Source organism: Dermacentor silvarum, chromosome 2 (genome assembly GCF_013339745.2).
Source record: "Dermacentor silvarum isolate Dsil-2018 chromosome 2, BIME_Dsil_1.4, whole genome shotgun sequence".
NCBI classification, from domain to species: Eukaryota; Metazoa; Arthropoda; class Arachnida; order Ixodida; family Ixodidae; genus Dermacentor; species Dermacentor silvarum.
Window position 1 is genome coordinate 141,567,434 of NC_051155.1, and position 72,089 is coordinate 141,639,522.

The window sequence follows — 72,089 nt, forward strand, 5'->3', positions numbered from 1 at the left end:
GAGAGTCTTTACATATCTTTAGCAAGCACTATATTTGTTTAAGCCACATGATATTTGCCATAATAGTACCTTGTGGAAAAGGAAGACGGCAACTCTTGGGCAATTTGCTGCCTATCCTAACTCTTAAACCTTTTTTGCAAAGAGGTCATCGCTGACGGATCTTGCTTATGTGGAAGGGGCCTTCGAATTTTCCTAATTATCGGGCAATCGTAACAAAAATTGAAAGAAAATTTTGAATGAAAGGGACGGTGACCAAATATACGGCTTCATGCCGTGTCGACCTAATGTAAAATTTTGTCAGACAGAAAACAGTGCGCACATACTACCCAGCTGGGCTTAAAAAAAAAAAAAACATCAGGCATGCTAACCAGGTTTGTGCTTTGCTTAGCCAACATTAATTTGTACATATGGCTTAAATATTTCATTGTTCCACTTTAGTTCTTCCATGCTTCACAGTAGCCTTCTGCGTTTATTATTAACCATCATTACGCTGGCACACATTTAATAAATCAAATCAGGTTGATTTTTTCCATAAATAAATGGAGGGATCGAGGCTTGAACAAAAAGTGAAAACTAGTTCACTTGACAATTAGGCTCAGGCCTATGCTTATGTACAGCTATATAAGGGTAAGCAAAATGAAGATAACAGGGCTGTTGCTGACACAAAGCTTTTATTTGTAAGTACAGCAAGCCATTGTTTCATGCAATTCAACTCATAAGCAACGGTTCAACTTCAGCTGCTTGGCTCTCTGCCGCTTTCCTGTCTTGTCACAGTTAATTCCTTTCACATAAAAATGCAGACGTGTGACAATGTAAAAACTAATTATTTTAGCTGTGAGGCTAAGAGCGTGCACATTTCAGCCAACTTCGAGGGGAAGCCTACTCTTAACAACTGCCAGCATGTCCATTACGTTAGTCAGATGTGTGGCTCACTCTGGCAGAAGCATTCTGTGAAAAGATCCTCTAGCTTTTTCACAAAGCCGTACAGCTGACTGGAGGGATAAAGGCGGCCTCCTCGGTGACAGAAGTTTGTTAGCCGGGCAAGTTGAAAACTTTCGCCTAGTGGCGTCATAGTAAGCAGCTTTATGCATTCTTGGCATTTTGTGCTGGAATTGACAATACACTCCCGCGCAACATAGCCCGCAATGTGGTCACGTGCTGGTTATGGTCGTTTGAAACCCGCAGGCCCGTGCAATACTGGGGTACCACGTTTTGTGTGACCTCTGTGGCAGTAGCGCTAGCAGCAGTTTGACTGCACTCATTTCGGTCACATGATGCTTCGAGATAGTCAACTTCCAGTAAGGAGGTCAGTGTACCTTCCTCGCAGTTTCCTTCGCTAACTGGCCTAACTAGACCATAAATAGAAAGACAATTCACAGTGATCAGGAACTGCGGTGGACATGAGCACAAAACGTGGCTCGAAATGGAGTTCGCATACTGCGCTCGTGTCGTCCAGGGGCTTGTCAGCTCTGTGGAGGTTTTTTCCCACTCTTTCCGCCTATTTTTATCCTTCGGGACGCCAAACAAGGACAACTTCGGCCCATTATTCACATAAACATAGCCTGTTTGGCACCCAGGCGCGTAACAGTGATTTTGTCGATGCCGCGGCATGGCTCAGTTACTGCAAGGCATACTAATCTCTTGCAGGCTATGTGCGAAAAAAACACTGAATGAAAAAAAACAAAAACAAAAAAAACACGCGACGACGTCCACCAAAAAAAAAGAAAAACAACAACAACGCAGCTCTGCAACTCCAACGAATAAGATCGGGCACTGGGCAGCTGCCCTAGCTGCGCCGTCGCACTACACTGTAGTCGCACCCATGCTAGAGTGTACTAGATAACGGTCGAGTGGGCCGAACGGCGCTCTCCCGCTGAGGCGCCGCGTGTGGAAAAATTATGCGAGGGCGCTGCGACTTCACTCTCACTCCCGTCGGCTTCACTCTCACGAGTGAAGCCGACGGGAGCGGACGTGTCGAGTCGAGGTGCCATTTCAGCGCAGCAGGAGCAGCGTGCCAAAGAGATAAGTTTTGTTATTTTATATTTCACTTTTTGGTTTTTTTTAGGAGGGTTAGCTTAGCCAAACAATCTTTATAAATTATTTTAATGCTTTCTCACTTTCTTGGTCTTCTCGCTTAGATAAAAGTAGGTAAAGAAAATTTTTTTTTTCTTTTCCACATCTACGACTTGTTAGTACGAGATGATGGTTGGTACTAGGGGGAACCCACGCGTGCGTTGTTCTGAGTGCGAGCGTTCCTACGCGCTGGAAGAAACGCGGTTTAAATCAGCACGCGAAGCGAATGGTGCAGATTTTATCTGTAGGATGTGTGTGCTAGGGTCGCGGCTAGACCGCCTAGAGCAAGACAAGGATAAGTTAGCTAAGCGGGTTGGAAAGCTAGAAAAGGAACTTCAAATCGAGCAGAAGCAGAGGAAGGAGGCAGAAGAAAAGCTAGCTAACGCAGAAATCCAGCTGAGCGCCACCATTCTGCAAAGCAATGATGAACGCATCGAGGCGAGCACCGCGAACGGAGCTGGCTCCGATGCGAGTGCAGAGACAGCCGAACCCGCCACGCCGGTAAGCAGTGGCGCAAACGTCAGTGATAGTCACGAAGGGGATACCACTGACGCGGCCGGGGAAGAAAACAAAGCCAAGGGCAAGAATAAGAAAGGAGGGGAGGGCATTGTGACTTCGGGGGCAGCTTTCGGCGGTGAGGGGGAAGGAAAGCGTCGAGTTGTCTTTGTTGGGGATTCCAACATGCGTAAAGTAGAACCGGCGATAGCAGAGAGGGTAGGGGCAGACGAACGAGTCCAGGTTAGCGCGCTTCCGGGAAAGCCGATTAGAGAGGTGATCGCAAAGGCCAAGGAACGCATGTGGGACACAATGGAGGAGAGACACCTAGTGGTGATAATGGGCGGAGTGATTGACGTACTGAACGGACGAGGAGCAGGAATCACAAAGCAAATAGCCAAAGGGGTCACCGACGTGCGGAATGTTTCAAAAGAAGTACAAATCGCGGTGTGCACGGTGCCAGAGGTTGAAAGGCAGGGTTATAAAATTGAAAGGGCAGTTCTTGCAGTAAACAGGGAAATTTGGACTCTAGCTAAAGCACTGAATTTTACGGTCATTGACATCAACCGTGAAGTGCACCGAGCAGGCCGCGAAGGCGCTTTTGTGCGTGACGGGATACATTTTAGTGAAAGTGTAGCATCACCGGTCGGAAATCGATTCGCGGCACGAGCTGTAGCTTTTTTAGGCGGGCCCCAGGCAATCAGGAAGCAGGATTCAGTATTGAACATAGCGAAACACCAGTAAAGGGCAGAATTAGGCGACCAGGAGTCAGGAAAAGACGCAGAAAGGATAAGAATAGAGAAGGTAAAATTTGCTACATTAACATGCAGGGTGGTCGTAAGCAGGAAAAATGGCTGGAAATTCAAACGCAACTGAATGATGAAGCGATTAGTGTGTACGCCTTGACCGAAACGCATCTACGAGATTTGGAGCAGCCGCCTGTTATTGACAACTTTGTATGGGAAGGGTGCAACAGAATGACCGGGTCAAGGAAAGGCGGAGGCGTAGGCGTACTAATTAGGCGAGGTCTGAAGTGGCGAAGGGTAAACGAGACATGTAAAGAGCATTTATGGATTAGTGGTACATGGCAAGGTAAAAAGACGTGGCTGGGAGTAGCTTACCTGTGGACAGGTAGTGATAGCAGGGAAAAAAATAAGGAATTGGTCGATTGCATTAGAAGCGATATTAATGAGTTCAGTAACTCGGGCCAGGTGATATTAATGGGAGATATGAACGCGCACATGGACGATTTAGACGGATATACTGATTACAACGGCTCTCTAGTGCTGGATTTGTGTGATGAACAGAACCTTATAGTAGTTAATAGGGTAACAGGGTAACATGGACAGGTAACGTGGCAATGCGGAAACAGGCAGTCATGTATCGACTACGCCTTAGTCTCAGAAATGGTCTTCGAACAACTGGACCAAATGATAATAGACGAAAATGGAAAAAATAGCCTGGGAAGCGATCATAGACGTTTAGCATTAAAGTTTGGGAGAGATACCAGCGCAGAACATGAACCAATAGCCTCAGAGTTTTTAAAAATGAATGACGAGCAAATAACAGAGATCGCAAACAACATAGAGAAGAAAATTGAGGCTTTTCCTACAGCAGTCTGGGAATATAAGGAACTGGTGGAGGTTATGCAGCATGAAATAAGGCGGACACGGCAATACAATTGTTGGATTGGAAAGAGGAAACCACGTAAGTGGTGGATCAAGGAAATTAAACAAGCTATAGAAGAGCGTAAAGAGGCATCTAGGGTTCATCGAGAAGCCAAAAAGTTGGGATTACAAGAAGAAGAGGTGCTCCTTAGATGGAATACATACCGAGAAAAGAAAAGGGTTGCGAGTGAGCTCGTGCAAGAGAAAATTAAATGCGCAAGTGAACGTTGGGTGCATAACATTCACAAAAGAGACAAAGGCGCCCCAAAAAGATTCTGGAACCATATAAAAGCACTCGGAGCTCCAACTAGAAACTCGCAAACGGCTATAAGGGATGAAGACGGTAACATCTATGAAGGCGATGATGCGCTGCGGTACATCACAGACGTTATCAGGCATAACTTCGGTATGAGAAAAAGCGTAGTTCAGACAACAGATCCAGCAACAACAGAGAGGCCTGAGAGATCAAAATTCAGCATAGAAAGCTTTTATTGGAAAAAGGCAGCAGAAAATGTCCCTAACAACACGGCAGCAGGACCCGATGAAATTCCAATACAGCTAATCAAAAACCTCGGTCCAAAAAGCAAGGCACTGCTGACTAATGCCATAGAGCAAGTGATTAGAACAAAGAATATTCCCGTTGGATGGCGTGAAAGCAAGATGAATCTTATCTACAAAGGCAAAGGAGATAAGGATAAGACGAGCTCGTACAGGCCAGTTACAGTAACGTCGGTGATATATAGAATGGCAATGCAAGCCATAAAATTAGAACTGTCGAAGTGGGTGGAGGAAAACGGTGTATTGGGGGAACTACAGAATGGGTTCAGGCCAGGCAGACGCTTAGAAGACAATATGTTTGTACTAACTCAGTGCATAGAGATTTCAGTAGCTCAGAAAAGACCTTTATAGATTTATAGATTTCTAGATATTAAAGGAGCTTATGACAACGTAGACAGGGAATTGTTGCGGGATATTCTTCAATACGAAGGCATAGATGACGATTTCGTGGAGCTGCTGAGGGAGATATATCGAGACAACCAAGTACAAGTGGCATGGGAAGGCCGAAAAGGAAATGAAATGGTGGGAATTCACCAAGGATTGAAGCAAGGATGCCCTCTGTCACCATTGTTGTTCACGCTTTACGTCAAGGGCATAGAAAGACGACTGGAAAACAGCGAATTAGGTTTTGATTTATCCTACATGCGTAATGGACAAATGGTGCAACAGAAGATCCCTGGACTGATGTACGCAGACGACATTGTGCTACTAGCGGACAATAAAAAAGATTTACAGATACTTGCGAATATCTGTGGGAACGCCGCGACAAATCTAGGCCTTAAGTTTAGCACAGAGAAATCAGGGATTATGATCTTTAATGAGCACACGAGTAACTTCGTGGTGTCAATTCAACAGCAAGTAATACCCATAGTGAAGCAATATAAGCACCTCGGCGTACACATAAACGAAGGAAAGAATTACTCAAGCAACCACCAAGATAATCTGAAAATAAAGGGGAAGCGGAATGCAGCATTAATGAAACACAGAGCACTGTGGGGCCACAATAAGTATGAGGTGGTGCGTGGAATCTGGAAAGGAGTAATGGTGCCAGCGCTAACATTCGCAAATGCCATTATATGCTTAAAATCGGATATATTGGCGGGTTTGGAAGTTAACCAAAGATCAGTAGGCCGGTTGGCTTTGGGAGCACACGGTAATACGACAAATGAGGCAGTGCATGGAGACATGGGTTGGGCCTCTTTTGAAGTCAGTGAAGCACAAAGCAAAATTAGTTTTGAAGAAAGGCTCAGGAACATGGATGAAAATAAATGGGCGGCTAAAGTGCACAAGTATCTCTACATGAAAAGCGTGGACACAGAATGGAGGAAGAGGTCAAGGAAGTTGGCAACCAAGTACAGGATAATCGAAACTGTAAATAGACAACCAGGGGTCATCAGAAAGAAAGTGAGAGAAATAGAGACCGTGAATTGGATGCAAAGAATGGAAACGAAAAGGACAATGGAGATTTACAAGAATGAGAAGAAAGAAATTAGAAGGAAAAATCTGTACGATAACACAAAGGGCAGTGCCTTGCTATTTGAGGCTCGAGCCGGTTGCCTAAGGACGAAAACATACCGGAACAAATATTCGGAATTAGATGAGACATGTGTATGCTGCAGTAAAGATCCAGAGACCACTCAGCACATCCTAATTTAATGCGACGGGATCCACCCAGCGAGAACCGTAGGTAACGTGCAACTCCCAGAAGCGCTTGGGTTTAAAGTGGAAGGAAACATAAACAGATCAGCCGTAGAGATCAGCAAGAGACGATTAGAGTACTGGTGGAAAAAAAGTAGGGAAAAGATGGATGCGACCTGATCTCTTAAAATCATAGGCAGCGGTACAAGGTAAATTTTTGAAAAAGAAAAATAATGATAGGTATACAAAAATGCAAGATAAAGAACATGTATAGTATACCTGATTAAATCAAGCAGGCTAGGTGACTATTTGTCGCCGCCCCGTTTCAAAGGGGATGCCAATAAATCATCATCATCATCATCATTGGGGCGGAGACGCGCTCCGCGGCATATTCAACGTACTTTCGCTGCGGGCGCCGAGGCCGATTGCGCATAGTACGCTCTTAAAATAGTGCTTTATTTCAACTGCAAATTTATGTTTACACCATCTTGCTAAACATATATATTTGAGGCATGGATTATACAACGCGTCGTCTTCAGTTTTGCTGTCGTTGTCAAGCGCGTCGTCTGCTAGCGAGCGCGCGTTCGCTACGCGGATGCTGGCGGCGCCCAGTTTTTCTCGCAGAACGTCTGTGTAGTACATTTTTTTTGTTTTAGTTGCTTTGGTGCGCCCACGACTCTTGACGGCGGGTACCAAAGGAAGTTTTAGCCAAGTGAACCATTGTTTTTAACACTGTCTTCTAAAAGCAACTGGCATCTCTGCAACATGAAGCTACGTAGGAAAATTTTATTACTGATAGCGTGTCATTTTACGCGCGCTTCTTGTCGGTGGATATAACGTCAGTTAAGGCAAAGTTAATCAAGGGAGAGTGAGTTAAGGCAGAGGTAATTAAGCTGATGGTAATTAAGGCAGGTTTATTAGGATAGAGTTTCTATGGCACTGGAACCCATGACTACTGGTGTAAGTCGAACCCACGATAATTGTTGATAATTAGGGTGAAACTAATTGAGCGCCAGTTAATTAAGATGTAGTTCATTAAGGAACTCGAACCGACAACCTTTGGTGGGTCAGACCCACGACCTTTGTTGTTAATTAAGACGAAGTACATAAGCTACCGTTATTTAGGCACTCGAACCCACGACCTTTGTTGTGAGTCGAACCCTCGACCTTTCGTGGTAGTGGAACCCACGACCCTTGGTGTTATTTAAAGCGAATTCAAATTAAGATGACTAAAAGAGCATAGATATTGCGCGGTGATTGCAATGCTTTCACATTCACCCACGTAGGGATAACCATAGGTGTCCCTTGAATTTTTTTCCTTGCCTGTGCGCGCATGTGTATCGCAGGTATTATATTCAGCGCGCCTTCTTATAATGAAAGCATCTGTCTTCTCAATGTTAAAGAACCTTTTTGAGTTGTGCTCTCTAAACTTAATACGACGGTTACGCAATTCAGTGCGAGCAAGCGTGCGCGATCACGTGAATACCCCCTGCACATTGACTGTATCCGTGAGAAAAGCAAATAATAATCGACACCACCCATGCTTGCCTGGCAGCCCAATTCATGACGATGCGGTGACGTCAATGGGAAGACGAAGTTTGAGTGACGGCGGCAGTACTTGTCTGCACTAACGGCATCTGGAGAGGGCATACGTGCAAGACACTAGCCATGCAAGACGCTGCAGGCATGCATCTAACAAATTCAAGAACAGAAAAAACGCAATGGGGACTAGCCAGCGCACGTCACCCACAATACCATAGGTACATTTGCCATTAATTTTTTCAGGGCCTGCATTCATTGCATCTTATAGGGACCGAAGTTAGGTCCACTATAACAATGCGCGAGTCGGCGAGCGAAAGAACAAGGAACCTTTCAGGCCCATGGCAGGAGCAGAAGTTTGCTTGCTTGCCTTCGAGAGTGGCTGACACCCACTATGGGGGATTGGCCAAGAATCGGGTGATCGAAGAAAAAATTATCAGAGACTACGAAGGATCACTTTTGAGAAATTTTGAATGGCTAAAGAAATGAAGTCATCTAAAATTTAAGAATTTAGCAAGTAAATCGTCCTGATTCAACTATGATGATGTGTTGTGTTTAGTGGCGCCAGGGCCAGATATGGCCAAAGAGCACCATGCAAGTGGTGATGTATGACAATGATATGTCAATGCAATGGGCAGATGGGTCGCAATAGAGGGAGGTTACATGGCTGTAAAAGGGCCTAAAAATCAGTCGCTGTAAAAGTGCGTAAAATAGGCATTAAAATAATGAACATGAGTTTGAGGTGTGCTGTGACTGATTATAGAATGATTATAGAATAACATTTATCAATACGGAACTAGCACTATGGTTATAAAAGTACTTTATGAAGAATTATACACCAAAACTTGTTAATTAATTATAGCAGCACTAGTGCCTCTGCAGAGCTCTTCAGCGGAAGGGCTGCGAGGCATGTGCGCTGTAAGTGACTGCATTGTAGCTACAGCCTCCAAGGAGAGGCTGTGCTACAAATAGCCTGGCCAAATGATTTCTATGGTATTCGTTTCTGCTAAAAACTTGAGTACTGATTTAAAATTAAATAGAGGGTCATTGCTTAAAAAGAACACTGGGTTCAAACGTATATGATGACGGTATAAAGAAGGAAATAACTTTTTTCTCTCCTCTTGTAATAATGGCCACTGAACGAGAACATGAAGCACTGTAAGTCTACTACCACGTCTATTGCATTTCGGAGGGTTAGCTCCAGTTAAAAAATATGAATGAGTGCTGTAGGTGTGCCCAATTCCTAATCTACAGAGCAGTACTTCCTGGTGTCTTGTTTTTTCAGAGATCCAGTTCCCTATTTTTGGTTTTATTAGGTGCAATTTATTGGTTTCCTGAGTGTCCCACTGCCTCTGCCAATATTTCCGTAGTTTTTATCGTAAAAATGGCTTAAGGTCTGCGTACGGTATGGGTATATTAATATCTGTATCACAAAAAGTTACAGATGTAGCCCTTTCGTCAGCAGCTACGTTGCCCTCTAGGCCTCTGTGGCCAGGCACCCAACAAAGAACAATTATTTGGTTCGGCATGTATGCTGAGCATAGAAGGTTGTAGACTTCATTAAGAATAGAGTTTTTGTGTTTTCGTAGACTTAATGAATCTGTGTATATGACAGCCTTTATTATACCAGTTTCTTTTATATGTTTCACAGCAGAGAGGATCGCGTATGCCTCCGCTGTGAAAATGCTGGTGTTTGGATTTAATGCACCGGACGTTGAAAATGACGGTCCGAGAGCTGCATAAGCTACACCATAATAGACTTTAAAGCGTCTGTGTAAAACTCCGGGCAGGAGTACTTCGCCTGGAGTTCGAGAAGGTGTGAATGTATATGCACCTCAGGCGCATGGTTTGTTATTGTGACAAAATACATATCACACTGGATAGTCTGCCATTCCCAAGGTGGTGCAAGAGAAGTGGGAGTCATTAGGACTGTTTCTCGATGTATAACACCGGTTTCATTAGCCAGTTGTTCTAAGCACACAGACAGAGGAGTTCGAACAGATGGACGGTTACGCTAAAGTATTACAGAAGACAAGTCAAGAACAGTTGAGTAACACGGATGTTCGTTATTCGATTTACATTCCAAGAAGTAGGAGAAGCTTAGATATGTTCTGCGTAGGTGTAAGGACCATGAATTCGTTTGCCTCGACATACAGACTTTCCACAGGGCTTGTCCTAAATGCGCCTGTTGCCAGCCGTATACCTAGATTGTGGACAGGGTCGAGAATTTAGAGAGCACTATCCGATGCGGATTGGTGCACCACGGCTCCGTAGTCGAGGCGTGATCGTACAAGACTCTTGTACAGGCTAAGCAGACACCTCCTGTCGCTGCTCCAGTTTGTTCGAGAAAGTAGCTTAAGCAAGTTCATAGTCTTCAGGCACTTCGCTTTAAGACATTTCAAGGGGGGATTAAAATTAAGTTTTGTGTCCAAGATAATACCTAAAAATTTGTGTTCGCGGCTGACCGATAGTCTTTCTCCATTAAGGTCAATAGAGGGTTCTGGTGATTGCCTCTCTTGTTCGAAAAGAGAACACATGTGCTTTTTTGAGGGTTAAATTTAAAACATTTTCTTGTGACCAATTATAAAGTTTATTTAGGCCAAGCTGTAGCTGTCTCTCGCAGATGCTAAGTATGCACGACCTAAAAGCTATCTGTTCGTCATCCACATAGACCGAGTAAGAGAGTGTGCGAGGTATGATGGTATGTAAGGAGTTCATTTTTGCAATAAAGAGCGTACAGCTCAGCACTCCACCCTGCGGTACACCTTTCTCCTGTGTGAATGATCGAGGCTGCACATTGCCAACTCTAACACGAAACGTTCTGTCAGACAGGTAGCTCTCAATAAAGGTCAGCAAGTTGCCGCGTAAACCCATTCGAGAAAGATTCCAAAGGATCCCAAAGTGCCACGTAGTGTCATACGCCTTTTCCATATCAAGGAATACATACTACAAGCTGTTTGTGGATAAAGGCTTCCCAGGTGTACATTTCTATGAGAACAAGCTGGTCTGTCGTCGATCTACCTTCCCTGAAACCGCTTTGGTATGGGTCTAATATTTTGTTTGTTTCAAGATACTAGAGCAAGCGTTTGTTCACCATCTTTTCAAATAGTTTGCATAGGCAACTCGTCAACGCTATTGGCCTATAACTGTTTGCCAAGGAAGGGTCCTTACCTTGTTTCAAAATGGGAATTATAATGGCCTCTTTCCAGACAGAGGGAATCAGACCGGAAGACCATATAGCATTGTAAAGAGAAATACGTTTTTTTTTGTGTTTCAGATGGCAAGTGTTTTATAAAACATTTCATATATAATGCGGTCAGAGCCTGGGGCAGATTTATTGCAGCCGTTTAGTGCTGCTTGAAGCTCTGCTGTGCAAAATACTCCATTGTATAGCTCGCCTTTTGCGCTTTTTCGTTCTAATGGCTGCTGTTCTATTCGTGTTTTGTGTCTTTGAAATGTGTCAGAGTAGTGCGACGAACTGGATACATGTTCAAAATGTGCGCCTAGAAAGTTCGCCTGGTCTTCCCTACTGCCACCCTGAGTTATTACTAAGGGCAGGGAGTAGGTTAATTGTCGACCTTTTATTCTTTTCACTTTGTCTCATCTGTGTAAGAGTTAATTCCTGATATATATTTTTGCCAACTCTCTCTCTTGTAGCTTCTCGGTGCGTTCTCCTTCCCTGAGATTTGACATGCTTGAAATTAACCAGGTTTTCTGCTGTCGGAGAATCGCGGAGCAAGCCCCATGCTTTGTTCTGCTTCTTACGCGTGTTACGACACTCCTCGTTCCACCATGGAACACGGCGTTTGTTAGATGATCCGTTTGTTTATGGGATGCATTTGGTTGCGGTATCAATCCGAAAAAAAGGTGAAGTATTCAAACGCAGCGTCCAGGTTTAGAGCAGAAATGTGAGCCCACGATATGAGACTAGTTTTTCAGAACTGTTTCCAGGGGTGCTATGCAGGATGCACCGAGTTTGGCGAAACTCGGGATCTTCACGAGCTCTGGCGACGCCCCAAGATGAAAGAACTAATGGTCACAAGACAAAGTTTGTCCATCGGCACGCCTCCAGTTTCATTGGTTTATCTAGATTCCCTCTGGGTGGCTATCATCCCTTGGGCGTTGCCATATGGGCGGTCGACAAACTGGAGTTCACGTGATGATACGGTCTGTTCATGGTCGTGCCTTCTTTCACTTGTTTGTCGTTCCACCGAGTGCATTACAGGCACAAGCAAGTTATGAAATAAATGCATTCAGTACAATATTATTAGTCACGTTAACGTGGTTATAGGCATTTTAAATATTAGAAGGTGTACACTCAATGTGTATTAGACTAATTCATAGTTTATTACGTTTCGTGTTATACCACGAGGGGACGCTCATCCTCTTTTTTTCCCCTTTGGATTGGATTGGCGCGGCTCGCTACGTGCTTGCGCTAGCATTTCGGAGCACAGACTGATGTGAGCCTGGTTTTCACACTAGACTTTAAACAGATCACTCGTTGCTCGCACCAAAGTAAGGCTGCGAGACGAAGTGAGCGTCGGCTAGCGCAGAAGTGGTTTGCCGCGCGCTTACCGTGTAAGCACTCAGGAATGCCGAAAGCACTCATACAAAGGTCAGCAGAAAAGTACGCTTTATTTTCTTTTACTTTATGATGTACCTTCATACTGGATAGCACCGAGCAATGGCTTCTAACAACCACAAGGAAGAAAGAATTTTTGTACTGGGTAGCCCGAACGATCCCTGGCTTCTAACAAACGCAAGAAAGGGTCTTTGCAGCGCGCGTGACCGTTGAGACTGCCACCACATCCGTCTAAGGTGGGAATCCAGCATCGGTGCAGTGGCCCTGTACCCACCGCTAACGAGGTGGTGCTTCATTTTTTTTACAATAACTTTCTATTCTTTACGTGTGAACGCCCGTGATGGGGTCCACAAAGTTCACGCTGTGGTTGACTGTCTCCTAATACAGATTGATGCATAGCCCCATTAGCATCCACTAAATTTTGATACAGTTGTATGCGGCCAATTCGTAAATATTAATGATCCCCGGTTCAACATTGGCTGCAATAATGGTGCCTAGTGTCGCCGTCTTTCGTCGGTCGACCTTGAAAAGTCGCAGCACCCCTTTGGTCTCGCAGAACAAGCCGAAGACCCATGGGCCACCATCTTTAACACCGCCGTAATTTTGGCGGCTTGGCGGAACGTTGTCGCCCGTCATTAGGCGGCCTCCATTGTAGTTTTGCTCGTCGCGAAGAAGGCACTCGTCAATTTGCGCTATCTTCCCGGGGCCACTGAGTGGAGGTGGCGCCAGCAGCTCGTCTCTCGCGACCTCACGGGTGTATTTCCTACAGTCGGCGATGGCGTGTTCCGATAGAGGAAACACGTCGCCGGTCATCTCCTTCAACAGCCATATGTCTATGCTTTTGCTCACGTAGTACGTGAGCCAAATAATTTGCCGCCTGGAGAGATGGTCGTTCGGACGGCCGAGGCGGTCCGTGTTGGCAAAGTAACTTCCTTCACCTCTCTGCCCGTGCAGTGCAGCGGTACCGTGTAACTGCGAAAACTGCTTTCAGCCCCTGTTTCACCGGAAGGCAGCCCGGCATCCATTCAGAGTCTTCCTATATAATGTCTTACAAGCGTGAATTGATGGGCTAGTTGGTTCATGTTCTAAGCGAAAAAAAAAAACCAGCGAAAAAACAAGACGCAGGACCAGTAGGAGGCAAGCACACACCGGCGACTGTGTGTGTGTTTGCCTCCTACTGGTCCTGCGTCTTGGGTTTTCGCTGGTTTTTTTTTTCGCCCTATTTAATGCGACCACTTTGCCTTCGCCGGTTGGTTGGTCCGGGTTGAACCCCAGGTGCTCGCAGGTGCCCCAGTACTCCGATGACACCGCCGGACCTGGCCTGGGGCTGAGGCGCGGTGGACGAACAGCGCTTGAAGCCGGAGAGAGCCGAAGCGATCGCACGTTCTCCGCAGCCTTGTCACACCAGTCTGTGCTCGGAAAGCATAGGCGAAGACGAGGGCCTTCGCCTAACTCGTCACACAGCCAGAGCACTGACGTTTTGGAAAGGCAAAAATGACGCTGAAACTCTACGTCGGTCATGTAGGTGAACGGGTCCAGACGGTCATATTGGCGCTTGCTGTCGCTGGATGCGATGACACAGGCTTCTGCGGCCGCCGCCATGTTCCCGAGTTCAACTCGAGGGGCCTTTCGCGATGTACGAGTTTCGCAGGAGTTCGCCTGTCAATCAAAACCATAGGTCACGCCCCACGCGAGGCATGTAACGTGCGCGCGCCCACCACGTTTGGGCCACGCCCAACTTATTTTTCGGCAACTGCGACGTGGTGCGGAACGGAGAGGCATCAACAATCTTGACCGTCGAAATAGCACATGCAAAACGCACTGTTATCGGTGATGTACTGAACTCGACTATCAAAAACAGAGCGTCGACTTTCCCTGGCTTATGCATATATCTTCTTGCGCTGTCATGGCCCCACAACACTGTTTCATTGCTTGCATTGTGGCGATGTAGCGCATGGGAAATAATTATCGGCACGCCACTGTAACTGCTTGCAAGGCGTCTATGCGCCGTGGTGGACGACGATGCTGAGCAGTACGTAGTGTTTTCCAACGACAACGTATCGCAGCTGTCGTTTGAGATGGCTGCTCTATCATTGGTGATGTATCAGAGCCGCAGTGTCGCAAACACGGTCAGCGTCGAGAAACGCTTGCTTTTCTAGACCCAGTGCGATGGCATTTCTTCATCACAAGCACGGCGCAATAAACAGTTGCAACACCTTCCTGCGTTCGAAGTTTAATTTCCTAACTCCACACAAAAGCCCTCACCCGCCAAAATGCGACTGCTGCGCTGTCGTTGCGATATCCATCTGCCATCGCTGTTAGCTCAGCAGCAGAGGCAATCGGCAAGCACATTGGTGTGAACAAACACTCAAATTATGCGTACATGCGCACGGAGGCACCTTCTCTGGGCAAGCGATAACAAGCAATATATTGTGTCGCTGGGCAGAACTTTCTTCATCGCAATGCATCGCGGAGGCTTCGCGCACGCAGATAAACTGGCGCATTTTCACTGTGCTGCATCACTACGGACCCTAGAATACCGCACAGCCATTTTGAAGCGACAGGCTACAGCCGTTGCTCCCGTCTCTATTGCTGGAGTGTCGTTTCAGTTGGTAAAGCGGCGGCCTTAATAGCCGCCTCAGTGAAGCACTTGCGGTGAACAATCATGCCGCAGCGCTGCGTTGCCATTCCCCTAATAGACAGGGAATGGACAGATCATTGTCATGACTGACTTAATCGAACATTAGGGTGCCTCGATGCGAGTGCCGCCGTTCAGGGTGGTGCCATCCTTTGACCGCACCCGCGCCGCCGCTTTCTCGCTGCGACGCCATCTTGAGTCACATCGAGAGGTTGCGAGTGCTTGGTGCCGGTGCTTAGTTCGAGACACAGTGCGCGCGGATGCTTCGCTGACGCTTCTACTTGCTGGACAGTGTTCAGCCGCATGAATGACAAGCTTGTCAAGTGCATCGAGTCGACATGACGGGCTGTTGTGTTCCCAAGTGCACCGGATCGACGCGTAAAGGCCTTCGTTGTTTACGCTTCCCCCGGGACCCAGAGCGAAGGAAGAGATGGGAAGCCCAAGTAAAGCGGTATGACTGGAAGGCAACGAATAGCTCCTACATTTGCGAGGTAAGTGTCAAGAAAGTTTAGATATCGCATCGTGTTTTTCATTTAAATAAGAAAGTGTTCTCTGATCCTCGCTCACGTACCTACGTTCGCTCACGAACTAAGCACTGCACCGATGCTGAGTAGCCTATTGTTTGCGAGCGCGCGTCGCATAGGCTTTTGCCGTTTTGATCGGCGCAGTCTATGCGACTGACGAAAATGCTTCGCCGCGAAATAGCCTTACATTAGCTACAAATCGTCATGTAAACCACCTATTTTACTTTTTCACGGGAAGCACACATCGTGTGTCTCTTGTTTCTTTTTTTTCCCCCTCAGTTTCTTTTTTCGCTACTGGTTATTTGGGACTAAAGAATGCAGTGCTTCTTCTGGGGAGAGCGGCTGTTGTGTACGTGTCAAGCGAAGCATTGTGATTTTCTCTATTCTCAGCAGATATCTTGCGGATCTCAGGTTGTTACGTTATATAGCTGATTTTTTAGACGAATATATTTGTAGCGTGGTGCTCGTAAGCCAATGGTCATTCGTGCTCATTCCCGATCGTAGTGGGTACTGTGACGGTCTTTAAATGCCTGTGCACGGTATGCCCAGGTGTAGTAGAGTTAAGGGGCATCATGGGACCAAAAATGTTTCGTCGCTTTCTGGCATGGTGTCTGTTGTAGCCTGTGCATTTCTTCGAAACGTGTGAAGCGAGGTAATACAGCATTACTTCTGCGAAAATTTATTTTTAAGTACTGTAATGGGTTCTCTGTATTTACAAGGCAAATTTTCATATCAATAATCACTTTTGATGTTTTACTTTTACTTAGAAACACTTTGAAGAGGACCAGTACGAGGGAAATCGACAGGATGGGCGCCGTCTGTTAAAGTCAACAGCCCTACATCATCATGGACTATATTTTCGAAGTGAAAAACATTGCTAATCTGTATTTGACTGTCTTAGTTTCATTTACGCTTTTTGTACGCGATATGTATGCAGTGTTTATTTTTTCAATGTAGTTATCTGTGTTCTAATGGTTATTTATAAAATGTTCTGTACTCGCCATCGATGTGTTTCGCTAATGCGACGTATTCGATGGTAGCTGATGTATTCTGGTTGGATATCTTGATTAATATTACCCGCGGTTGCGTTTTTGTGTTGGCATTCTTGTTTTCGATTTATATTGTGTGTAATAAGGTTGATGTACTCACTTGAACCCCCCCCCCCATGTAATGAATAAATTAAAAAAAGAACTCTCACTATCCCGAATTGTGTGTCGAGCCTACCTTGCGCATTTTTTTTTTATCTCGTCTATCAACGTCACCTTCAGGCGCCACACAGTACATATAATTTTTCATGTACATATCTCTTTCATGATTGATTGTACTAGACATTATAAGTAAATGTATTTTGTGCATCCTTTGGTTTCTTGTGTGTACTACGCAAGATTGACACAGACAAGTTACGTTACATGTTTCTCTACAGCACTAACTAAACCTTATTTTCACATCACAGTTATTTTTACACCAGCTTAATCCTGTCAGCACACAGTTCTGTGGGCAAAAAAAGCAAAATTGCGTGTAGATATCGTCAAATAATTGCAACGAACGCGAAGAGCACGCGCAACGCAAGGGAAACTAACCACCGTGCGCGAGTGGCTGGCTACGGTAAAGGAGGCGTGACGTGTAAACCAAAATACAACAGCGAAAAAGAAAAACTTCCACACACAGGGGGTCGCAAACCTTATATACCAAGCATCGAAGCGCAAAAAAAAAATAGTGCGTATTTGAAACATACACACGGCATATTAAATGTAAATTGAATTAGGCAACTTGGGGCATGTTCCCGGCGCCATACATTTACGTCTTGGACCTTCGACGAGTTAACGGCTATTCATTATAAAGACGTGCAGATGCGATACCGATAAAAAAATCCTCATCAAGGCAAAGCACTTGGAAGTGCGCCGCGAGTAACACTATTTATCAACGCAAGCGTAGCTGAGTCTCAGCTCGTGTGACTCAATATGGTGGCGCCAGCGGGGTTGTCTCCACCCTGGACGGCGGCGCTGGGCATCGAGGCACCCTAATCGATGATGATGATGATTTATTGGCATCCCCTTTGAAACGGGGCGGCGACAAATAGTCACCTAGCCTGCTTGATTTAATCAGGTATACTATACATGTTCTTTATCTAGCATTTTTGTATACCTCTCATTATTTTTCTTTTTCAAACATTTACCTTGTACCGCTGCCTATGATTTTAAGAGATCAGGTCGTATCCATCTTTTCCCTGCTTTTTTTCCACCAGTACTCTAATCGTCTCTTGCTGATCTCTACGGCTGATCTGTTTATGTTTCCTTCCACTTTAAACCCAAGCGCTTCTGGGAATCGAACATAGCGCTGCAGCGCCCCTGGCGACTGCTCACCGTATGAACTCCCTCGTGCGTGCGACCCTCTAGAATGTATCCGCTTGTAAGCTTTCACCTCACTGTCGCCACTCGCGGCAAAAAAGTGCAAAATTGAATAATTCGCTCGATCTCCGTTTGTCATCACATATTTATAGCATTCAAAACGAAAAACTGATACTTTAAGAAATAAAATGTTCGTTGTTTTATTTGTCGTATTTTAAAGTATTCGATTAAGGTAAAGTGTAGGTGCAAGAATGCACCGCATGTGCCCCTTTCGCATTCGAAGGAGGATAGACAGATAATGCCCGCAAGAGGAGGCACGCCCTTGACGCGCCCGAGAAAGGCGTGGCGAACGGCTGACGGCAAGTTTGCAGATAGACAGCCGGCCAGTGACGGTATTGCTGAATGGCGATAATACGTTGATAACAATACGCGGCGCTGGCGCATTTTATTGCGCAGTCTTCTGTGCTTGAAGCGCGGAAGCACTGTGCCGCGCAGGGTGCGCTCATGTTGTCATACGTGGCTTTATCTCGACATTTCTTTTTGCCTGCTGTTTTTGCACGTTCCTTGCTATCTCCGTTCACTGACTGCCATCGAGCAAACTCGGGTAGAACTCGTGCGAATGAGAAACTCGGCGCATCCTGCACAGCACCCCAGCTCGATGTTTTTCGTAAAGTGATCTTCTGAGAAAGGGTTTGTTCCGGGGAGGGGCCACAAATTTTTAAATTTTTTTAGTAATGCTCCAAAAATCGCAATGCCTGTGGTTACTTACTAAGGCCGACAAAGAAGATATCATATTCGCCGGTACGGACCACTTGCATACGGTTTTGATCTTAGTTACACGATCAGTTCCCTATGAATATTTTTACGAGGGAACAATTCGATGCTACCCGTTGGGATTTTTTGTTGTGATAAGCATCTGATTGTCGAAGCAAAATGATAATTTCATTAAAAAACTTCAGAAGTGTGTCGGAAACACGACACATTGTACTATTGTTTTCGGATTTCACCTCAGGGCGATATTAAAGTTTCGACATGCCGGTTAAGCGAATTCGTGACATGCCACACTTGAATAACGCCATGCCAAGCGTTGTTCTCGCCTTCACAAATTCCTCAACCTTAGTCGCAATGAGTTTCTGATGTAACAGAGCACAATCACCGTACCCGGTACCACATGTCCATTGCCTACTCGTCTGCTACGTAGATGTGTCAATGCTTTACCGCTGCGTAAGGCTTGACCGCGTCATTGTCTTAGGGTCAATGTGCAGCCGCTTCAATTTACTGTCTACTAACACTCCTATTGCGCCTCGTTCTCCCGTTTTGTTTGTTTGTCGGTTAGTTTGTATTCTTTGTTTGCGTCGGCTGTTCATAACTTTAGCTTTTGTTACATTATGGAACCTTCCAGTGCGCATAGGTATGTGCACCGGGTGGTTCAGCTAACTGATGCCAAGCATTTAAAGTAATCACGTGTGCGTAACGAAAATGCAAGTAACTTGAATGCAAGCAATGTCCTTGATACATTCGAGGAAATCAGAGTGTTTTTTACTAGGAGCTTATGTAATTATTTAGCCGTTATGAATTGAAGGACCTTTAAAATATTTGTTTATTCACAAAATTTTCAAAGGGAAGAACCCTACACAGAAACATCAGATAACATATTTCAGTGATAATACCTGCTGTGGTTTTAAGTTTTCCCGGCTGCAAGGATACCGCGCAAGATTTGAAAAAGTACCACGTGTCTAAGCGCTTGCGCGTACGGACAATAATGCCCTCAAACACGCCACCAACGAATGAGCGATGCTGCACGCAGAAGGCACGAACAAACACAGGCAGCAACGGACACGGATCAACTACAATGGCTTCCACATTTTCCTATATATCTTGCCTGTAGAAGCAAGAAACAAACTCAGCCATGGAACCACCGTTTTAGCCCAGTGGCTAGGACGTTGCGCTGCTGAGCTCTAGGTCGCGGGTTTGATCATGGCCGCGCATTTCGATTGGGGCAAAGAACGCTCGCGCAGGTAGTTCCCCTTGAAGATCCCCAGATGGTGAAAATAATCTTGCTCCCCCATAATAACATCGTGGTTTTGACACATAAAACCCAAGAATCTAATACGGAGCCTTCAGATAAACGGTAGATACCGCATGGAAATTCTATGAGCACTGTCGGCGTTCTTGCAGTCGACAGACTGCGTAAAGTTTCAGTAGCTTTATGCAGTTGATTACGACATATCGGAGACGGCGGGTGTGGCCATCGCCTATGATTTTTGGTCGGTCGGTGGGTCTGTCGGTCGGTGTGCATGCAGCATCATCATTCGTTGGTAGCCTGTCTGAGGGCAATAATGTCAGAGTCCGCAGATGTCTGATGTACTTTTATTGCGATAAAAATTATATGGACACTCCCGGCGCATTTCCGCCATCGGCGTCAGCGTCTAATTTGGTTAGTAAGCGAAAGTTCACAAGTTTATACTGTCGATAAAACTACTATCCTTACTTTGTATAGCTGTCTACTAATTTGCTATCGCAATCGATGCTTCGCATTTCGGGCGTAACTGCGACTTTTTTTAAATCTCGCGTGCTTTCTTTACAGCTAAAAAATAGAACACCGCAGCTATCAATTCGGGAAAAAAACTGTGAGCCCTTCCACAGGGGTGGACATGGAAGACCAGCGAAGCGGTACTATGGTGGGAATTACGTATTTTCAATTATGACTATGAGGATGTGATGGTGTAATTGGTTACTTGAAGTATTAAAGAGTGAGGAATATATATGACCCGGTGGTTTTCATTTATTGCGCCACCACAGGGACCATGACCTTATGGTAGCTACGGTACACCGCATTAGGGTGTACGGCAAAGGTTGGCACGTTCTTAATAAACACGTCACCAACGCCACGCACGTCTGGTGCGAACTGCCGCCGTCGACAACAATTCTGCGCGTTGTTTGTGTGACCACACACAGCCGCTGTCAAAACGCTGGCGTGAACAAGCGCGCCAGCAGCAGCGGGCAAAGGTTCATGCGGTCTATCGCTTCAACGGAAATTGAGCGGCGAAAGCACAGCGCATACAAAGGTAGGAGCCGTGTTGCAGATCGCTTTCAAGATACAGTGCGCGCGACCGCCTGGCGCCCCACAAAGTACAAGTTCCTCGCAGAGCAGAAGCCGCAACCCAACCCTCCCGCGCGACCTTCCCGCTGTCCTCCTCTCGCGTGGGAGATTGAGTCGCCTGTTCCCGTCGCTCGTTGCGTTGTTCCTCCGAACGAACGGCACGCGGCCGGGCCATGGCGAGTCGTAAGGGCAACTGATAAGAGCGTTATCGCAATGTCTACGTGACGGAACGGCTAAACACCGTTGTCGACCCTATTAGGGGAGAGGCGGGCGAGAGCCCAGAGAGACTCGGCGGCACAGGTGGCAGAGGTAGGCAGGGCTGCGCGCATGCGCCGCAGTGGGAGAGCGGGCACGCACACTCACAGTCTAGGGTGCCTCGATGCCCTCCTCACCCTACGCTCAACTTCCACTGAGAAGTCGCGTTTGATCTCCGCCCTGCGTTCACTCCCCGTGAAAGCGCGCGTCCCTCACCCTCGCGAGCTTTCAGTTGCACATACAGCATACGGCCAATGAGAGTTTTTTTCTACATCCGACGCAATCATCGAAGAGTGAGCCCTTAACAGCTTCGCTGTAAAATTTGTTATTTCTCTATAAGCTTTACTACTCTCGATTGAACATTTTGCACCCATAGCAATACATTAAAGGTTGGTTAGTTATTCGTTGTTAATTAATCAGCTAAGTTCGTATAAAACTACTTTGACTAGCTCAATAGGAAAATTAACAATACTAAATTGGTAGCCTTCTCGTAACGTACGCTTTGATGATTAAGGCTTGGGACGAGTTCGCTCAAACATCCTGCACAAGGTCGTCTCTTCTGCTCATGCTAGTGCACGTTACTGGAGTTATCCCACTACGCCTATTCTGGAGAGCCACTGCTCTGTGTTAATTTTTGTAAATGTTTCATACATTTGCCTTTGAAGCCTACCTGTGCGCCTTTGTCGTGCAGTGAAAGCGCGCTAAGAGTGGCTACGTTACGTCCCGTTTGATCTAGGAGAATTTCAGTGTATGTCAATTGAATAAATTATGTGAATTATGGAACTTGAGAACGGGGACTCCTTGTGATATTTTACCCAGTTTCTGTATCCTTGGGGTTTGAGTTCACCTAGTTTACATCGCATGGAGCATACACCCCCAATCCGCGTATCGAGACGGTTTCTCTGAAAAGCTGCACATTACTTGCTCGAATATTCTCAAAGACCAGGTAGCTAAATATTCCCTAATGACACTTTAAATATTCATTCAAGTGCGAATATGCAATGTTCATACTGAAGTCAAACAATAGCAAAATCATGTCGGCTTACGAAATATCCTAAGAATAGAAATGAATTGCAAAAGTACTGAAAGTTGGGCGAGTTGGTATCTATTCATCTTGTAACTGCAGCGCGCACACGAGAAACGAGGACAAAACGTGAAAGTGACAGACAAGCGCTGACTCGCAACTCAGTTTATTTTGGAGGGAAATTACACACATATATATATATATATATAAACCCAGTCTGACTAAAGTGAGCATGTGCAAGAGCATGCGGAAGAAAATAATAAAAAAATAATCAAAACAATATGAAAAAATGTTAACGCAGAACTTTTACTTATCTTACCATCAGGTGGTGCTCAAAAAGGCAAATTCTTTGTTAGTTAGGGTTATAGAAGGTTCACTTACGCACATATCAGCACGCTTTTTGATATGGAATGCCTCAGTTATTTCGCGTGTTAGTTTATCTCTATGAGTAAACAAAATCATGGTATCTGAATAGACAGGTTTACAATGACAGCTTTTGCAATGATTGGCTAGGTGTAAGTGGTTATCTTTGTCAAGTGAATTTTGATGCTCTCTTAGACGAGTATTAACACACCGGCCGGTCTGGCCTATGTAAACTTTACCGCAAGTTAGGGGCAACATGTATACTGCACCAACTTTGCATTGTACAGCGGTGAGCACTGTTAGGGTGAACACGCGAGCGCGTGGCCGACTGGCACTATCAGCGCCGCGTAACAGCCATCGTTGGAAACATTGCACATGCGCAGCATGTGCTTTGCGAAACACTCTTTCCACCGCACGCATCACGTCATCGATACGCTTGTTCGTCGTCTGCTAGCCGCATTTTTTGTTCGCTGAGCTGATACCTTCTGCATTTCAAGGTCCATCTGGATTGAAGATTGGCGCGTGAAGGAAAAAAGTGAGTGTAAGAGGGATAATTATTAAACTTTTTATTCAAGAAAATTGCACTTTTGCAATTCAAGTTAAACAAGACCATGAGAACAAATATAAAAACATGAGCAAATCTGATAGCGAGTCATGTGACCACTTACAGCAACGACTGCAGCTATTCTGGACGGTAACGAGTCGTAAAGTGATCGAACATATTCCCGATCGGCTTTCAGCCTTTCCCACTCGTTGCTGACTTGCGCCCACAACTGGTCCGAAGTCGCGGAATGAAGGGGCTTCCTTGCCAAAGAAGCTTTCAGACGGCCCCACAAGTTTTCTATCACATTCAGGTCCGCTCCTTTCGGAGGCCATTCCAGTAGCTGCATGTGCTGCTCCGCCTGGAACTCCTTGACAGCCCGCGCCGTGTGTATCGGTGACCGGTCCTGTTGGAACAGGTAATCACCGTCTGGGAATAAACTGCTCGCATATGGCAACAGCACATTGTTCAAAATGTTGCAGTATTGTTCCGACGATAAGTGTCCACGTATACGTTGCAGGGGCCCTAAACCATATCTTGAAACAGCACCCCACACGTTCACACTCGATCTCCCACTGGCAGAAACACCTTGCACGTTGTCCGGGTCGTTCCTGCGTGGCATTGTGACGTTAACTAAAACAATTGCTTTTCAAAGCAGGAAGTTTGCCTCACCGTGTGCCTGGTAGTCTCCAAACACGCAATCTTTGGTCTTGTCGCGTCGAAAACGTCGACTCATCCGAAAAGATGACGCGACCCCACTCTTCTGATGTCAATGCTTCGTGCAGTTCAGCGAACTGCCGTCGTGCGTCCTTGTTTGCCGCCGTTAGTAGTGGCTTCTGCGCTGCGACGCGACTGCGAAGGCCCGCAGTACGCAGGCGACGTCGAACAGTGGTGTCCGAAACGTCCAAATCCAAGTCCTCGCGTATTGCTGGGGCTGGCAAGAAAGGGTTACGAACAGCAGCTGCAACTATGAGGGCGTCTTCATCGTCTGTGGTAGCTTTAGGGCGGGGCGCGCGGGGTGCATCCTGAATGCGACCTTCATACTTGTAGGCTTGAATAATCCTGTTCACAGTCTTCAGGGGCCTATTAACTAAAGCGCCAATATACCGCTGGGAATAACCTTTCAGGGAAAGATCGACAATTGAGCGCCGTTCATCATCGGGAACCCTAGCCATAATACGATCTGGCGACAGAATGAACGGCTGCGAAAGATGTTTGGTTGTTTTATATACGGCGTTGCATGCACAACAACTTTGAAGGGAACGAATAGACACGCCCCCATAGATATACAAGTTTTTTTGTCTTGTTCTGTTCAAGCACAGATGTTTAAAGAAATCTTAAAATGCAGGATGCATGGGCTTAGAAAACAAAAATGCGGCTAGCAGACGACGAACAAGTGCATTCATGACGTCATGCGCGCGGTGGAACAATTATTTCGAGGAAGGCGTGATGCGCATGCGCAATGTTTCCAGTGATGACCGTAACGGGGCGCTGACAGTGCCGTCGGCCACGCGCTCGCGTGTTCACCCTAACAGTGCTCACCGCTGTACAAGCTTGGAATTTTCTTTTAAGGCGCAGATGCACTTATTCTTGTTAGTCTGATCAATTTTTTTAGACACCGCTTGACATATTCGTTGCAGCTTGCCAGGGGCGCTGAAAACAACTTCAACACCAAACCTGCTGGCAACGTTTTTTAGTCCGTGGGAAAGGCGATGAACATAGGGCACGACAGCAATGCGTTTTTTCTGCGTGTCTTCTCTTTTTTTATTAGCCTAATAACTTTTTCAGCTGCTCTACAAATAATGTGATCTGGGAATCCTACTGATCTTAGTCCTGCGATCTGACGTGAAAATCCCAGGTTCATTGTGTGAAAGCACGATTTGAATAAAGAGGCCCTAAGGCACGATACTGCTATTCCACTTTTGACAATTTTTGAATGGCCTGAGCTGTAGTGAAGAATTGGTTTTACTGATCTAGGGTTATACATCCAGCAAGTGTGTTCAGAGTGTAGTTGCAATGTTAGGTCGAGGAATTGCAATTCATTATGTAGTGCTACCTCGTGGGTAAATTTGAGGCCCAATCCACATTCTCGGAAAACTTTCAAAACATTAATAACACTGCAGCCACGTTCTGCTTTATCATATATGACTAAATAGTCATCGACAAATCGGAAAACCTTTTTAACCATACCTAGTAAGCTACTGTGAATGTTTCTGTCCACTCGGGCAAGAAAAATATCACTGAGAATTGGGGCAACCTTCGAGCCAATGCATACCCCAGAATTCTGCACATACATAGCCCCTTCCCATCCGATAAATGTCGATTTTAGATAAAGAGACAGAATTTCCAAAAAGTTTTCAACATATGTTCCACGATGGTTTCTGAACTTGACTTCATCATTGTCGTCACAAATGCACGTCTTGACGCTTTTCATTAGTTCTGCGTGAGGAATCGAGTAGTATAAATCCTGTACATCGATACTGAAAGCGCCACAACCCCCTGGATTTTCTTCTCCCAAATATGAAAGAACCACTTCAGAATTAGGAATACCTAACGGGTCACAAATCTTTAGTGTTGAAAGCTGTTTCTGAAGAAAGCATGCTACCTGTTGTTGCCACGTGTTTCTCTCAGTGACAATGGCTCGAAAAGGATCACCCTGCTTGTGCGTTTTGCAAGAAAAGAACACTTCGAGATGTAAGCCTTTTGCTCTCTTAACTGAAGAAGACAAACTTTCTAAATTGAGCGATTGCAGTAATCTTATGGCATGCTGCTTAGTTTTAGACGGTTTAACTTCTATTTTTCTGAAATTCTTTTCTATAGCCTCGCTCGCTTTTGTACCAAACATACCATCTGGCATTATCACAAAACAACCTTCTTTGTCGGCAGTGACAACACGCAGTCCTCTAGAAGCGAGATCAGTGGCTACTGAGCTGACCTTTTGAGGTTTTGTACGTGCAGTCCTCGCCTTGGCTACTACATCTACGCATTAAGACACACACCTTTGGCGTTCTTCTTCAGGAACCAGCCTGGAGATGGCTCTAGATGCAGCCAGCTTTTCAGGTGGGTTCAATACCGGTTCCATTGCGAACTTCGGCCCAAGCTGCAGCAGTTTCTCATCCACGTCCGGCACAAAGTATTCACCCAGTCGAACCACTCTTCCTTCTGTGCTAGGAGCCTTCTTGGCATTGGGCAGGTGAGGACGAACTGTGTTCCATAGGAACTCAGTAGTCCTATCCGTTGTTTTGCACCAGTCTAGGAACAAACGTGTACTGGAATGATCACCGCACTGTGTCTGGCAGGAGACGCGCAGGCAATCCTTGAGGAACCGTGCTTGCCGCCACGATTCGGAAGCTATGATTTTGCATATCCTCCTGGCGTGTCCAATCGAAGGTTTCAAGAAGCCGCACATTGCTTGAACATCAGGCGGGCACGTAGAATGCCGAGCATGCCATGAGGCCACTCTTGCTCTGCACACACACACGGCTATCAGTGAAGCCAGGTCAGCTGGGTTAGGAGGAGCAGGATTAAAACATGCAAAAGAGCCCACGGTACTAGAAATGAATTTGTGACGACAATGATGAAGTCAAGTTCAGAAACCATAGTGGAACATCTGTTGAAAACTTTTTGGAAATTCTGTCTCTTTATCTAAAATCGACATTTATCGGATGGGAAGGGGCTATGTATGTGCAGAATTCTGGGGTATGCATTGGCTCGAAGGTTGCCCCAATTCTCAGTGATATTTTTCTTGCCCGAGTGGATAGAAACATTCACAGTAGCTTACTAGGTATGGTTTTCTGATTTGTCGATGACTATTTAGTCATATATGATAAAGCAGAACGTGGCTGCAGTGTTATTAATGTTTTGAATGTTTTCCGAGAATGTGGATTGGGCCTCAAATTTACCCACGAGGTAGCACTACATAATGAATTGCAATTCCTCGACCTAACATTGCAACTACAATCTGAACACACTTGCTGGATGTATAACCCTAGATCAGTAAAACCAATTCTTCACTACAGCTCAGGGCATTCAAAAATTGTCAAAAGTGGAATAGCAGTATCGTGCCTTATGGCCTCTTTATTCAAATCGTGCTTTCACACAATGAACCTGGGATTTTCACGTCAGATCGCAAGACTAAGATCAGTAGGATTCTCAGATCACATTATTTGTAGAGCAGCTGAAAAAGTTATTAGGCTAATAAAAAATGTCGAACCAGGGCCGTCTAGAAGCAGAGAAGACACGCAGAAAAAACGCATTGCTGTCGTGCCCTATGTTCATCGCCTTTCCCACGGACTAAAAAACGTTGCCAGCAGGTTTGGTGTTGAAGTTGTTTTCAGCGCCCCTGACAAGCTGCAACGAATATGTCAAGCGGTGTCTAAAAAAATTGATCAGACTAACAAGAATAAGTGCATCTGCGCCTTAAAAGAAAATTCCAAGCTTGTACAATGCAAAGTTGGTGCAGTATACATGTTGCCCCTAACTTGCGGTAAAGTTTACATAGGCCAGACCGGCCGGTGTGTTAATACTCGTCTAAGAGAGCATCAAAATTCACTTGACAAAGATAACCACTTACACCTAGCCAATCATTGCAATAGCTGTCATTGTAAACCTGTCTATACAGATACCATGATTTTGTTTACTCATAGAGATAAACTAACACGCGAAATAACTGAGGCATTCCATATCAAAAAGCGTGCTGATATGTGCGTAAGTGAACCTTCTATAACCCTAACTAACAAAGAATTTGCCTTTTTGAGCACCACCTGATGGTAAGATAAGTAAAAGTTCTGTGTTAACATTTTTTCATATTGTTTTGATTATTTTTTTATTATTTTCTTCCGCATGCTCTTGCACATGCTCACTTTAGTCAGACTGGGTTTATATATATATATGTGTGTAATTTCCCTCCAAAATAAACTGAGTTGCGAGTCAGCGCTTGTCTGTCACTTTCACTTTTTGTCCTCGTTTCTCGTGTGCGCGCTGCAGTTACAAGATGAATCCTAAGAATAGAGCTACATTGGAAATTTTCTTGTGTGACAACGCTAGTTATTAAACGCTAGTTACATAAAGGCAATAAATTAATATCTCCATATATCAAAAACTACATTGTTTCCATCCTGACGGTTTTTTTAACAAAGTTTCGCGCCCCTTCAGACAACGAGAAACTATAAACCAGCTAGGCAAGCAACAAATGGTATTTACCTATCCAGATATGCGGTATTAAAATCTGTTACGAGATACCTCGCAATTTCATCTGTTTGCCACCCAAAATCCTCGCTGTAGCAGTTCGTAACAATCTCGACTGAAACGCCAGTGTGCGCTTTAGCACATGTATAGGAACACATACATCAAAAGTGATGCTAGTTACGAGTGTTTCTGCTTAGGATACGATGAAAATACCTCTGCTCGACTTGAGTTTCATAACTTTATTATGTTTGCTAAGTGAATGGTTGAACTTAGGGTTGAAATGGCAAATATTGAATCTGTGTAATTAGGCGGCAGGCTAATGCACTTTTACGTCCAAGTAATTTGCCCCAATTCCAAAAATCTACCCACCATATATCAGAAAAGCGCTGAATGCTACACGCGATATTTTCATAAATCTGTTAAAAAAATAATTGTATTTAGCTGTGGCTCTTGGCATGGCTTGATTCCTAACATAACCGTTAAGGCCATTGATATTGTCATATGTATTTTCAACTTTTCGTGAAATGGAAAAGTGATTTTGCTGTACAAGGCAGAATTTTGCAGCAGGAAAGCTGGCCGGCCAAGATCATTTTTGCGCATTGTGTTACACAAACGTTGTTGAACCCTCATATGGGGTTGCCTTACGTTTTTTCGTTCTTCCTTCCGCACTGCAGTTTTGAGCTGGCTGCCTTGCTAAGAGAGATTGCGGTGCAGCAGTACTCTGCTCAGGAGACCTTGACTACACTGGGCGTACAAGTATTCGACAGTTCGTCGGATGCGACTCGAGGGTGAGTGGTCGCTTCTGGCTACATGTGACTACGCTGTACCTGCACCTGATAAACGGCCATGGCTCACCATTTAGTCTCTCCTTGGAATCACAGAGCTCCCACACTTTAATCATGAAGGTACCGAGACACTATCCCAACCGTAGCACCTTGCTCACATTTGGCTTGAAAGCCCGACCCTTGGCTTATACTAGCAGTGAAGTACCCTTGGCAGGGAAATGCTGCGTGGTAGACTCATCTGTGACCGAGTGTGATGCATCCACCAGCACTCTCGGTAATTGGAATGACGGTATCGATCGCTTCAAGTGAACACGCACGACAAGTAATCTACAAAATAAATAGTGCATGCGCGCCCACATGTGTGAGTAGAATGTTGCGTAAAGTGTCTTCGAACTCGGGAAAAGAGGCTACACAGAAATATGAAAGGCTTAGTGTATTTTTCAGACGCACGGTATTACTCTATTGCTTGATCTATAATCAACGCCTGCGTATGTTTAAAAAAAAGACAGAAGCAGCCAGAATTATGTGTGCCCTCAATTGCACACAATCGTTGGTGACGCCTCGCACTGAACGGGTAACAAAGGCTGTCTTTCGTGCCGTTACCTAAAGTCATCATCATCATCATCAGCCTATATTTTATGTCCACTGCAGGACGAAGGCCTCTCCCTGCGATCGCCAATTAAACCTAAAGTAAGTCAATGCAAAAAGCGGCAGACAATCAACACACACACACACACACACACACACACACACATATATATATATATATATATATATATATATATATATATATACAGTGACACTAGTCTAACGGTAGCACATTGCTCATATTTGGTTTAAAGCCCGACGCCCTGTATACATTAGCAGTGAAGTACCCTGGGCAGGGAAATGTTGCGTGGTAGACTCGCCTGTGATGGAGTGTGATGCATCCGCCAGAAATTTCGGCATTAGGAATGACGGTATCGATTGCTTCAAGCAGGAGAACCGCAAGTAATCTATATATATAATATATACACTGCAAACACCAATAAGCCTGCATTGGGGTTTTTATGGTTTAATACCTTTTAAATCTCCATCGTCCAATATATTTACTCCATCACCGTAGAGTAAAAAAAAACATAAAACCATGATTTTACCTCCTTTCTGAAATGATGGAGTAAAAAAATGGAATGACCTGATATCACTCCATTTACAAAATGGAGTTTATCAGTGCGAAAACCTCGTGCTGTGAAATGGAGTGAAAATGTATTTCCTCCGTGCACTGTAAACACAACTTACAGCCGTCATAGGTAAGAGATACGACGCGCAACCTTTTTGAACTCCTCGGCGCCAAATCTTATTTCCTCAGTGGGAACGTATTCGATATAAAAACGTGAATTCATTCCCAACATTCATAGATGTAGTAAAATCGGTCTTAAAATGGAGTTTTCTCCCTCACGAGAAATCTCATATGTAAATGGTGTGAAATTGAGGCTAATGGCGGCAGTCGCATACTAGGCACACTCGGGTCCTTTACGGCTCTGCAATATTTTCTTCTTTCGTGCACTTCAACTCATGGATACTACTTTGGATAATCAGCGGCCGTTTCTACGAGCATTTGGTGTCACCATGGCAGCAACGACATCTCGATGTCTTCCTCAGCACGCCGCACACGACGGAGATTCCGACCGCCTCGTGGACGACGGCATGAAGACGCGATTTTAGGCCTAACATCCATCGACACATGCTCTAGGCCGGGCAGCCGCAATGTCATTCATGCACGCCCGACGAGCCTCGTCCAGCGGAGCCCACCTCGCATCAGTCACCTGAGGTGAAACGTGGTGAAACGATTTTTCGTGCGCGATGTACATAGCTAGTGGTACTTGCATTCGGAGTTGTGGCGTTTACTTGTGCTCTAATGGACGCCTTGGTCCCAGCGCGCAATAATAATATTGTTCGAGAATGGCGGGCGATGCTGCATGAACCAGGTGAGCGTGAACGTTTCGGCTGTCCCGTTACATGTTACACGTAGCGAAGGAGGTGCCTTTAATGTGGCGCTATTGCTTTCTTTAGCAACTCGCTTCAAGCTGAGAATGCCATTAGAATACTAAAAGTGCGCCAATATTATGGCGAAAAAATAGCGTGTCTGTGCTTGGGTGTGTGTGCAGGAGGAAAAGGCGCGTGCGCTCTTTGCTTGAGTGCATGTGCGCGTGTGTGAGCGCGTGCGTTTTTACTGTGTCTGTACGTCGCTGCTTTTTCGTGAAATCTTACGGATGAAAGCTTTCATGTGTGTCCCTGTGATAGTTTTGTTGCAGCAGCGCTTGCATACACTTGCTTGTGAGGTTTTGACATCGGTCAGCGCGCAGGCAGGCACCGACGCGTCACTAATTCCAAGGCGAAGCGAAGCATGGGGATGGCAAGTAAGTCGTCGCCTCTCGTCAATCGGACACGCGTTTGGCAGGTTTTGTGGACACGGACCAACCGGAATGCGGCGTGTCCATTGTCGCTAGCTGCCTGCGTGTTCTCCCTCTCCCGGCGAGGAGGATACCATTCAGGCCCCCTAAACGTGGTATGGTGAATGGGCGCGATTGTTAACTTGCACGTTGGTTAGGCAGTCAAATTTTCTGTACGTGTCGTTTGGGCGTGTTGACTTGGTGACTTCTGTCGTCAATGATTTAGGAAGACTCCAGCTCCATCCAATTTTGAAATACGGGATTATCTACGGACTTCTCACAATGCCGCATATTGAGTAAAAATTAATTGCAAAAGTGTGTAGGTCGGCTGCCATGTTAAGCTGTTTTTTTTTTGTAAGTGGATTACATTTTTTGTTTTATATGTGGTTCCCCCCAAGTTAAGGAGAGCGATAGTTTATATGGTTCACTCAAGCAATTAAATTGTTACTGTTGTCTACGCATCGTTCTGTCATTGAATGTTGTCTGCGCTTTCTTTCATCAGTACATCTGCATTGTGTTGTGGTGGGCGTTTGTTTATTGAATGTGCGTTATGTTGGACTCTTGGCCTTGCTGATGTATGGTATATACTTTATATTATTGTTAATTGATATGTATTATTTCAAGCAACATGCTCTTATTACGCGTAGTTTTCCTCAAATGCTGTGTTTACCTCTATGTTTTGTCTCCCGTGGGATATTGTAATGCCTACAGATAATAAAATATACTTTATACCGCTATCCGGAAAATCACAATTTATTTTCTTTATTAAATCATAATGTGCGTTGAAATGCTAACAAGAAATACATAGGCGAGAATGTACTCCTGTCAAGTATTCCATTCGTTAATGGTCTAATGTTATCAATAAATATCATCGTGCATACTTGAATCTTGTCAATGTCACATACTCTCGCGTAGGTGAAAGCGCAAATGCAGTCGTTTAATTTGTGCTGAATTCGCGTTTCGATTTACGCTATTGAACAGAGTTGACTAGCTGAGAAAGGGCAGTTTACTAGATGGGTAGATAAATGCTCTTACTATAATTCAATTCTATATTAGTCTCCAGTGAAATTTTATAAATACTTTCAAAATCTAACTAGTAAGGTGGAACACAAAATAAGCTACGGTAGAGGTTGTCACCGGCACAAAACATTGCACCTGCACTACTTCACCAGTCATTAATAAGTGTCCTAAAGCCACGGCACGAAAACTGCTGCTTCAATTCATTGCAGGAAAAAAAGTATAAATAATGTAGCAGGATCTCAAGAAACTCTTCAGAAATGGATTAGTAATTACTCCATTTGCAACACCTCAAGAACACTTTCTAGACATGAAGTAATATTCACTCCAATTTTAACATTTAAAGACTCCCTCAAGAAATGAAGTAATATTCACTCCAATTGGAACACCGTAAAAACTCTTGTGAGAGATGGAGTTAACTAAAACTCCATATGAATGGAGGATATTAAACTCTCATTCGGGAATGCGCTAGGCGACGAGGCATTTACTCACACTTGAGAATACTTGTGTTTAGTGTATATATATATATATATATATATATATATATATATCTGCCATAATAGAGAAAGAGAGAGGGGGAAAGTAAACATTAAATTGCATACTGAAGCAGTGGGACGGGCCGCGTTTTAGGGACCATCCAGCATTAGCAGGATCCGCATCAGCGCTACCAAATGCTAGCCAAGTGTGCTAACTCGCAGCTCGGAACCTTTACTAGCCATGCACTATTTGTCATCATGGCCACACTGGGTTGACGAAGGCTGCAATTTGTAATGCAAACAAAAAGGTTTAGTAAAACCCACCTAACGTACCTCTCGAAAGAGCACGAACATTGAAAGAGCAGGAAATGCATGTTCACGTCAGTAGGGTAGTACTCCCTGATTTAAAATCACTCTAATGTGTTTTTAGTAGATTTGGTGGTCAATTTCAGATATATACTTCGTCGGTTTTGGGTGCATCGATGCTCGCACATACTATAAACGTGCGCGAAACTGGGCTGTACTACAAATTCTAGCAACAGACGGTGTAGCAATGCAAGTGTGCATCCCAATTCTTATGGGGCGCACAATGCACCTCGTCGTTGTTAACACGACCATAAATACTAAAGAAGCTTAGGTTAACGTGCAGCCGGCGCAATTCTGCGCGTCAGCTACTGCCTGCAGGCATAGTATCATGCACTCCTCAAACGAATGAGTACGCCTTTAATGAGCAGAGCTTCGTGGCCGCATAATTTCAGAGATTCAAGGCTCTGTATGCTTCTTTAAATTCGTAGCACCACCCTACTAAAAAATCCTATTTGATTTCAAACGGGTTTCATCAAATAGGATTATGGAACGGGACCCCGTTTGAACCCATTTAGCCCAGACCTGTTTGTCCCCGTTTTAACCCATTTAGCCCAGACCTGTTTGTCCCCGTTTGAACCCATTTAGCCCAGACCTGTTTGTCCCCGTTTGAACCCATTTAGCCCAGACCTGTTTGTCCCCGTTTAGTCCATTCCCGTTTGACCCTGTTCGAACCTATTTATTTCCCTATTTGAGCCAGGTTTCTTTAGACTTGTGCGATGTCACTTAACATAAGTCACTCTTTAAATCTATTTGGTGCACTTATGGATTTCAGATCAGCCTTGAACGAGTTTTGTGTGACCTATGAGTGCGCTTGACATGTATGACCTATAAGAGTATGCAACCTGAAAAAGATCGGTAGCTCATTTTCATATGTACTACAAGTATGCAAATGTAATTCTTGCAGGTGTACTGCATGCTTTAATCATTTGTACTCATTTTACTGCAGTGTTGTGTTGCTGTAATGATTTGTGCATAAAACAAATGTACAGCAAAGCGTAATTTTAAGTTGGAAAAACGTCGGGTGAAGAGGACTTGTAAAAGGAAGACATAAGTATACTTTACGTGTGTTTTTATGTACACCCATTCAAACATTATTACTGAAGCGCTCTGATTTTAAGACGCGTGTCGCACATCTGACAAGCATAGTTTATTCTAAATTCTATAATGGTACTCCGACAGAAAACCAGTGGAATGTGTTGCTTTGGTGAGAGCTTGCAGGGCACCTGAAAAAGTAAAGAAAAGCCAACAATTTTATTTCACTTAAGCAACAGGTTCACACAAAGGCAAAAGCAGTTATGTTCACACAGATAAGAATGGGTAAGCATTCACAACATAGGAGATACTAACAAATCTCATTCAAAGGTAACTGGTTTCAGGCAATTTGGCTACGATTCTAAGGGAACATGCATTACTGTGGTAGAATAAACTGTCACAATTAGCGGGCCACTGAAACAAGTGTTATAATCAAAAAGACAACTTATTCGATTAACAATAGTATTGAAGCAACAGAAGTACTACAAGCATAAAATGCACATTTAAAAAGCAGCATGGACACGTCAAGCTAATAAATTACTCGGAAGCTACCGTTCTGCCAGCAAAGTAAATACCGTAGTGGAATAGTGGCTTTAGCATCCACCGTGTTTGGCTGGTTATCCCATATTGATAATAGAGACTTAGATGGGCTAGTTGGTTGCTGGCTTGGTGGAACATTTTATAATGGTGTTTGTAGTAAATTCTGCTTCATTCTACGCCATGATCTCATTGGTAATCCGGACAGAGTGTTCCTCTGACCGCTGACAAAGTGCAATGAGCATGAGAAGGTACCGCCTCCTGCTTTTTAAGTATATTGCACGAGAACACTATAATATGGTCGTGCGTCGTCCTGAAGGGAACATCACCTTAGACGACTCTTGCACAGGAGGGTGCTTGGTGCACCTGAGTACTTCTGCCGGTCTCACTTATTATTGTCCCTTAAAGGCACCAAAATGACGCGTGATGGACGCTCGCACGATATAGCTAGAAATGGGGGAGGCTGTACACCTGGCCTCCAAAACATGCATGTTCATGTGTATGCATAGAGTTGTCAGCTTGCTTATTTCCTGTGCTCTGTGTTTCTGTGTGGACCTGCGTGCTAGCCATGCCACGGGCTACGCCGAATGTTTGGTATGTTATTGGTACTTTCTTCATTAACAAGTTCAGGGCCACGATCTTGTAGCAATGCATTTTCTGATGCCGTTTCTAATAGTGCTTCGTCAGTTGTCGTAGTGACACTGTGCCCATGTTGTCAGTATGGATTTGATGGAACATGTTATAACGGTGCATGTGAGGACGGGACATAGAAAGAGTGCACTGAGGACAATCGCCGAGCTTCAACTGAGGTTTACTGCAGCAGTTCCTGCACAGAAACATTGGACAAAACACCGCCATGGCGCACATTGTCAGCGCGATCATAACAGAAAGTCATCATGTCATACAGCACTACAAACGTTCTCATCTGCACAAGATTAAAGACACATTTGTACTACACGTTATACCCCATCATCAATTTACGCTCTTCAAACCCGCGAAATTGAAAACCTTTTCTTGCAAATATATGTCTTTTCTTTTTGATAAATTAAATGACGCGATGTTAATGCGACTTTCTCCATTCTTTTTTTATATGAAATGCCCCAAACAATTCTCTCTCTGATCCTTAAAACTTCCAAGTATACAAGTGTCGTCGTACACTGGAGTGCAAATACACCTTTGCAATGGTCAGCCAAGCGACCCCCCCCCGCTACAAAAGCCTGCACGGATGCTCGATGCTCCCTCAAATGGTCATTAACGCATCTACCAGTTTGGCTGACATAACTGCCACAGGAGAGAGGGATGTGGTAAACCACCTCCGTCTCACAGCGTACGAAGCCCCTAACATGCTGTTTTGCACTCTTTTGTGAAGTGCGTGCACTGTTCACAGCATAGCACATTCGTGCCAGTTTTTCCGAGCGGAGGAGACTATGGGACTATTGGAACTCAAAACTTGTTAAGAGAGACATCGCATTGAACAGTATCAGATCCGCGCTCGAATGGTGATGCGAGCATCAGAAAGATCGGAGTGCAGACAACCAAGAGGCTCAAGCAGGCGGGTTTCCCTGGTGAAACAATCCCTTCTGTTGTTGAAAGCCTATTTGGTGAAGTAAGGTCTGGTGTGGGGAGCAGGGAAGCCGATAAAGAATGGTCAAGGAAGCCGTTAATGGTGCCTTATTTGCACAACCTCTCCCACCACTTGAAGAAAGTGGCCGGAAAGTGCGGCCTTCCCATAGTGTTTTCCGCTCAGAAAAACTGGGGTGAATTTGCCGTACAGTGAACAGTGCACGCACTTCACATAAGTGTGCGAAACAGCATGCTAAGGGCTTCGTACGCTGCCAGATGGAGGTGGTTTACCACAACCCGCTCTCTTGTGGCAGGTGTTATGTCAGCCAAACTGGTAGATGTTTTAATGACCATTTGAGGGAGCATCGAGCATCCGTGCAGGCTTTCGTAGCAGGGGGTAACTCGGCTGACCATTGCAAAAGGTGTCCTTGCACTCCAGTGTACGACGACACTTGTATACTAGGAAGTTTCAAGGATCAAAAAGAGAGAGAATTGCTTGAGGCATTTCACATGAAAAAAGGAAGGAGAAGGTTGCATTAGCACAGCATCACTTAATTTGTCAAAAAGAGAAGAGATATATTTGCAAAAGGTTTCCAAGTTGGCGGGCTTAAAGAGCGTAACTTGATTGTATAACATGTAGTACAAATGTGTCTTTGATCTTGCGCAGATCAGGATGTTCCGTAGAGTTGTATGACATGACCATCTGTTGTTATCGCGCCGACACAATGTGCGCAATGGCGGTATTTTGTCCAATGTTTCTGCGCAGAAACTGCTGCTTGTGTAATTTTTCTGCTGTAAACCTCAGCTGAAGTTCGGCGATTGTCCTCTGTGCATTCTTTCTGTGATCCGTTCTCACACAGCGCCGTTATACGATGTTCCATCAAACCCGTACTGATAACGTGGGCACAGTGTCACTATGACAACTGACGAAGCACGATTAGAAATGGCATCAGACAACGCATTGCTACAAGATCATGGCCCTGAACTTGTTAATGAAAAAAATACCAATAACATGCCAAACATTCGGCACAGCACACGGTATGGCCTAGCGAGCAGATCCACACAGAAACACAGAGCACAGGAAATAAGCAAGCTGACAACTCTATGCGTACACATGAGCATGCATGTTGTGGTGCTCAGGTGTACAGCCTCCCGCATTTTTATCCATATTGTGCGAGCGTCCATCCCGCATCATTTTAGCACCTCTAAGTAATCAGCGAGAGATGTAGAAGTACTCTCAGGTGCACCAAGCACTATCCTGTGCAAATGTCGTCTAATGCGATGTCCCGTTCAGGATGACGCACAACCATATTATAGTGTTCTCATGTAATATAGTTAAAAAGCGGGAGGCCTTATCATGCTCATTGCATTTTGTCAGGGGTCAAAGAAACACTCTGCCCGGATTACCAATGAGATCGCTGCCGGTCGTGAATAGTGGATGACAAGAGTGGCATGGAATGAAGCAGAATTTGCTACAAACTTGCGATCTTGCAACTTTTGGAGATATCGCAGCTGAGTACAACGTATGGAAACCTTTGGATGATAACATTTTCCCTACAGTGTTGCAGTCAAGATTTCGAGATACCCGGAGCACAGCACAGAAGCATTGCTAGATAAGAGGTCAAATATACATAAAGTCGATACCAAGCCACGAAAAAATTTTCGACTTAACTGATATGTTCAGATATCAGAGTTTGAGTTAACAAGGGTTCAAGGGATAATCCGGAGTCCCCTACTACAGCATGCCTCATAATCATATCGTGGTTTTAGCATGTGAAACTCAAGAATTTAATTTTTTTAGAGCAAACAGTATATGCATAAGACCAAATGATAATATAGAATATGCTGACAGCAGCTACATAAACAAAAATTTCATACTTTCAAGAAATTGTCAGATGGTCTGAGCAAAAATCTACTAATGCCAAAATTATGGCCAATAGTTATAAAAGGCCTATTCTGCAATACCTTCCTTACATTTAACTCAAATTATATGTGCAGTGTACACACATGGTGCTAACTACAGCTGAAAAAGATTGGCACTATTCCTTGAAGTAAGAAGTGCATGGTACTTTTTCACGCAATAGCAGCAGTTTGCCTTGCGATTGTTAGCCTATGCAAATGGATTTAAAACTTCTTGACGTCCCTGTCCCCTGGACAGGTTCAATAGTCACATTGCGCCTCCTTTCATCAGTTTTTGGCCACAAAGTCATGCAGATAAAAACATTACCCTGAGTTTGAACCTGTTAATGCATTCCGTTTCATAATAATACAATTGTGGTCACTGAAAAAAAGAAGCTCAAGTTGCGGAGCAGAAACAGATTCCAGGGTTACACGATGGCAGCTACGCCACGTGGACCTTTTCTTTTACTTCAGGAGCTGACTGCAGGCATGTTCCACGGTGCAGGTTACTCTCGCCAGGATATCGTGAAGTATCCTGCAGTGTTGAAGTTCAGTCCTTTGCACAAAATGGCAGTTTCAGGTTTAGTGGGCTTGCAGGAAGACAAGCTGAAGTTAACTTCTTGGTTAAATCAGGCTTTTTTTGTTTTAATATGTCAAGCTTTCTTGCGACAGTTTGCACAGGTGGTCCCTTAGCATCGCTATGAAGTGGACATAGAGCTGCTCTAGTTGGCGTCTTGCAAATGTGTCAGTTTTCAAGCCCTTGATTTTCTGCCAGCATTCTTGAACTCTTGCTATTAGTAATTTCTGCCCGGCTGGCCGAATTATCCAGAGGCTCCACACTGACGCTACTGATGTCTTAAAGTGCCGACTTTTCAGGACAAGGTTCTTAGCTTTGTAAGTCTGGTTGAAGGAAAGGTGGCACTTATAGATTTCTAATCTGGACACGAGTAAGACGTACCAATGTGCCTTGGCTAAAATGTGTTATCCGTAACTTTTGTAGGAAATTTTGTCAAAGCTTCAACGAAAATTCATCTAATCAGGTAACATGATGATGAGGATGTGGTCAATGACCAAGTTACTGCCAGCATGCTACCACTGAGAGCAATTTTCTCACCCCTTGACTGACTGCTATACACTATGGACAAGACGTAACCAAGATTCGCTGGCTTGTTTCAATAATGTCTAGAATAGGCACCTGTAAGTGCCACCTTTCCTACAACCACATTTGCAAAGCGAAGAACCTTATCCTAAACAGTCTGCACTTGAAGACAGATAGCGTCAGTGTGGGGCCTCAAGATAATTCGGCAAGCTGAGAAATTACTGACAGCACAATTACAAGTACACCAACAGAAAACCAAAGGCTTGGTAGACGATGCAATCTTCACAGCGCTAACTACAGCAGGTCATTGTTCAGAAGTTCGTGAATGCACAACTCTATGCCAACTTCACACCAATGCTACTGAAGCACCCATGCAGACAGTTGCAAAAAAAAATGCTTGATGCCCCACGAGAAATGCGCCCACTCAAACCATGGAAGTTATGTGTAACTTGTCTTCCTACAACTACAATGAACCTAAAGCTGCTGTTTTGCACAAGGAAACAAACACCAACACTGGTGCCTCACTCAACCCGAGTCACCTGCTCCGTGGAAGGTGCAGTCAGTCAGCTTCTTTGTGAAGATGAGGCCCGCACCTGCACTGTCAGTGAGCTGTACAAATTACAGAAGCACAGCCTACAAGCTTATGTGTCTTAGTGTCAGCAAGGAACCCGTATGGGCTCCAAAACCCATCGAACCATTTAACCCAACCCAACGAGCCAAGCTAGTTTCGTTCCGAGAAAAGTTGCAGCATGTAGGCTTTTCCTAGAATTCTTTCTCGGCCCAGAAGAAGCTTGGCTTGTTGTGTAGGCACATAAATAATGAAAAGGCATGCATCACTACCTGTGAAAAAAAAAGAATGCAAAAAATGCATGTAGAGTACACAGGTGCAGTGTCTATCACATACCATTATTGTGCAGTAGATGCTACATTTGGCTAAACAAGCCAAATGTATAAATGACAGGCTGCGTAACCACGCAAAATTGATGTGTGGGTCACTTGGCATTAGTATTGCACTGCTCTCAGTGCAATGTGCACCCATATTTAAAAACCACTTGATTGTGGGAAAATATAAGGACCAGAGTGCTTCAGAAATATGTGAATCTTTCCTTATTCAATTGACGGGGAACCAGTGTGTTAGCTCCCTATCAATAGAATTATTAGACATTGAGACTGCTTATCATCACTGTAGAACAAATCGCGCTAGCCATGCCATGCGCCCTTTTTGTATTTGTGTGAGCAACATGCATTCAGATTGATCCATTCTACCCCTTTCGTCCTTGACATCATATCGCTGTGCGAGTAAAAACTGGACTTTTTCTTAGTGAAAGAGTGTTAGTTTAACACACAAACTAGCTCCATGGCAGTTTGTAATAAAGGAGTATAAGCATCCTCTGAAAACATGCCCATAAAGAACAGTGCTAAAAGAGCTCTTTAAAAAAAGAACACGAGTGTATCTGTCATAAAGGCCAACTCTTGTGTCTTTTACTTGACATATTTTTCAATACCAATATTGAGGTGCAAGCTCACCATAGTATATTACCTTGCCAATGAAGCAAATCACAGTGGTGCTTGACTGTCGTGGGAACAACTCGGATGTGAAGATTGGCACCAATTCGCAGCATAGCATGTTCTGCTTACACTTCATCACCAGGCCCAGCCATACCTATAGCAGCATTAAAACAAGTGAGCTTAGTGCCATAAGAGAAACAATATAGAAAGTGACACTGTGAGCAAAGCAACCTTCATTAGGCATAAACAGTAATAAAATGCAGACATTGTACCCATAGCTAACTTGACTTTGAGCAACATAGCATGCACAGTAAGAAAGATCTGATGTATGAGCCATCTACTTGAAGAAGATTACTCAAAAGCCCCTTTTTGCCGCCCCCCCCCTCCCCCTCATGCACGGATGGCTGTCTGACTGAGTAAACCTGGTTTATCCCAGATATAGTGTAAGCAAGCGTTGTCACTTGGGGGGGCCAATCCTAATATTATTGCAGAACATGTATTCTTACAATGATGTTACTTTTTTTAACGCTGGCCATCCTGCAGACCCTGCAACATTATAGCATCGATAAGGCTAATCGCATTACCCGATAAGGCTAACCAATAAGTGTCCCAAGAAGCATAACTCCGGATTTCTACTGGGAAGCATTCACTACATTTTGACAAATATGCTTCTATAGCTTCAACTCTATTTTCGTCAACATAGTACAAGCTTCAAGCATCTGCACAAACTTAATGCAAAAGGGTGCCATTAGGAATGCCACAATAGTTTCCTACCAATTCAGCCTTTAAAATAAGCACTGGCAAGTTCTTTACTATGCCTAGAACAAATGAAGCTGTTCTGGAATTGAATAATCCTTTTCCATACATGCAAAAATCACCACCACTATGACTTGCTTATGGGCATTTTGTAGACAAAAAACACCAAGCACAAGAGTTGAAGCTTGGGCAAGTCGGTAACTTCATTTTGGTGGTGCTCACAATGAACACATGTGAGGTAAATAAGCGACAGACAGAGAGTGAAAGTGTGCTGTGCTCTATCACTCTCTGTCTGACTGTGACTTCCTTGGTATGCGTGCACTGTGGATGTTCCTTATCTCTTTAGTATGTGTGCACAGTGAATACCATTGAAAGGAACATAGAGATGAGATAATGCTAGAATGAATACAATGAACAAGAAACGTGCCTTCTGATGCAGCACATCCTTATGCGACACAATTTTCTGGCAACATCCTAAGCCTGCTATTGCACTGAAAATGGCTTATTCGAGCTGCTGTACAAGACAAGTTTGCTTTTACAGAAGACTGATGACATCTGTTCAATTATTTCGACAAACTTGTGGTTATGCAGTAATGTGAAAAGGTGGCATCATTAAAAGCCACCTTAGTTCTTGTGTAAAAAAATTAAATTACATTATGGGGTTTTACATGCCAGAACCACAGTCTGATCATGAAGCACGCCGTAGTGAGGGACTCCAGAATAATTTGGACCACCTGGGGTTCTTTAACGTGCGCCTAAATCCAAGTACACAGGTGTTTTCGCATTTCACCCCCTTGGAAAGGCAGCCGCCACGGTCACGATTTCATCATGAGATTTCGTGCTTAGAAGCTCAACACCATAGCCACTAAGCAATCATGGCAGGTATGCAAAAAAAAGAAAGCATACAGTCAACTCCACAGATCAGGCTAGGTATAAATAAGCAACAGTCAACAAGCTGAACCTTTGCATGATTGCTTTGCATAATGGTTGAGGTAAAAACAATTGCCGAAACATTCCAGATGCACTCAACACGATTTGGAGAAGAGAGCATATGAGAGTTAAAAATGTTGAAAGGGAAATGTTTAGAGTAGTGCTTTGCTGCTGCAATGGTTTTTGTCAGTGCGCCAGTGAGCACAGTACGACTGAGGCAGCTGCTGAAAATAATAGATCCCCTTTATGGCTTTTTAGGGACTGATTTGCATGGTTTGTTGCATGCCTCAGGAATTTGCTTATTTATTTATAAACATACCTCATAGGCTCCAGTTGGAGTATTGCGTGAGGTGGTAGGAAAAAATTTCTGAACTAAAAAGGAGAACATTCAGCAACAGAACTCAAACAAAAGAAGAAAAGAACATACGCTCTCACAATGTGGCTGCAAATCGGGCAGCTAGCTTATAAAAACAAAGCAATTAGGAACAGTTTCATACTGGTAGTGCTTTAGGAGACAGAATGTTAAATTCTGAGCTTCGAACCCTTTAAGCCACCTTTTGTGGCCTTTTGGTCTGAGGTCCCGTTCTCTCTAGTATTATGGGAATCAATAACCCCGCTCCCCCCCAAATTTTTTTAAAATGTAATACACAATTAGGTCAACTTACAGAAATATAATTAAGAACACAGAATTTGCGCACGCACATATGTTAGAAGAGAGAGAAACGGAAGTCTACAAGAATGCGTAATAACAAAGGTAACCAAAGCCCTGCTGCTTTTGTTGGGCAAATCTTAGCAAGACATGAAAGGATATGCATGCCTCACAAGATGGTCCCTAAAAAATTGCCACAATGCAGTCAGTAGGGAGCACATTATGCATTTCTACAATAGCCTCCAATTACATTTAACTCAGAGGAGGCTACTTAAATGAATTGATTAAACTGAAGGTAGGCCAGATTCAAAATATGCAATTCAAGTAGACCGAAACTGCAAGTTATGAATATAGCATATTCATAGCAACAGTGCTGTACATTATGTCATACATGCCAACCTGTGAACTTTATATTTTGTAAAAATTCTGCAGACAAAATTTTTTATCGGCGAGATAGCACACATTTTTTTAAAGCTTCCTCTCAGCACCCACGCTGTTGTCTTGATACACACATAATTAACCATTATTTAACAGCACACAAAGCAGCAGTGAACTGAAACACCAGAACTGACAACACTGTTTTATATCACCAGAGCACATTTGCAGTGTTCTTGCTGCTGCCGATTTAGCCTGTTTAAGAAATTTATCTCAACAAACTGGCCTAAAGCAAGTGCCCCCTCTGGTATGCTCGTTAGAGATCTTCACGAAAAATACGAAAAATTCAGTAGAGTTGACAGGTATGAATTATACCAACAAAACCTACAGCTTGTGTAAGTGGCAGGGACCATTTTGTACACACCTTGTCGCAGCATGCAGATCAGATGCTTTGCCGTGCTGTTCCGGCTGCAGAAATGTCTTAGGTTCCTATGCGGTGTAGAGATGCCTCTGGTTCACGAAATCTTGACATCCCTAAACAATAAGAAATGTTCAATTTACTGTAATGCCTGCTGAAACTGCAAGCTTGCAAGATCATGTTACATTCTGAAAAGTCTCATACAACCAAACTACACGAAGCTGCATCTGGTTGTGCAAACATCTGATTGTTACATCACAAGCGGTTATTTAACATGAAATGAAACTGCAGCCAACATAAATCTACTATCAAAAGCTTCACACAAACGCACATCTGTAGGAAGTGAAATGTGAATTGTACTACGAAGAAAATTTCTTAGCACATGAAAAGTGTTCCAAAATCAAATTTCTTTATGCGGTGGAACAAAGCATTGTCTCGAAGGACGATGCACTGGAAATTACAAGAACAAACGCCCTATTTTTCAGCAGAAAAAAAAATTCGATGAAAAAGAAACACGGCTGTTGTAATCTCGGCTTCTCTGAAATAAACATTTACAAGCACACGAAAACACACAGGACACCCAACACAAGAAATACAGCCTGCCTGGCGACACTATATGTAGTAGAATTCGCATACAAGCTAAAATCTGGCCATGCGTCAGACACAACAATCTAGTACCATCTCGCGCAGTTGTTAGCTGACGTACAGCCTCCCGAATTTTTAACTATATCGCACCAGCATACTATGAAATGGGTGTGCGTCGTCCTGAGAATAGCAGCTTACCAGATGACGCTTGCGCTGGAGAGTGCTTTATGCGCCTCTGCTTACTTTTGTCGGTCTCGCTAAGTATCGCCGTTGAAGGCGCTTAAATGGCCCATGATCGACGCTCGCGCAATATAGTTACAAATGCGGAAGGCTGTACTTCTAGAAATACCTATACAGAAATTACGTACACAAGCAGTAACTTTCCCTGCTTGATTTTTTTCTTTACCATTCAGGTCAAACAATCAGCGTTAGCATACGTTATAGCAGAAAGCAAATACATGATAAAGCTCCTGGCAACGTCCAATACGTTTCAGGACATTTTTTGTGAGACTGTTCGTTAAATGTGCACTGCGACATGAACGAACATTCGAAAAACACATTTATCATTGTGGTCGCTTTACTAATCATCTCGTGATCCGTATAACAATTCACACTTCACGAACCATTGACTACAAAACTGCACGCAAACGCCGGACTTACCTTTCTAGGCGTAGTCGGCAAACGCTCCTTCATGTCAGGTCGCGGCATCGACTGCACGACGATCCTTCCGACGTAAACACTGTTGAATTGCGGATGAACTACAGCACGTAATAGCTCAACAAGTTCTTCCGTGCACTGTGGTCCGATGCGATATTATCAGAGGCCGGGGAACAAAGAAAGCGCAAGCGAACAAAGAAAGCGCAAGCGGCTGTCGTTGGCGTGTTGCGGAGCGCTCGCGCGTGTGGACCAATTTCAAATCGAATTTTACCGTAAATCTGTTCAAGCATTAAATTGCATGGTATGACTTCATCCAGTATGACAGCTACAAAGGTCCCGTTCTAACCAGTTTTTGTGCCGAGTAGGTCCCTGTGTAGACCTTTTTGGTGCCAGTGGGACCAGTATGAGCCAGTTTAACTACCAAACGGGTCCCCTGCTTAGACCCATTTCTGTGTCGGAGATTCCTGTTTAAACCTGTCTGCGGGCCAAATAGGCCCCTGTTTGGTGCCAGTGCCCGGTATGAACCAGTTTGTTCGCTAAATGGGGCCCCTGTTAAGACCTATTTCTGTGTGGGGGGCCCCGTTTAAACCTATTTGGAAGCCAAGCAGGACCCCGTTCAGACCCGTTTGTGTGTAAACGGCTCCTGTTTACACCTGTTTGTTCCCAAATAGGTCCCTGTTAAAACCAGTTTAAACCTGTATAACCCTGTTTGAATTTAAATAGGATTTTTTAGTAGGGCACTGTATCAATATGCTAATGTACACCTATGACGACACACGCGATGCCGGAACTTATCGCCGCGCGCACTCTGTGAACATCACTCTTCTCTTTTGCTCTCTTTCCCTTAACACTGCTAAATGCGAGCGCCCAATAAGCCAAAAGATCCTCTTCCTGCTCGGAACAGAACTGTTAGTATCATAATCAGATGTTCAAAGAAATGACCACTATATTCTGTCCCCATGCATATCAAGTCTACCGGTATATCATTGTCAAATCAATAGTTATATGATAATATCATATATGTGCTATAGTTGTATGAGATTATGACAAACGATTGTGTAACAACCCCGCACTATGAGATACCTTATATTAGAAGAGTTTTGCTGAGAATATGCTCTGATGTAAAATAGGACACTGCGACATTCTCTAGTGTAGCCACCCTCTGTGACAAATGCTGCCGGTCATAGAGTTTCTCACTAAACACCTAGAGGGTAATCAGGCGGCACCGTCTATGCGAGTTTCTTAAAGGGCCATGTGCCGTCATGGGAATGATGGGATATGTGTCTGCGAGGCTTGTGTTGGCTGGTGTTGTACGAGGCTTCATCTAAAACGTGTATATGGCTACAAAAATAACGCGTTCCTAAAATAAAATCTACATAAAAGGCTTTCATTCACCCATATTACATCTCTCAATAAAGTTTACTCACCTTCAATCCAGAATCAAGGGAAGAAAGGCAAGAACAGACGACAGGTTGCTCCAAAGCGAGCGAAAATCTTGTCGTCTGCCCTACAACTTCAGCGGCCAGCTGATACTTTTGTCGTTTCATATCACTGTACATCCAACAGTAAGTCCTCAAAATTAACCAAATAATGTTTTTGTGTTACAATAAAGCTAAAGCAGCTTTTTACGTGCTATTTTAGCACGAAATGAATCATTGTGACATACGGAACGGTGCTAGCCAGGCGCGTCTTCAAGGCTTTCTGGCTCTCAGAGAACGATGACAATCCAAAGTCACAATATACCGGTATTCCCATGGATACCACAGCACAGCAGCCCCAGTTTTCCCTCTAGGATATAGTGAGAAACTCTATGCTGCCGGCAAACTAAATTTAGAGGGCGCTTTTAATTTGCAACGCAGTTGTTTCCAAGCCTTTACGTGATGACGTTTGTCAACGGGGTTCTAGACATGTTTCCTAGCGATGAATTTGTCTGTCACAAATTTTCATGCTGCCGCTTTGTGCGTTCGTACTTCTAGCGCGTTGATGCACTACCAGGAGCGGCGCCAGAGGGTGGCACGAGGGGGGGGGGGCAGCCCCCCCCCCACCAATATTTTCTCCTGCCCCCCCCCCCCCCCAAAGAGAGCCGAGAAGCTGACCCAAGGTAGGCGGTATGACACGAAATGTCACTTTATGTCTTATAACTTGGAGGCAGATGCATGAGAGCAGCGCTGCTTACAAAGGACGGCCTTGTTTAAGCATAACAATTTATTATAGAAAATTTCTGATCACAAGCAATTACTCTCTCGCTTGTCATTGAATAGGCTCTTGAAATGCAGCGCGACCTGCCACAATAAGATAAATATGGTTCCAACGGTTTTAAATAGATTTAAAGATAGGCTACGCTTCTTCGTTGTTCGGTCTGCTTGCGTGAACCGGCAAGTTCGTGCCTCGGATGTAATACGCTGTTTTATTGCGATAGCAATTATATGGACACTTCAACCGAATTTCTGCCGTCGGCGTCGTCGTCGCCGTCGCCGTCGCCGTGAGGTTCCGTATAGATAAAATCTTCGCCGCGAGCCGTATGCCCCAGCGGAAGCGTGGGGGGACGCGCGCTGTCACGGAGAGCGAACGCACTCAATCTCCCACGCGCAAGCAAGGAAGCGGCAAGCCAGCGCCGGAGGGAGCAGGGGGGGGGGGGGGGGGGCACTTCTCTGCCAACAACCGCGCTCGTCGCTCGTCCGCACAGTCTCTTATCTCTCCCACGCGCAAGCCAGGAAGCGGGAAGCCAGCGCCGGAGGGAGCATGGGGGGGGGGGGGGGGTCGCACTTCTACGCTTCCAACAACCGCGCTCGTCGTTCGTTCGACCGCACCGTCTCTTATCTCCACACGGCTCTGACCTTTATGCCGCTCAGTTTCCGTTGATAGACCGCACGTACCTTCGCCCGCTGCGCGGGCGAAGGTACGTTGCGCTGCCAGCGTTTTGACAGTCGTTGGCTGCAGTCATTCAGTGTGATCTATTCATGTTTGTTTGTGCGCGCTCACACCACGCTTGTTCATTCAGTTAGTAATAGTCGGGCCACATTTTCCAACGCACGCTACACATGCAATGCTGCCCAGATCGGCAGTGCAGCACTACAGGTGTGTCCCTTCGCACGCGCTGCGCACGGGAAGCGCTTCTCATCAACACCACCGTTTCACACGCGCCTTCTCGTGGTCATCGAGTCTCTCATGTCGGTCTACTTACGCTGGAGCACACCTGCTTACTTAATCAGCTCATGTTTACTACAATTCATATTGCTACCAAAGCCGCTCACCTTACTTCGTATGACATTGCTGTGTTGCTATCGCATTCATTGCTTCGCCCTTAGGACGAAACTATGACATTTTTTCAGACGCCTTCCGCCCAGAGGCCTCTTCGGCAGAGAACAAGCTTCACCCTGCTGAGGTCGCACAACCGCGAGTGCTGTGTAACCGAAGGCAGCGCACGTATACCACGCGGGATACACGTGTCGCCTTTATGCGGCGCATAAGCGGCAGAACACAAGCACAGCAAACAGCGTCGGCTCGAAACCATAGATGCTCTAATATGGAGGCGGTTTCAATACCTTTTCATGTGAACTCCACTCGGCTACTGGAGAGATCTCAGTCACATAGCTGAAGTGCATCAACTAGCGTTCCGCGAACTGCACAAGCTAGGTGTTTTCGCCGTGACGATACAGGAATCGTCATCATCTTGCGAGCGCACGTTTTGCGGTCGAACGATCTCTTGCCAATAAAATATGTATTCAGCATGTTCTCGACATGTTTGATGCTGCGCACAGTAATCGACGTATACGTCAGCACTATAGTATGCCGGCATAATGATACCCCATCGTATCTGTGCGGCGGTTTCGTGGGAAAATTGTGTGGGCATGGGCGTAGGACCTAAACCTCTACCGGTATCAGAACACCCGCTTCATCATTGAATAAATCCCGGCTATGTTTTGTCTTGTACTGTCACAGCGGAGGCACTGTCACAGCGGAGGCTGGGTACCTGGTATATTTCATTACAATACAGTTTTTATGTGTGTGCTGTAAATGTACTATATAAATTTTCATTTTCTTAGCAAGAGCACTGCTGTATATACGTGCTAATTTTTTATTTATATCTTACTGCGTTGCTAGAATAGCTTATTCAGACTGATCTATTCAGAACGCCTTCAGCCCATTCAAGCGGTTGTTAAATGATTTTAGACATCGAGAAATTCGTATCCGCATCGCAACCTGTTGTGCTCTCGGACGAGGGCGTTGAACATACATAAATAAATGTTCGCTTTTTTCATGTGCTTTCATTCTTAAATGACGCAAAGAAAGCACGCCTAATAACTACAACGTTCAAATATTTCAATTTAAAAATATTAGAAAATATGAAACACGTTCAGAAATAGTGGGAGAAATTGTAATGCACAGAAGCGTTGGGCTGAGCAATGATTGGTATCTTTTGAACACGCGCAGCCTGGATATCTATAACGTTTAACTTACCTAAGCAGAACACCGTGTATGTTTATTGGAGTCTTGAGCAACTGAAGGAAGCGTAGGTGCCCTGTAAAAAGATTTACCTCGGATTGATTGATTTGAACAATTTTAACATAAGAGGAAAGTGGAAGGGAGTTAAACATAGTCTAAACACAACTCATAAGTTCCCCGGCTGCCTGCCCCCCCCCCAGCCCCTCCCCCCAGCGAACTCACTTGTCGTGGGTGCCCCCCCTCCCCCCATAAAGAAATCCTGGCACCGCCCGTGTGCACAACCATGTAATGAACTGCCTATTTCTTGTCAACGCTCATGTGTATTTTAGCTCAGGATCAAAACTGCACATGTGTTGCCAGAACAGAAAAACGGAGATAATTAAGCAACGGCAAATCACCACTTCATTTCCCGCCCCATATTGTTCAAAGCAATCAAGATGTAAACGGCTGGACATACAAAGCACGCTGCATGCGGCCGAAAGTAAAGCATGGCGCCAAGGCTCTCGCTTCATGTGATTATTCAGTCAGGTTGTTTACTTTACTGCGCTTTACTGCGGAACAGTTATAAGCTACCTATCGCGATAGTCTTGTCTTCGAATATGGTGGCCATTTGTGTCATCGCGCTTCAATTGCCAGAAACCCAAAAAAGAAAAGAAAAAAAGTTGATGAATTAGCGCAGGTTCAAAGAAAGAAACCCACCGGCTCTAAGTAGTATGCTCTACCACTGTTTGAGAAGGTTAGAAAACCAGCCTTGTTAGTACGACATACTGTACGTCCACCACCAAGAACAAAAAACAAAAACAAAACAAATATGTAGTCACCTACTGACGTGTGTTGTGCCCTCTGTCGGTCCCTGTTTTTCGCTGTTCACGTGCAGTAAAAAATGGCAGTAAAAAAACAACAACAACAACAACAAAAAAATCTTGCGTTAAAGGCTTGCTTTGTGAAGTAAAATGTGGTTTGATCATAAAGCAATAAACGAAGCATGTGATTATATAAAACCTGTTTTTATTTTGGTTTAGGTTAAGACTCAAAAGCACACAAGGGCTACCCGAGCAAGCAACACTGCTCCTGGTTGTCTTCTGCCATCATATAGAGAAACCGATTTGCTTGAAACCTTACTGCTCTCTAATAAATGTTACCGCGTAACATTATAGCTGGTATTAACGTATGATATTCATTCTTCAATTATTTACATTATATTTAAAAGTACAAAAGGGCCGCTTAAACGTTGTAACGTGCATATTGTCGCCTTCTCCCGTCCAGCCATTTCCTGATCCAATATCGTGTGATTTCCAGGTCAGAAAGGCTGAACACACGTGAACTTGACTCTTTTTTAGGATTACTCATAAGCAAATGCACTGTGGTATAATGTGGAGAGTGCCGAAGACTACAGCCAACTCCATGGCTTCCGAGATTCACGACAACACGTCGTAAGTGGCCTCGATGACCTCCTGTTAGTTGAAGCGGAGATGAACCGTTTTGCCGCGCTTCAAACAACATTCCCCTCACAAGAACCTGCAGTCGTCTCAAGTATACTGCGGGTTCTGATATCAGTGTGTAGTATATCTTTGGAGGAGTCGCTCCTGAGTCATACAACAAATGTCGAAGAACTTGCATGTCACCAATAATATCAACTGCAACTTTGGATGAATTCACCCGCTTTCCGGTGCACGAGGTATAACAGCAGTTAATGATCGATGTTCAGTGGCGTTCAAGTGAAAACCAATCACGAACATTGCTTCTGTAAACGTTATTTCGATTGTGTGCATGGGGTTGCTACATCGTGGGAAGAAATATTTTGGGGAGGAGCTGTTAATCGCAGTCGTTGACTAACCTAATGAGTCCACGACTTTTTGTCGCGTGCAATGGTGAGAGAATTGCACGTGTCGAAGGTCAACTAACGATCCCTGAAGTGCACTTCATGCACGTGCTCGATGAGTCATTTGGGTTTTGATATGACTGTAAGAACACGTTCTAAGTGAACTGTATCATCGTGTGCATTTAACGCAGGGTGCAGTGGTAATATTCGGCTTCTATATTTAAAAAAAGATGATGTTTGTGTGGAACGTTGCAGACAACTCCGCTGTACACATACACGATCACGATGGTCAAGAACCCATGGCGTGCGGACCTCGCTTTTTGAGTCGTAAGTACGAGCAGGTCTGTAGAGCTGCTCCTGATATATATATTGCGAGCATAATTCATACGCTGCATTATTCTCATCTGTACACATTCATCATCACCGTTTTGGGGGCTTGGTGGTGGGGCTCTCGCTCGAGAGAATCAAAGAGAGTCTGACTGCCTAAACCTTGTATCACAAGTGGTGGAGTGTGCTGTCCGGTTCCTTCGTCCTCTCGCTGCCGGCCTCTCTCCAGCTTCACCTATGCTACATCCCTGGAGCTCCGCTCGGGTCGCCACCTCTACCAACTGCACTCGACCATGTCCCAAGGCAAGCAGGCCACTACCACGACATGCACCTTGTCTGCTCTGGCGGGAACCCCTGCTTGGACGGTCACCACCCCACAGAAGGATCCACCGGTGTTTGCTGGACTTTGCGGTGAAGACGTGGAAGACTGGTTGGAGCAATGCGACCGCGTGAGTGACTTTAACCACTGGAACGAATCTGCAAAACTTGGGCACGCCGCCTTCTAGCTCACCGGCGTCGCAAGAACTTGTTTTTTTCATTTCATTTTTTCATTTCATTTTATTTGGGCATTTTCACAAAATACCCACGAAGGGGGCAAAAGGAGAGTGTGTCTCCTGACTAGGCCCACTCTCCGTGAGGCACTTCGGGCAGGTACAGCAGGACAGTACAGCATATACAGTAATTTACATACAACCATTGAAGAAACGAGGAATACTATAGCAATTTGAGAAATATAAGATAGAGATGCAAAAAAAGCTGTTCCTCAGCTTTAAATGCAGAATGCACTATGATCAGCACCATTTACAAGTTGAAATGTGATGTGAAAAACAATGAATACATGAAACATATTACATACACTAAATATTTTCAGCACATGCACCTTAGAATTGTGCTCTATTTATTACATCCATAATTCGCTTCCTAAATTGTGTAATGTTTCTAGCCTCCCTAGCGTATTCAATTATTTTAGGAATCTTATTACACAATAGAACAACTTGGTTATCAATTGTCTGTACACCATAGTTAGTCCGGCACATTGGCCCTACCAATGCAACAGTACGCAGATTATACGTAAGATCTCTGCTTAAATATGTGTCAGAAAAAATCTGAAAATTTTTTTAATTTTTTGGAAGATTAACATGGCTAGTTGCATCCTATAGCACTCTGGGAATGGGAGTAGATTATACACACGAAAAAGAGACAAGTTTGTGGGGACCGAAGTAGTTATCAAACCTAGTGCGCGTTTTTGAAGAAGAATTATACTTTCTGTATTTGTTTTGTTACACGTACCCCAGACTAAAATGCAATACATGATTTGATAAAAAAAAGTAAAGCTGCCGTTTAAAACTCCCTGGAAGGAGATGCTGCAAGCGTCGAATTAGACCGATTGACCTTGATATTTTTATTCGAAGGTTGTCCACATGGTCAGACCAGCTAAGGTCGCTTTGAAAGCGTACACCTAGCAATTGAATTTTGTTTACCTGCGCAATATTTTCTCCATTAAAAATCAAAGAGATAGCATGATCTATAGGCCTATTTTTTTGCTTGAAGAGCATAAATTTGGTTTTGCTTATGTTTAGTTCTAGCTGGTTGACTGTAAGCCATGATTTTAGTTTATCCAACCAGGAATTTGCGGTTATCTCAATGTCGCGGAGATCTAAACCAGAAAAGAATACAATGGTATCGTCGGCGTACATGACTATGTTTGGTGTGAAAGGAATGCCTACTATGTCGTTTATATAAAGTATAAAAAGTAAGGGGCCAAGTACCGATCCTTGAGGAACCCCATACTTAATTACGCCCAAATCAGATTTAAAATTATGAAGCTGTACATATTGTTTCATGGCCCAAAGATAGTTTTTCATTAGATCAAGCGCAATCCCGCGTATTCCATACATTTGTAGCTTCCTAATTAATATATCATGCTTTATCGAATCAAAAGCCTTACGGAAATCGAGAAATATTCCCACAGTGTAAAACGTTTTTTCAAAGTTATGAAGTAGGCTATCCTTAATACGGAGTAGAGCACTTTGAGTTGATCGACCTGGTTGAAATCCACACTGTTCTTCACAAATGATATTTCTGTTTGCTATAAAAGAGTATACCCTCTTATATATCAGGCATTCCGCGACCTTAGAGAAAAGCGGCAATATAGATATTGGTCGATAATTTTGTAGTTCATTTTGTTACCTCCTTTAAAAATTATTGTTACGCGAGCTATTTTAATGGCAAATGGAAAAACTCCCGTCAAGAAGTATCTGTTGCATATGTAAGTGAATGGGGCAACAATCAAATCAACAACCGCCTTGATAGGTACTGCGGTGATGCCATCTTCGCCTGGTGAACTGCTCTTTAGTGAGCCTATGGCAGTGGTTACTTCCTCCTCGGTAACAGGTGATAAAAACAAAGAATTAGTGAAAGAGCTTTCAATATAGCATTCAGCCGGTTTAAGGTCAGTCGCTTGCGTTATATTACTTGACGATCCTGCCTCAAGGAAGTGAAGGTTAAGTTTGTCTGCAAGTGCCTTGCCACTGAAATGAATATCGTTTATCTGTATATCACTAGGGACAGTGGCCTGTTTTCTTCCTATCAATTTATTAACTGAGCTCCAAACCATTTTTGAGTTGTGAATCATTGTAGAAAACTTGTAGGCATAGAAATCTATTTTCGCCTTCTTTAGGTCCCTGTTTAGTTTGTTTCTGAAATTTTTGAAATCAATGAGGTCCGTTTGTTCTTTTGTTTTCAAAAAATGCTGGAAACGTTTTTTTTTTCATTTATCCGCTTTAGAAGTGCCGGCGTAATCCACTCCTTTCTTGCTCTCTTGTGTTTTTTTTTACATCAACGCACGGAAAAGCAGTATTATAATTACTAACAATTTTCGCCATAAACAGGTTGTATCCCTTAGATGGATCAGGTTCTCGGTACAGGTCATACCAATTGCAGTTAAGCATTAGAGAGCGAAAACGGAGAATATTTGTATGGTTTATATCTCTACGCATGTATTTTGGACAATTCTGCCGTTCTGGCATTGTTAATAGTGCGAAAAAAGGCAAGTGGTCGCTTATACCGGAGCTGAATACCCTGGCTAATGCATTGTCAGGGGATAAATTAGTGAAACAAAGATCAATGATCGTTTCTGATTTGCTTGTTATTATGGTAGGGGTGTTAATGATGTTTTCACAGCCATGCAACAACATTAATTCCATTAGTTTTAGTTTAGTAGGACCATCTTTTGATACATCAATATTAAAGTCACCAAATGATATCATGAACCATCGATTGGAATTAGCGTGATGTTGAAGCTTCTCTAAAAACTCAAGAAGTGCGTCAGGGTTACCGTCTGGGGGGCGGTAGATCAGTACTATTACAACCTTGTTGTGCATTACAGTAACTGTTTTGCAATCATTACACACAATACAATAGTCGGGCCACGCCTCATAAAGCAAATTTTGTTTAATATACAAAGATACACCGCCACCACCTTTTCCAATTCGAAATATTGATTCCGTATTGTAATTTCCCAAGCTGACCACGTCTGATTGTGAGGAAAACCATGTCTCGGAGAAGCCCATGATATCAAAGGCATAGTCGAGGTGTACCAATTCACTTTCAATTTCTTCACCCTTGTTCCTCATACTCTGTGCATTAATATGATAAAGGGAAAGACCACGTTCAGAAAGAAAGTCCGAGTCGTTAATGAAATTCTTGAAAGAGACCGCATTGTGATGCATCGACGTGTTCATCAAAATAGGGGGGAAAAGCTAGAAAAGGTAATAGGTATAGTAAGTGTTTAAACAATCTTGATTAGGTCATCTTCAGAGGCAATTCGGATTGCACGTGCTTCGGAATTATTGATGACAAAAATCCTTCCCTGTGAAGACCAAGTGAATCGATAGTTCATCTCGGTGGCTCTAGTCTTTGCCATCCAAAGGAGCTTCTTATTTAGAGGAGTCAGGTTATCAAATAGTTGAATATTACTGTTTTATGCTCTTAGTTCGGCGCGTTTTGCAAGCCATGCTGCCTTCAAGCTCAGTCGAGCAAATCTTATAAGTATAACTGGGGGTTTCCCGTTACGTGGTGGCAAGCGATGCGTGCTTTCAACGTCATAATCAGATAGTGTTTGCAGGTCAAGCTGCTTCGCTAAGTCGTTAACTCCCCCCCCCCCCCCCCTCCGTGACAGGGTATCCTCTTTTTCAATAAACGGCATGCCATATATTTCCAGATTCTGGCGGCGACTGTATTGCTGAAGGTCATTTAGCTCTATATTTAGCTTGCGAATTTCTTTTTCGTCGAAATTTATTTCCACAGCTTCCACTCTGTTGCGGAGGCTTTCTATCTCTTTATCATGCCTTGCGCTGATTTCGAGAAGCCTGTCATGCGTATCTGACATGTGTTGAATGGATTGTTCAATGCTGGTCACTGTTTGCTTTAATTCTGCAAGGTCATCGTCCTTAGTTGTCAAATGCGCCAAGCATTTGTTAATTTCCGCAAGTTGCTGGCTTAAGGCTTCCGTTAAAGCTGATTGATCAGGGTTATTATTCATTTGACTGTTCCGAGATGAAGGCATACGGTAGGTCTGACATTTTAAGGCTTTCTTAGCCTCTTTCCCTTTCTTTTTATAGATGCGCTCACTTATACCGTTACATTCTCCGATGTGATAGCATCGCCGGCATTCTGTACATGTTATAACATCCTCATCTTCAGAAAAGTATTGTTTACAGGATTCACATATGTCACTCATTCTAGCACTCGTCTAGTCACAAAGTACAAGACACGAGGGCAGCAGTAGCAGCAGGAGCAGTTATAAAGCGATAACTATTGTACAAAGAACTGTAACCACCTGCTGCGCATAGGCGAGAAGATAGTTAAGACGGCGCTCCGATGAACCGTCTGCTGCCACTGCTGCCCGAAAAGTGGTTGAGTTCCACGATGCGTCCGAGTATATAACGGGCGGGAATCGTATCACCAGCTGGTTCGTCACGTGTCAGTGCAGGGCTGCGGTGAATATACAGATGGCGCCAGCTTTCCTTGGTTTCAGTTGGTCGGTTCCGGGGCAATGCAGGCTGGCATGGATGCGTGGATGACGTCCACTTTGCGGGGTTTCTGCGCATAGGCGAGAAGATAGTTAAGACGGCGCTCCGATGAACCGTCTGCTGCCACTGCTGCCCCAAAAGTGGTTGACCATGAGCTCGATTTCGTCAACTCGAGCACGTTTAAACACCACCTACGCCAGATTTTCGCCAACTCTTTTGTCAACTCAGATATCGCCAAGAAGAAGCTTGCTGAGATAGAAGGCATCCTCGCCCTCTGCCGCCACGTGAACACCTCGATGACAGAGATTGACCGTGTACGCCACCTGCTCAAGGTTATTGGGACTCTGGCATTCAATGCTCTTGTAGTGCTGAACCCCACAACCGTCGCACACATTATCAGTACGTGTCAGCGCCTCGATCAGCCTAATATGCTTCGCTTACACCCGGACATATCTGATTTCAAGGCGTCCAACGACAGCGAGCTACCTGCCCTGATTCGCTCCATCATCCGTGAGGAACTGTACGCCCAAGCTTCGTCTACCCCTCCTGAGGTCCACATGACCCGACCTGGTGGCGGCCTCCACCATATTGTGAGGGAAGAGATAGCTGCCGTGACCTGCCCGCAAGTCCAGAGCCCGCACCCCATCCCTACGCCCACTTACGCCCAGGTTGCTTCTATAGTGCCAGCCTCCCAGCAGCCACCACAACAGGCACCTGCACCGCACGGGTCTCTGAATCCTACCACTACAAGACCACCACCTCTTCCGTCATACAACGCATGAAGCCCACCTCGACCTGTTTGCTACTATTGCGGCATCCATGGCCACATTTCAAGGTTTTGCCGACGCCATCAGCAAAATGTAAGGCATGGCTATGACGGGTTTGAAAGGGATGAGTTTTCTGGCCCTGTACCACAACGTTGGCGTTCTTACTACGATTATGCACGGCGTTCCCCATCTCCGCGGGAATTCAATGCTGCCGGTTCATTGCGTTTCCCGCGCCGTCGCTCTCCATCAACGATGTGGCGCTCCTCTTTCCCTCTTCGACCGGCTACTTCTTCCTCCGATCACTGCCCGGAAAACTAAATTGGGCAGCTTCAGGAGGGAAAAATGCATCCTGTCGGCGCGCCCGTCAATTGTACTTTTGGTGTGTGTTGAAGGTATATGGACTGAAGCCTTGGTTGACCCGGGTGCATCGCTTTCCGTTATTAGTATTGACTTGTGCTCTGGATTGCGAAAAGTGAAGACACCGTATAATGGCCCTCCCCTTCGTTGTGCTAATGCAGTTCTTGTTTGGCCCCCTGATGTTGGCACTTCGCGTGTTTTCATTGATGGCATCCTTCCCCACATTCAGTTTGTGGTGCTATCTTCGTGTACCTACGCGATGACCTTGGGATAGGGACTTCCTGTCCTCCGCTTCAGCTTTCATCTCTAGCCGTGTGAGCACTATTCACATGACGGACACTGAATCTTTGTCCGTTGTCGATGCTCACAGCTTACGTTTCGTCACGTCTACCAACTGTTTCATTCCCGCGGGCAATGAGCATATTTTAACGCTGACTTCCGACACCATTGTTAATGGTGATGTGTTCCTTGCACCGGGCAGTCGCTGCATTTCTGGTGGGCTTAGCATTACTCCTAGCCTGATGCTGTTTCAGGACGGTAGAGCGTTCGTCGCTGTTCAAAACCCTACTTCTTCGACAGTTGTGGTCTGTCAGGGCACCACTGTGACTTGCTTTACTGACACCGAACTTATTTCGCTGGCACCCCTTCACACCGAATCACCACTTTTGTCTACCACAACTGATGATCATGTTGATGATCATGAACTGACGCTCTTTCCTTTCACCTGTAATTTTTCCTTGATGTGTTGCGTCCTATCGTTGTATGAAGAATGTACCAACTAGCCCAACAACAAGTTTTATTATGATGATCATGCTGCTGCCGCTGCTTTAAAGGACGCGATAAATCCCAATCTGACTGCTGCGCAGAAAGACCTTTTGGCCCTACTGCAAAAACACAGCGCCTTATTTGACGTTAACTCCAAGATTCTGGGACGCACTTCCGTCGCACTGCATCGCGTCGAAACCGAAGGCAGTTCGATTGTACGCCGCCGCCTGTATCGCGTGTCTACCACAGAATCAAAAATCATTGCGGGCAACGTTGACGACTTCCTTAAAAAAGACATCATTCGGCCATCGTCCAGTTCTTGGTCGTCTCCTGTTGTGTTGGTCCGCAAGAAAGACTACTCCGTACGATTTTGCGTCAATTATCGAGCACTTAATAAGATCACACGCAAAGACGTATATCCGATGCCAAGAATTGACGATGCCATTGAATTCCTCCAGGGTGCTGAATATTTCTGAAGTCTAGACCTCCGATCCGGTTTCTGGCAAATACCCATGTACGAAGCGTACAAGGACACGACAGTCTTTGAAACACCAGGCGGACTTTACGAGTTCAATGTCATGCCTTTCGGTTTATGTAATGCTCCTGCAACATGTGAACGCATGATGGATACAGTTTTACGCGGCCTTAAGTGGAAGACCTGGCTGTGTTATTTAGAGGACATAGTTATTTTTTCTACAGCTTTTCGTCAGCACCTTGAACGTTTGGACGAAGTTTTCACATGCATTTCCAACGCTGAACTCCAACTCAACACAAAGAAATGCCATTTTGCTCGAAAGAACAAGTGTCGGGCCACCTTATCAGTAAAGATGGCGTTCGACCAGATGCCGGTAAGTTTGCTGCTGTGATTCGCTTCCCTCGCCCCGAAAATAAAAACAATTAAGCTTCTTGGGCCTGGCATCCTACTTCCGACGCTTGATCAGTCATTTTGGTGACGTGGCGTCGCCGCTGCACAAGTTGCTGACGTCGGGCACTGCTCTCCCTTGGACAAACGACTGCGAACTTTCTTTCCAAGCCCTCAAGTAAGCCTTATCCACCGACCTGGTCCTCTGTCACTTCGATGAGAACGCACCAACTTGTTTGCACACCAACGCTAGTGGCGAAAGGATCGGTGCTGTCCTTCTACAGCGTGATACCACTACACGAGAGAGAGTTGTTGCTTATGCCAGTGGCGCATTAACGGCTGCCAAAAAGAACTACTCGATAACAGAGCAGGAATGGCTCGCAGTAGTTTGGGCCATACAAAAGTTTTGACCATATCTTTATGAACGCCACTTCAGAGTCATAACCGACCAGCACGCCTTATGCTGTTTGTCGTCAATGAAAAAATTGTCTGGACGCCTTGGTCGCTGGGCGGTGCGATTACAAGAGTACGATTTTGACGTTGTCTACAAGTCTGGGAAAAAGCGTCAAGATGCGAACGCTCGGTCTCGCTGACCCCTGCCACTATTATCTTCGAGCACATCTCTCCGTTGCTCGCCACTTGATAATGAGACTAAGTCTCCACTTACGTTATTACCTCTAGCGGTTACTGGTACGTTGTCTTCCAATCGCGTCCCTCAGTTCGCCTCGTGTCAACGTTCTGATCCCTACTGCAGCTGCATCATCCAACGCCTGTGCGGGGCTACTTCTGTACCAAATACCAGATTACGTCGACAACTGCGACTATTTAAGCTCGACAACAGTGTGCTGCACCGCTACCTTTACAACTCCAACGGCCACCACTGGGTACCTGTTCTTCCACCGGTCGTTGCGCACACAAGTCCTTGCTGCTTTTCACGACGACCCATCTGCTGGCCATTCGGGTTTCCACAAAACATACCACCACGTTAGGAACCGTTTCTTTTGGCCAGGCATGTCTACCTTTGTGTCCGAGTACGTCGCTTCTTGCGTCAAGTGTCAACGGCGGAAACGACAAACTACGCCTCCTGCTGGCCTTTTACAGCCCATCCCATGTCCCGAGACATCTTTTGCCATTGTTGGAATAGACCTAGTCGGCCTTCTGCCCATGCATAACGCCGGCAGGTCATCAATGGATTATCACAGCTGTTGACCATCTTACACGTTACGCAGAGACTGCTCCTATACGCTCTAGTTTGGCCTCAGACGTTGCCGACTTCTTTCTTGATGTGATTGTGCTGCGTCATGGTGCACCTCGTATACTGTTGAGTGATCGCGGCAAGACTTTCATGTCAACAATGATCAAAGAAGTACTCAGGGCTTGTGGCACAGTTAATAAGACGACATCCGCACACCACCCTCAAACAAACGGCTCAACACAGCAATTTCATCGCACACTAACAGATATGATATCAATGTATATCGGGCCAAACCACGACAACTGGGATAAACATTCACCTTTTGTGACGTTCGCTCACAACATCACTATCCAACGAACTACGGGGTACTGACCATTCTACCTAGTTTACGGCCGTTCGCCGACATTCACCATCGACGCCACTTTCTTCAATGCCCCAACTAACACCTCGGCCAGTATACCCGAACAGTTCGTCTCGAGACTTAGCGAATGTCATCAACGTACTCGCTTCAACACAGAAGTCAGTCAGCTAGACCGCAAGCAACGTTACGACATCTCTCGTCGAGACGTCTCCTTTCGCCCTGGAGAGGAAGTGCTCCTTTGGACGTCCTTTCGTACACCCGGTTTATGCGAGAAGTTTGAATCCCGCTTCCTTGGACCCTACATTATTATTGAACAAACATCCGCGTGAACTATCGCGCTACTCCAGTGGAGGTTTCTTCCGACCATCGTTATCGTGGTTCGGAGATCGTTCACGTTTCGCGTCTCAAACGTTTCGTTCGGTGCCTCCCTCCTGGCTAAGTCGTGGCCTGGCTGGCCGCTTGCGCGCGTGGGGATATTAGTGTGAGCATTATGCATACCCTTCAATATATATATATATATATATATATATATATATATATATATATCCAGACATGACATAAATACCCAGAAGCGCTGTCAGCGTCACACGAACGAGGACACGATGGCCTGATACGTCACTACTAAATTAAATTACAGAGCAATGTGCTCAAGGAATTAAACAAAGGTTTCGCCTGAACGGATTATATGGCATCTCCTATTCCTTTAGTGGAGGAGAGGGCCTGTATGCTATAGGAAAATGTTCACAGTTTTGCAGCACTTTCGCTGCGGTAACGTGAGTCCAATTCGAGTATGGTGTTGCTTTTTGTGGTGCTTTCACAACGGAGTTGAAAACAGACATTTGCTTACCGAATATAAAGCCCCTCCATCCATGTGCCACCACCGCCCTGGTCGGCGAAAACGCGTATGGACGGCCTTTAGCCGCATGCAGGCCAACGTGAACAGCATTCTCCAGGACGAAGCTTGCTGGACCGTATATTCGCAGCGCGTGGTTTCGGCTGCTTGGGCTACAGTCCGCACAGCCATCAGCTCGACGCACTGCCGTACCAGGTGACGACGCCAAAGTCCTACAATGCGAAGCATTTGTTAATCTGGAAATTAATTCCAAGTGGATAAGCCTGACAAGACCACCGGCAGCAATTCGTAAATTGCAATATGTGTCGTAAAGTAATTAACTAGAAAGTTCATTAGTCATTTTTTGTTAATTAGTTGAATATTTGTTTCGATTTCTCGTGCTACTAATGTCCGCATCTTCTAATAACCCAGCTCAATGGTAAGAATTATGCTACTTGCCCGAGGCGATTTTAAAAATTATGTAAAGCTTAATTTTGAACACCCGGTATAAGCAAACGTCAAGAGGACATGGGACCCAACAGGGAGCTTTACATTAGACGCATTGAAGCTTACAGCACCGAAACCTTGTGACCACGTTGGCTTCTGGATTACCAGCAGGGCAACCTTTTGTTGTAGAGCTGCAGGCGTGCGCCAACGTTGAGCATTTGCAGCGCCATTATGGTTACAGAATTACATTTTAAAAGCAGTGATTGAGAATACAAATTAAGGTTTAATTATTACAATGCGTTTGTTTCTTTCGCGTTTAACTTTACAGGCGTAAGCTCAAAACGTGCTCTCAAGGTAGTCGGCTCATACTTAAAGCCGAAAGCGCAGCGTTAACACGACGGGCGCAAGAAAAAATAACCGGCCAACGCAGCTAGCGATCTTCATAGCACAGAATAACATTCATGCCGTCAGATTTGTTGTCCATCGTTTTAAGGCTGCAGTTATTGTTTCAAATTATAATTGAACAATGAGGCAGAGATTAGGTAAATAATTTATCTGTTGGGCGTTACCGCCAAGGTAATATTCTTTTTCCTATAGGAAGAAACTGCCGTTGAATGTTGTGATAAAATTGTTTGCGTAAAGCACGAATCATGCTTTGGGAAAATCAATCTCGAGCAGGATAAAGATCTTGTAATACACCGTGCTGTGATACGCTTGGTCTTCGGCCTATATAACTGGCCATCCCGCACGGCCATACCACACGTCGGAAGGATTGCACAATCATTTGAGTTTTACGCGGATCTTTGGTGACACTTTAGCTTACAATTTATCAGCACTTCCGCTAGTCATCAAATTATTGCATAATCTGCCAGACAACATCGCTTCTCAAATACTGATATGTTTCATCACTAACTCATTGCACTTTTCACCGAAGCCATCGTTTAACATGTCTACGTTGATATTTTGATGTTATTTTGTATTTACTTCTGATTTCCTGTTACCCATTTCGTTTCCCTTTTATGAAATTTCTTGTTTGCCTTATTCGTGCTATATCGCGCTTTGATGGATTGCGCACTGATCCATGCGCTTTTTACTTTGTCGTATCATATAGCCTGTGTGCCATATTTCTTCTTGTTATTTCGGCATCGCTTGGTCTTCTCTTCTGTACTGCGATTATGCGTTTAAATATTATTTACCATGTATTGGACTTTGCATTCTTTTTATTGCTTATTTTGGTTGTGTATGCACTGTTGGGATTTTGAAGCCCCCTTACACAATAAATAAATAATTGCCAGACTTTCTTTTGCTGGTTAGGCGACCAGTCTCATTTGGTGCCTCAGTCGTCATTTAACACAATTCAAGGTTAATAGTCCAGTTGTCATAGCGCAGGATTATTTTTTTTTCAGGGAAGTAAATTTGGGCACACCTGTACTTTTATTTTGTGTTATACAAAGGGAAACCTAAAATAACCCGCCCTAGTGGCGCAGTGCTTTGGCGTTGCGTTGTTAAGCCCAAGGGAGTGGCGACCACATCTCGGCCACATCGATGGGGGCGAAGTTCAAAAGCGCCCGTGTGCCGTGCATTGTGTGCTTGTTTACGAACCCCAGGTGATCAAAATTATTCCGGAGTCCCCGACTACGGCGTTCCTAATAATCAGACCGTCCTTTTATCTCGTAATGCCCAACATTTTAATTTGTTAACCACAAAACAAAAACTGTTGTGTCAACAACGCGTGACGGTAGTCTGTAGACGCGGATTGTCACATTGGGTAGTTCCGTGCTGCAATTATTTATTTCGCACTCGAGTGTGGCGTAGTTAGCTTCGCGAAGGTTGTAATGTTTATTGGTTTTTAAACCAGACAAGGAAAACTACTCATTTTAACCCATACAATAGTCTTCCTAAACTTTTATCACGAGCCCATTACCACGACAGTGTAGTGCTTAAAAATTACTTTTAATGTTTCCTCCGATAAAAATAACCGCCTGTATAGCCAACATGACAATCGTACTAACGCGCAGTAGCTCACAATGCCGCAGCTCTTTTAGCGTGACTGACCAACTGTAGATTGCTTATCACAGAAAAATGAAGGAACGCGATGCAGTGAACAAAGTAGGGAAGCAGGCTATGCATTATTCTGCTAATTTAGCACCAGTGTGTGCTAGTATACAACTGCTAGATTGACACAAATTCGGCTTTAAGTTAACCAACAACAATATTAGGCAGTACAAATGTCGACCACGGAAAATAATCACAAAAGAAGTGTGGAAACAAGAGATCGTTTGGCTTAGTGCGAATGCCCTATTGCCTGAAACTTAATATAATTCTGGGGCTTTACGCGCCAAAGCCTCGACATGACCATGGGGCTTGCCTTAGCGGGAGACACTGGATTACCTTTGGCCACAGGGGCTTCGTTAACGAGCACCGATTGCGTGGTATATACGGGCGTTTTTGCATTTCGCCCTCACCGAAATGCGGCCGTCGCGGACCGGATTTGATCCTGCGGGTTCGGAATTTGCAGCGCGACGCCACCACGGCGGGTGGCCTGAGCTGTTTTGCTTATTTCACGTAAGAAAATCCCAGGACACTTAAGGACGTCTTATGACTTGTGAATGCGAAAGGTTTAATGTCCAACTGAACGCCGCTGAGTGGTCCTTCGGGTTTCGCGCTGCGAGTAATGTTTTCGAGTTTTGAGAATTAATTTTTGCGGGTTATTTTTGCGTACAAATTCTACTTTAGCATGCTTGCTTTAAACCAGAAGCATTTGGGCGATATTGTTAAGAAATCAAGGACGCCGCATGCCACTGACGTCCTGCGCGACGAGATACCACGGAAGCAGCAGCGGCCGCCAATACCTGCAGGTGCGCGCAGGAGCTAAACCCAGTGGGGGTGAGAGAGAGACCGAGAGAGGTACGGACATCGTGTCTGCTTGCGAGAGCGAGACGGCGGCACCCGCACGTGCGCGTCACGTGACTGCCTCGCCGACTACCACCCGTCTCGCCCCACGGCGTCGCTGTATCTGCTCCGTCGAGGCGCGCTGGCGACGTGGCGTCGCAACCAATGAAAATTTTCGTGCCGTTTTGCTGCCACAGACGCCGGCTTTTTCGGTCAATGGCCCATTTGATGCTCTCGCATAAAGAACAAAAAATACAAAAGAAAAACTGTGGGGTGGGCGGTATCAGGTACGCAGCCGCAGTGGGGTACGTCGAACACCTTGTGCGTGCTGTAGAGGGTGTATGGGCATTATAGGTAAAGAACTGACGCAACCAAATACACGAGTTACAATTTTTTGACGCGTTAGAGAGCTAACGTGCCTAACTTATCTTACAGCTAGCAAAGGCCTTATGTCCTGATTTTGTTAATGTTGATCCCTCCCTATTCGTGTGAGGCCCGTTCGTTTTGCAGTTGCTTGGGCACTTTAGAATAGCGAAACGGCATCCCCACTGGAGGCGCCGGGGTTCGCCGCTCGAACCCGCCGTACCCGTAGATGGTTGAGCCTCCTGCACTTGACCTCAATGTCCTACGCTTACGCTCACCGTGGAGGCGTACATGTTCCGTCGCGGTCAAAAGGATTGAATACGTGCCTGTCTTGCTTACCGATTATCCTCGCACCATTTATGGTCCCTACTTATCGGCCGCAGGGACGCCATAGCCGAAGAAGTGAGATTTCTGCAACAAACTGCACACTTGTTAGCCTTTTAGCTCCTGATGAGAACCGGTTTCAGAAAGTAAAATTATGCATACTAGTGCCTAGTGAGCTCTCTGAGACATGGCCATTCCTGCTCGGATGGAGAAGCGTAATTCCGAGTTGCATATAGACTAGTCTGAACACCTCGCGCGAGGCAAAATTTAGCTCCGAGTGCGTTATCCGTGGCGCGACCACGGTGCCATCTGTGCACGCGCCACATGCCTGATCCAGTAGTCGACTAGTTTTTCCTACACAAAAATAATAACGTAAGCGAGTGGGAAGTACTGTTGCCAGGATATAAGCCTATTAGGGACAATGCTATAATGTGTTTTTATCCCATGAGGTTTAAACAGTCGACTCCCTCTAACGTAATTGAAACATGTGTCAAGGTGTTTATTGAGGGTGCGACAAATCCGTGCAGGGGCGGGGCCTCGCCTCGATGACGTAACACCATTTTCTTTTTTTTCGACGAAGACGATGACGCTCGAACGCAATCATGTGGGTCGCATGAATGCATGCTCCGGAAGCGTGGCTGTATATGGCCTAGTGATTACTACGCTCGCTTTGGGGCTGGGGGTACGCTGGTTCGAATCCCGCCTCGGCGATAAGTTTATCTTCTTTTCTTTCTTGGTATCATCATTTTCTCTTTTCTTCCGCCACGCCCGGTGCCGCGGTGGAAGCCGTGGAGCCGGGCGCCGACGCGAAGCGGCGGTCGTTAGGGTGTTGCGGAGCGCAGCGTAGCAACACCCCCAACAAAAAAACAGTGATCCAGTGAGGTAGACTGCTCCCTCCCTGATAGTGAGATCATATTTTGATCATCAAAACAGTGATGCGTTTATTTAGGAGTAGCATCGAACCCTTAACAGCAGCCACAGATGTGCCTAGTCAACACCAGCACAGCGTGTTCTTCGTTCCAACACCGCCAAACAGAGAGGAAAAAAAGAAAATGGTGATACTTCATCGAGGCGAGGCCCCGCCCTGCCCGGATTTGTTGTGAAAGCAGTCGCACACGTTTATTGACAGGGTACGCAAGGAGTGAGAGGTCTAACTCGGTGCGGTAGTCAGAACCCTGCGAGCAGTCAGAACCGGCCTCGTGCGTAAAGCGCTGGTGATGCACCTGACTGACCGGCACTTCGTTACATTTCATACGCTGGAGATGCGCCGGGCTAACCGGCGCATCTTCTTCGTTACATTTATCCCCTGGAGAAAAAGGCGCCATCCTGGCGATTTGAATAATGTAACACAGAGGGATCGTAGAAGGGCTTGAGCCGATCTACGTGTACAGTTTCGCGACAGCGACGGCGCTGATCAGAAGACTGCGACACAGGCTCTACGACATAGTTCACGAGGAAAGTTCATGCAATTACTCGGTAAGGTCCATGATATCGTTGGAGCAGCTTAGAAGAAAGACCGGGAGCTAAAGGTGGAACCCACAGCCAAACCAATGAATCGGTAGGGAAGCTTTGGGGGTCAGAGCCACCACAACGAAGCTTCTGGTGTGTCTGATCGGCGGTGGTAAGACAGCGGGCGAGTTGTCTGCATTCTTCAGCATGCTGCGCAACTTGACAGACGAACACATTCTGATGAATCAGGCTGGTAGGGCAGAATGGTATCGATGGTGCATGAAGGTTCGCGGCCGCACAAAACCACGTTTGCGTTGGGCAAGAACCGCCCCAAGGCCGACTGCACTAGCATTTGTATGGACCTCAGTTGGGGCAGCGGGGTCAAAATATCGCAGAATAGGAGGAGAGGTGAGCAGATGGCGAAAGGTCGTGGACGCGTCATTGCCGGCTTTTGACCGGGCGGATAGGGCGTTGTCTCCAGCCAGCAGTTGAATCAAAGTGGCGATGAACATAGCGACGTTCTTCACAAAGCGGTGAAAATAGGAGCAGAAGCCGTCGAAACTGAATAGTGTTGTACGTGACGGCGGCTGTTCGAGCCGTGCCGTCGTCCCTACTCAGAAGGGCGAAGGCGGCGAGCCGAGCGACGGGGCTGCGACGACCAGAGTGGCTGGCTTTTGGAACGACACTGCGCGTGCCGAGCTTGCGCTTCGAGCACGCACTGCGCTTCTTTTATTTTCCTCTTTCTTTGATAGCCGGCGCCAAGGCACCGGCTGAGAGCGCCTAACAAAGCGCTCCGCGCTGCGGCGTCGGTGGGCGCTACAGGGCCCCCCGCCCAGACGGAACGTCGAAATGGCGAGCCAGTTGAGTCCTGATTGAAAAGTGTCCGTGGCCAGTCCGAGTCGTCAACGTGAAGGCATCGGGTCACTGGCACCATTCAGGCGGGCGGCACTGGGAGCTCCGCAAGGGTCGAGGGACTCGCTGAACGGACGCTGTTGGGAGGGGCGCGTCCAACCGACGATATAGTGATCGGCCCATGCGTCTTGGAGGAGGAACGGGGAGGCCTGTGAGGCGAATGGTGCGCCGGCGGTACCCGCGCGAGCGTTGTCGGCGGCGTATTACATACCGCACCGTTGCGTGGCGTGTAAGGTGCGCGCCCGAGCGATGGACTGCTGGGCGGACCACGACGCGAGCAGTGCAGGTGGACGCGGCGCAGCCTGGCGGGGTGCATAGCGACGGAATACGTCGCGAGTGAGCCACGAGCTGACCGGGTAAAGGGGGGTCAAGGCCTGCAGGAGCGTGCGGTGGTTCGTTGAGGACGCCTGACATGGGATGCAGTGAGGGTCGCTGAAGGTCGTGACCCGTGTCCGCGGTGGTGGTAGCCGGCAGAGTCGGAGGCAGTGGGATCGGCGTGGTACCGAGCTCGCGCGCCGCTTCGGAGACCGGCTCAGCAGACCGCGTGGAAGGGTCGGGTGCCGTTGTTGCAGGAGCGATGGCGTTGGAGACAGACCCAATGGCGTGCGGCACGGTAGCCGGCGTTGGGTCGGCGATGTCTCCACTATCGCCTGCCATCGTTGGGGGCGAGAAAGGCGATGATGTGGCCGGTGTCATGGTCGTGACGATACCCTCAGTGACGCCATTATGCGCGTACGCACACGAAAGAGACCCCTGGAGAGAGCCGGAGGCCGGGGACTGTGCGGTAGCGCATCGGGCGGTCGACGAGACTGTGTCGGGGCAAGTCGAGGGAGGAAGGCTTGCCTGGTGGTGGCTTCCGGGCACAGGTTGAGATGCGGATAGCGCTGGCGGTGGGAACGCAGGCAGCGATTCGCGCACCGTGCGGTCAGCCACTGGAAGTGGGTGGTAGGCAGCGCCGAAGAAGTCGAGCACGCGCTGCCGCAGTTCGTCGTACGGGCGCGGGCCAGGCGATGGAACGCCGAGGTGGAGCCGGAGAGCAAGCGGCAGGACGTCGAGGAGTACCGCGTGCTTGAACTCCTGGATCCAGATGTGGTTAAGCTCCAGAGCGGCCTCGAACTGAGCGAACCATGCGCCGACGTAGCTGGACGAGAACGGCGGCAGAGGCGGGTCAAACTGTGGCTCCGGCCAGTGAGCCATGGCAGCGTGTCGCTCGGTGGAACGCGCGTTCACCCGGGTCACCAATGTAGGAGAGACGTGACGGCGGCTGTTCGAGCCGTGCCGTCGTCCCTACTCAGAAGGGCGAAGGCGGCGAGCCGAGCGACGGGGCTGCGACGACCAGCGTGGCTGGATTTTGGAACGACACTGCGCGTTCCGAGCTTGCGCTTCGAGCACGCGCTGCGCTTCTTTTATTTTCCTCTTTCTTTGATAGCCGGCGCCAAGGCACCGGCTGAGAGCGCCTAACAAAGCGCTCCGCGCTGCGGCGTCGGTGGGCGCTACAGTGTCTTCAGGTTTGTGGGCTTGGGGAACTCCGCAACTGCACGGAGTTTTGCAGGATCCGGAAGCACGCCTTCTTTGGATACGTCGTACGTTAAGATTATAAGCTTACGGGCAGCAAAGAAGCACGTTTTTGACGTTAAGCTGCTCGCCAGCTTTATTGAGGCAGCTTAATACCTCTCTTAGTCATAGGGAGGTGGGTCGGGAAATCAGGTGAGAAGACATCATCTAGGTAGCACAAATACGTGTGCCACATGAGACCGCGCAAGATGCTGTCCATGGCCGCTATTTTGTAGCAATGCCTTTAAAGTAATAATGCCTTTTCGCACTTATCGCGCTTTGTCAGTGGTCAGAGCGACAGTCTGCTCACGATATCAACGTTGATAACGCGAGCGGACCGTCGCTCTGACCACTGACAAAGCGCGATAAGCGCGAAAAGGCATTATGACATTAAAGGCACCGCTACAAAATACCGGCCCATCGTACGCTCGAAAGTAGCGGGCGCATTACATAGGCCGACTGGCATGATAATCAATTCTTATAAACCGTCCGCTGTGACGAAGGCGGTTTTCGAGCAGTCAGCCTCTGCCATGGGGACTTTCCTATATCCAAACCGCAAATCCAAAGAGGAAAAGAACTCGGCACCTTGCAAACAGTCAAGAGCATCGTCTATGCGCAGTAGGGGAAGGATATACGTCTTTGGGCGTAATTGTAAGGCGTCTGTAATCTACGCAGAAGCGAAGAGAACCGTCTTTCTTTTTTACGAGAACGATTGGCGACGCCCGCGGGTTATGGGACGGCTGAATCACGCCACGCCGAAGCATATCGCTCACTTGTTCGTCGATGACACGGCGTTCAGAAGCTGAGACAGCGGCGAATTCTGACGGCGGATGTCGTGTGACTACTCGCTGCCTTCGAAGCTCGTCGTAACTCTGACACAGAGCAATAACGACAGGCGCTGTGGTCGAATTCCGGGCGACCAACATCTGGAAGGCGTCGTCCTCAATTCCCTTGAGGATATGCCTGATCTTGTCAGCTTCTGGTATCGTTGCGTCTACTCTGTTGCACAGATTAATGACGTCTTCATGTAGCTAGTGAAATTCTCACCTGGTTGCTGGGCGCGTCCACGCAGGCGTTGTTCGGCCTGAAGTTTACGGACAGCAGGACGACCACAAAAACTTCCGTGACATGTTTCACGTCAGAAATGTTCTTCTTTCTGGGGTTTTACGTGCCAAAACCAGTTCTGATTATGAGGCACGCCGTAGTGGAGGGCTCCGGATTAATTTTGACCACCTGGGTTCTTTAACGTGCACTACAACGCAAGCACACGGGCGTTTTTGCATTTCGCCTCCATCGAAATGCGGCCGCCGCGGCCGGGATTCGATCCCGCGATCTCGAGCTCAGCAGCGCAACGCCTTAGCTGACTGAGCTACCCCGGCGGGTACGTCAGAAATGTTCTGTCACTTGAAAAAAAGTCTGGGACTCTACAAGACAGCATGCTAGCACTCCAATGTGTGTTTTATTACAAGAAAATGGACAGAAATCACTCCTGTCAATTTTAGTAGCTGCGATCTGCCCACCAGCCATGCTAAGTTATGCGGCAATGGTATGCTGCCATGTTTAGTTCGATCTCGATGATAATAGAAATCGTTCTTGGCTCAGTTTCAGGGCAAGCGCGAGCCTTAAAATGTAATCGACCACTTTATCGTGGACAGCAAGGGTGGAAAGAGAGAACGTGTATCCTCACGAGTTTCAGCCACACAGCAGTGACGACGTCGTCTACTTCGTTGCACATAGTTCATATTGGAGAGACTGGACCAT

The 72,089-nt window shown here is 45.7% G+C and overlaps 1 long non-coding RNA gene across 3 annotated transcripts; it reads right to left on the reverse strand.

Annotated features, from left to right (window-relative positions):
- Positions 1-34,732: 34,732 nt before the first annotated feature.
- Positions 34,733-45,716, reverse strand: LOC125943173 (uncharacterized). 3 transcript variants are annotated; one of them, XR_007465622.1, is made up of 4 exons: positions 45,624-45,716; positions 44,385-44,494; positions 41,282-41,404; positions 34,733-34,834 (listed from the first exon to the last, which is right to left on the reverse strand). It is a non-coding gene; the product is annotated as an uncharacterized LOC125943173 (long non-coding RNA). The 3 variants fall into 3 exon arrangements; XR_007465621.1 differs by having other exon boundaries at positions 34,790-34,834; positions 41,269-41,404; XR_007465620.1 differs by lacking the exon at positions 34,733-34,834 and having other exon boundaries at positions 41,100-41,404.
- Positions 45,717-72,089: the final 26,373 nt, after the last annotated feature.